Genomic DNA, 71,618 nt, shown 5'->3' on the forward strand with positions numbered 1-71,618 from the left:
CAGTCTTTCACATAATAGCATCTTTGCCTTCATTTATTATTCATCCATACCGGGAATGGATGTTTGCTGTTAAAACTGTTATTTAACACTGATCTGGATACACTGTCAGCACAATTAGAGAAGCTAATAAAATTAGAGGTAAAAATTAGTGAGGAAGTCCGACCATGACTAATTTGCAGATGACTTGATGAATTCCTTGAAATGCAATAAATTCGATTAAAAAATACATTACAAACACAGATGGAGACAAAATTATCATATATAAATCAAAATCATTCATAAATGCAAACCACAACCAGTAAGAGGATATAATTTACAAACGCCACAACAAAGATTTAAAAAAATCAAATGAAAGAATTAAACTGTATGAAGAGCCAATGAAAGAGAAATGGATAATGAAAAAAAGACTTCAATAAATGGAAAGACATAACTCATCTGTGGATGCAAAAACTTCACTGTCAAGAAGTCAGTTCTCTCTAAATTGATCTACAAACTCAATTTGATCTCAATTAAAAGCCAGAAAAAAAGTATGGTATTTACGAGACAATTATGGAATATTAAGGAATTGTTTTTAAAAACAATAGGTTATTATGGTATTATGATTTTGTTACAACAAAGAATTCTTATCACTTAGATTTATAATATATGTTTTAAAATTTACAAATGAAATGATATACCTGGGATATGTTTCAAAATAATATAGGAGGAAATGGGTGGGAGGATCAATGAAAAAGATTGGTCATGAAATGATCATTGCAGTCAGGTGTTGGTCCACAAGGTTTCACTTAATACTATTCTGTCTACATGTATATATGTTTGACATTTTCAGTTTTAGAAAGGTTTAAAAAGATTAAAACACATATGCATAAGAAACCAAAGGGTTGTGTTTTCAACCAAACTGACTCTAAAGTTTCCATGGAAATATAAACTTAGTGAGAAGCTAGGAAACCCCTGAAATTAAGACAATCAACAAAGGGAAAGAGCTCTAAGACTGTTATACTGTGATTTACAGTAAGAAATATACATTTGTTTTTCTCCCCAGTTTATGGTGCAGAGCTCCTAAAACCCTTGGAATTTCCTGAGCATAAGAGTGATCAAGGTGTCTTTGTTGTGTCAGTGAGGTGACTTTGGGGAAGGATGGGGGCTGGTTGCCAGGAGAACCAACCACTGATTAGAGAGTTGGAAATTTCAGTCTCAACCCTCGACATCTGGGGACAGGAGAGGAGCTGGATGCTGAATCAAATGCCAAAGGCCAGTGATTAAATCAAATCAATCACGCTTATGTAAGACACCTTCATAAAAATCCAAAAGGATGGGGTTTGGAGAGCTTCCGGTTTGGTGAACCCATGGAGATTAGGGAACAATGGCCAGCTCTGAGGCAGTAGGGAAGCTTTGAGCCCCTTCATCATGCCTTGCTCTATTCATTGCTTCCATTTGGCTGTTCCCGAGTTATATCCTTTTAAAATAAACCAGTGAGTAAAATGTTTCTCTTGTAACTAGTAAGTAATGTAACTAGTAATGATTCTCTTGAGTTCTGTGAGTGGCTCTGGCAAAACATTCAAATCCAAGGAGGGGATCATGGTACCCCAATTTACAGCCAGTTGATCAGAAGCACAGATGACATCTGGACTGTGACTGTCATCTGAATGGGGGGGGCAGTCTTGTGGGACCTGTGGGGTCTGATGCTATCTCCAGGTAGGTAGTGTCAGACTTGAATCATAGGACACCCAGCTGGTCTTGGAGAATTTCTTGGGGTGGGGGAAAAAGCCCCACACATTGGAATTGGTGTCCCAGAATTATTAATGACATAGATATAAATAATTTAAACTGTGTGACACTGGAACATTGACAGACCAATGGAACAAACAAAAAATTCTGTTTCTGATATTCAGAAATAGATTAATATCTATGTTGGAACATAGTATATATGATAAAGATGGCATCTCAAAAGGGATGGGAAAAAACAAATGGCTTGGAACAATTATCTCCTCATTAAGAAAAGAACATTGCATCCATACTTCTCAGTTTGAAACATGATGAATTCCCAATATGGGAAAAGATTTACAGGTGTAAAAAAAACATAAAAAAAAATAAAAATATAACAAGAAAACTCGGAAAACTCCCGTATGGCATTGGATAGAGGAACACCTTTCTGAATATGACTCAGACTTCAGGAGTCACAAAAGAAAAAAAAAAGTTCTACTACATCAAAATGAAACACAGAGTCACCCAACAAACGTCTGTCTTCCCCCTCCTGGGTGGAGGAGCCCCCTCCTCGGAGCACGAGCCCCAAGCACTGTACCTGACACTTCTAACAGGCTCCACAGATGTCAATTTTTTAAAATTATGAAATGTATTGAAGTATTTTTCCTTTAACATCTAAAAGATGACAAGAGTCTTTGAAGAATTGTTTAAGTAAAACCCACCCTTAAACTAGTATAATTCTCGAAAGAGATTCACTCATGCCACCCCTGCAGTATGCTTTCCCTCATTTTACAGTCTTCCCATGTAAAAGAAAAAAAAAAGACAAATATTGCCCATCAGGACTGATGTAGAATCTCTGAGCTATGCCAGTATCTTTCCCCTTGGGTAATTTTTCCAACATTAACTGGTAACAATAGGACTGCAAATAGCCTTCCCCTGGGACTGCAGGGGGAAGCAGGTACCTGACAGACACTGGCAGATGCAGCTTTGGGTGACAGCTACTAAATGCATGATACTTATCTAGGTGGAGTTTACCATCTCTGCAGCTATAAAAAGGTTAGTTCCTTACTTCCAGCTCCACACCCTGACTGATGTTTTGTATGCTTCACTCATTGTATTTCCGTTTTCAAGATGAGGGCATTTCCTTGCACAATAAACAAACATAATGAATAACATCAACACTGCTCCCCGGATCTTATAATCATATACATTAGAAGACTATGTATTAGCTAGACAGACAACAATATGACTACACATTGCATTAGAAAACTCAGTACCACACAGGCTTCTAGAGAGCTCTGGTGACCTCATTCCTTGCCTTCAAAACGTTTGGAAGAAATGTAAGGAAGTAGTGTCAATATATTTAATTATCAATACTGAAATTATTGAATTATTTTTTCTAAGAAGCATGCAAAAAGTCCATTTTTATTGATTTATAATCATATTATCGTATGGATTATGACCTTCATAAATAAAGATGGATCCAGGATGGCATGCCTCTCTGAGAGATGGTATGGCACAGAGCAAACCACAGCAAAAAGGTCCAAAAGATTGAAGCAAGACACAGCCTCATTAGTGTAATGAAATTCAACTCAGTTCATTAAGTATGTATTGATTATCAACTAATACCTATAATTAGAGAGATATCAAAATATAAATTAGTTTACTTTGGTAAAATTGATCCAAATACATTTATAATCATTTCAAATGCTTTAAGCTTGCCAATTCTCCCTGTACCAAAGACTATTATCTAGTTTCTGGACCACCAATCTTTGCTACTCTTTCAAGAATGGGAACCAAGTAACAATAGCACTTGAGTCCTAACGACAGGCTTAGCCTGAATTATTAATTTGCCAAACCTATTTAGGAAAACTGCAAGAAAACATAAGATTCCTATTATCTTTCAAGAAAAGATCATTTCAACTTAATTTTATATTTGTTGGGTCAAAATTCCCTATATTATTTGGGCCTTTGTGCAGAATGTATACTGACGTATCTTCTTAGGAAGTTTAAAAAAAATCTTTTTTTTTTTGGTTAATATTGCCAAAGAGCTTTAATTTTTTTCCTCTTGAACAAAACAACTCATCATCCATGGTTAGACAATTTTCCCCACAACACCCAACACCATTGATGTTGTTATGACTAAACAAATCGGGTTTTTTATTTTATGGCAAAAAAATAAGTGATTTGAAGTAAATATCAATATATTATGAAACATTGTTTACAAAGCTTACTTAGCATTTAATCATATTCATGACCTCCATAGCAACCACCTCATTTAATGATTTATCTATTTTAAAATTAACTTGTGAAGTACTAAAAAGCATGTTTTGTTACTAAAAAATTTAAATGTGACATTAATCACGTTTGGCTTGGCAAACACTTGTAACAATGTAGATTGGAGTCTACCTTGTGCTATAGTCTTAAAATAGGCAGAACTGCTTATAATTTTCGTATTTTGCACTTTTAAAAGGATCTGTTATTACTGTTTATCATATCTTGATTCTATACACCAAGATAAAAACAAGGTTGTAGGTTTCTATTTGCAAAGCACATTAAAAATAAAACATTCTTAACAGGGACAATCTTGTCTCTGAAAAACCAAGTTGGAGACAATTGTTCTATTTCTCATTTTGTTTTTCAAAATTCTACCACATTATTTATATCATTTGTGCTGTGAGATTTTTTAAAATTAATTAATTAATTTGTGGCTGTGTTGGGTCTTTCTTGCTGCATGGGGGCTTCTCACTGTGGTGGCTTCTCTTGTTGCGGAGCACCAGCTCTAGGAGTGGGGGCTTCAGTAGTGGGCTCAGTAGTTGCAGCACAATGGGCTCCAGGTGCGTGGGCTCAGTAGTTGTGGCTCGCAGGCTCTAGAGCGCAGGCTCAGTACTTGTGATGCACAGGCTTAGTTGCCCTATGGCATGTGGGATCTTCCCGGACTAGGGCTCGAACCCATGGCCCCTGCATTGGCAGGCGGATTCTTAACCACTGCACCACCAGGAAAGCCCCTCTGCTGTGCGATTTTTTTAACAGGCTCTAGTGAAGTTCATCTTGAGATAAGACTACAAAATTACCACTTAACATCAGTGTTCTTTAAACATCCTGCGTTTTGCACAGTTTAAAAGTTTAAATTTGAAACAATTTCACAGCATCATCCAACGTGGTCCCGCACCGCTGGGGTACTAGTGCGAACGTCTGAGCCGAGGGAGGTTCTAAAACCCCCCTACCCCAGAGAGGTGTGTATTTAAGCGGTAACTCTACTCAATACTTTATAAACAAGGGATTGATTTTATTTCTCATGTTGTAAAAAAGAATTGGAAATAGGGATCACGGAGGTCAAACTTCAAATCGTCAGAACCACTTCCGGTACCTGCGGGCGGAGGACGCGTCACTTCCGGCAGAGGTCGCGTCACCCAGGGGCGCGACCCGAAAGCCCTCCTCCCCTCAGCGGCTGGCGTCAGGCTGAGCCAGGCGGAACCCAGGTCAGCGGTGGCGTTTCCGGCGGGCAGCGTAAGGCTGGGGTCCCTGCAGTCGGCCGCCTACGGGCGCCCCGCACGGGCTGCGTCCCGCCATGAAGTTTCGGGCTAAGCTCGTGGATGCGGCCTGTCTGAACAACTTCACGCGTGAGTGGGGGCCGCGTCGGCCCAGGGCGGCGGGGAGGAGGGCAGAGGGGAGGGCGGGAGGCCCGGAAGGGGCAGTGCAAGCGGCCGGGGCCCCGCGAGGAGGATGGGGGCGCGCTGGGCTGGCGGGCCGCTGGAGGATGGGGCGGGCGCAGGTGCCGAGGGTTGTCCCTGCAGATTGAGTCCTATCTCGTGTCTTTTCTTAACCCGGCCGCTGGCGGCACAGACACCTTTATCTGGCGCAGACCGCCCTTCACAGCCCGGCCCCGTTGGTTCCCCCGCCCCCTGCGGCGCCTGGCCCTGCCCCGATCCCTGCAGCACCCGGCGGCCCCGAGTGGACGTGGGAGGGCTGAAGGCGGCCGGTAGGCGCCAGTTCGCTTCCGAATATCGCGGTTTCCTTATTCCAGCCCTGATGGCTGGTGATGTGAACGGCGCAGGGTTGGTGGGAGGCTGGCGTGACCTCAGCGGCATTAAAGGCTTCCCGGTGGGTACCAGCGTAAACGTGATTTTCCCACCGGCAAGCTCGTCGGGCCGAACTGGGAGTTCTGCGAGCTAAGTTAGCGTCTGGGATACTTGGCGTGCTTCTTAGTAATTCCTTACTCGAATCCTTCGCTGTAGGAGTTAGTAACATGATAGCCAAGCTTGCCAAAACCTGCACTCTGCGTATCAGCCCGGATAAGTTGAATTTCATCCTCTCTGACAAGGTGGCCAATGGAGGGGTGAGCATGTGGTGTGAACTGGAGCAGGTGAGCGGAGGCTCTCTGAGGCCTGCAAACCGCCCCCACCCTCGCCCGCCACGAATGCCGCCGGAAAGAGCACAGATGTCCCCCCTTTTTCTTCCCTTAGGAGAACTTCTTCAGCGAATTTCAAATGGAAGGTGTCTCCGCAGAAAACAATGCGATTTATTTAGAGCTAACATCGGAAAATTTATCTCGAGCCTTGAAAACTGCCCAGAATGCCCGAGTCTTGAAAGTCAAGCTGACTAATAAACACTTTCCCTGCCTCACAGTTTCTATAGAGCTGGTGAGTACGACGGGAGCGTTTCTGAAACTTCCCAGAGGATTCAAAAGTAGTTATAAGCCTAGGCTTTCTAACAGTATGTGGAAAGCTAATTGGTTTTATTAAAATGAAAGATCTGCACGTCAGTATTTGTTTTCCCTTGGAGTCATGTCCTCCTCATGTTTAAATAGCATTATGATCCCATAATATTCAACGAGGATACTCCTTTTCCTATGAAATAACACTTCTGCGTCTTTCTTCTCTATCTGCGTAATCCCAGCATCTCCATTTCTTTTACTGGTTTTGTCACCTAGTCTAGAAACCATGGTTTCTCTCCATTTTCACTTTTGAAGCATTTGTGTGTCCCTCCCCTATCCCACGCCTCTGTTGCTGACACCTTTAAAATGACCTCTGGTTCTCGAGGAATACATCTTTCTTCCACGCTACTACCAGATGAATCCAACGCGCAGCTCTCTTCAGGACACATGTACCCCACAGGCTGTCACTGCTCACAGAATGAAGTTCACTTTTCCAACTTACTGTCCGAAGCCCTTGACATGTGGCCCAACCCATTGTAGAGCCAAATTGCAAACACCTGCTCTCTGAGTGGTTCCCCAGGTGTGTCCCGTTCTTTCCCAACTCCCAGGCTTTGGGGATGCTGGGTCTTCTCCTTGGAGTCTCTCCTCTTATTCTTTGAAGCCTTAACTTCCTTTAGCGCCAGTGCTGCCTCCTCCCTGGCCTTCCCTCATCCTGGCACCTCTCCTCCTTGTGATTTGTGGACTTTATTTTTCGGGTGAGTGTTGTATTCAGTTTAATGCTCTTTATGGAAGAGGATTTCTCAACTTTTTTTTTTAATTGAAGTATAGTTGATTTACAATGTTGTGTTAATTTCTGCTGTACAGCAAAGTGACTCAGTTATACATATGTATGCATTCTTTTTTTTTAATATTCTTTTCCACTATGGTTTATCTCAGGGTATTGAATATGGTTCCCTGTGCTATACAGTAGGACCTTGTTGTTTATGCATTCTGTATGTAATAGTTGACATCTGCTAACCCCAAACTCCCAGTCCATCCCTACCCCACCCACTCTCCCCCTTGGCAACCACAAGCCTGTTCTCTATGTCTGTGAGTCTGTTTCTGTTTTGAAGGTAGGTTCATTTGTGTTATGTTTTAGATTCCACATATAAGTGATACCATATGGTATTTGTCTTCCTCTTTCTGACTTCAGTCACTTAGTATGATAATCTCTAGGTCCATCCATGCTGCTGCAATGGCATTATTTCATTCTTTTTTTATGGCCGAGTATTATAACATTGTATGTTTATATATACCACGTGTTCTTTATCCATTCATCTGTCGATGGACATTTAGGTTGTTTCCATGTCCTGGCTATTGTAAATAGTGCTGCTATGAACATATAGGTGCATGCATCTTTTTGGATTATAGTTTTGTCTGGATATATTTTCGGCAGTGGGATTGCTGGGTCATATGGTAATTCTATTTTTAGTATTGTGAGGAACCTCCATACTGTTCTCCATAGTGGCTGCACCAAAACTTACATTCCCACCAACAGTAGAGGAGGGTTCCCTTTTCTCCCTACCCTCTCCAGCATTTGTTATTTGTAGATTTTTAAATTATGGCCGTTCTGACTAGTGTGAGGTGGTAGCTCATTGTAGTATATTTTGAAAATTAATCCCTTGTCGGTCACATCATTTGCATATATTTTATCCTATTCTGTGGGTTGTCTTTTGGTTTTATTTATGGTTTCCTTTGCTGTGCAAAAGCTTGTAAGTTTGATTAGATCCCATTTGTTCGTTTTTGTTTCTATTTCTATTGCCTTGGGAGACTGACCTAAGAAAATGTTGCTATGATTTATGTCGGAGAATGTTTTGCATATGCTCTTTCCTAGGAGTTTTATGGTGTCAATGTCTTACTTCTAAGTCTTTAAGCCATTTTGAGTTTATTTTTGTGTATGCTGTGAGGGTGTGTTCTAACTTCATTGATTTACATGCAGCTGTCCAAGTTTCCCAGCACCACTTGCTGAAGGAGCTGTCTTTTTCCCATGGTATATTCTTGCCTCCTTTGTTGCAAAGATTAATTGACTCTAGGTGTGTGGGTTTATTTTTGGGCTCTCTGTTCTGTTCCATTGATCCATATGGCTGTTTTTTTGTGTCAGTACCATGCTGTTTTGATTACTGTAGCTTTGTAGTATTGTCTGAAGTCTGGGAGGGTTATGCCTCCTGTTTCATTCTTCTTCCTCAGGATTGCTTTGGGAATTCTGGGTCTTTTATGGTTCCATATGAATTTTAGGGTTATTTATTCTAGTTCTGTGAAAAATGTCATGGGTAATTTGATAGGGATTGCATTAAATCTGTAGATTGCTTTGCTTAGTATGGCCATTTTAACAATATTAATTCTTCCAATCCAAGAGCATGAGATATCTTTCCATTTCTTTGAATCATCTTTAATTACCTTTATTAATGTTTCATAGTTCTCAGCATGTAAGTCTTTCACCTCCTTGGTAAGGTTTATTCCTAAGTATTTTATTGTATTTTTCTTTGATGCAATTTTAAAAGTTTTTTTTTTTTTTGCTTTTTTACTTTCTCTTTCTGATATTTCATTGTTAGTGTAAAGAAATGCAACAGATTTCTGTATGTTAATCTTGTATCCTGCTACCTTGCTGAATTCATTTATCAGTTCTAGTAGTTTTTGTGTCAAGTCTTTAGGATTTTCTATGTGTAGCATCATGTCATCTACATATAATGACAGTTTTGCCTTTTCCCTTCCAATTTGGATGCCTTTTATTTCTTTTTCTTGTTTGATTGCTGTGGCTAACACTTCCAGTAATATGTTGAATAGAAGTGGTGAGAGTGGGCATCCTTGTATTTATCCATATTTTAGTGGATAGGCTTTCAGCTTTTCATTGTTACTATATTGGCTATGGGTGTGTCATAAATAGCTTTTGTTATGTTGAGGTATGTTCCCTCTATACCCACTTTGGTAAGAGTTTTTATTATGAATGGATGTTGAATTTTGTCAGATGCTTTTTCTGCATCCATTGAGATGATCATGTGGTTTTTGTCTTTTCTTTTGTTCTTTTTTAAATTTTTTAAATTTTTAAATTTTTTTTATTTTTTGGCTGTGCTGTGTGGCATGCGGTACTTAGTTCCCTGACCAGGATCAAACCCATGCCCCTATAGTGGAAGCCTGTAGTCTTAACCACTGGACCGCCAGGGAAGTCCCAGTCTTTTCTTTTGTTGATGTGGTGTATAACATCAGTTTGCGTATGTTGAACCATTCTTGTTAACTTGGGATGAATCCCACTTGGTCATGGTGTCTGATTTTTTTACATGTTATTGGATTCGGTTTGCTAATATTTTGTTGAGAATTTTTGCATCTGTGTTCATCAAAGATATTGGCCTGTAATTTTCATTTTTGCTGGTATCTTTGTCTGGTTTTGGTATTGGGTCAATGGTGGCTTAATATAATGTCTTTGGGAGTGTTCCCTCCTCTTCAGTCTTTTGGAAGAGTTTGAGAAGGATCTGTAAAAGTTCTTCTTTGTATGTTTTGTAGAATTTGCCTGTGAAGCCATCTGGTCCTTGACTTTTGTTTGTAGGGAATTTTTTTTTTTATTACAGATTTTATTTCACTTCTAGTGATCAGTCTGTTCAAATTATCGATTTCTTCTTGATTTGACTTTTGGTGGGCTGTATGTTTCCCGAAACTTGTCCATTTCCTCTAGGTTGTCCAATTTGTTCAAATATAATTGTTCATAGCAGTCTCTTATGTTTTTTTCTGCAGTATCAGTTGATAGTTCTCCTTTTTCATTTCTTATTTTGTTTGGTTTCTCTCTCTTTTCTTCTTGGTGATCCTGGCCAGACGTTTGTCAATTTTGTTTACCCTTTCAAAGAACCAGCTCTTGGCTTTATTGATTTTTTCTATTTTTTTACTCTCTATTTTATTTATTTCCCCTGTGATCTTTATTATTTCCTTCCTTCTGCTGACTTTAGGTGGTGGTCTTTTTTTGATTCTTCTAGGCAGTAGGTTAGGTTGTTTATTTGAGATTTCTCTTGTTTTTTTGAGGAAGGCCTGTATTGCTATGAACTTCCTAGAACTGCTTTTGCTGCATCCTTAGATTTTGTATGGTTGCGTTTTCATTGTCATTTGTCACAAGGTACTTTTAAATTTCATTCTTGATTTCCTTCTTGACCCATTGGTCTCATAGTAGCATGTTGTTTAGTCTCCATGTAATTGTTTTTTTCTCATTTCTTTTGCTGTGGTTGATTTCTATTTTCATGCCATTGTGGTCAGAAAAGATGCTTGAAATAATGTCTGTACTCTTAAATTTGTTGAGGTTTGTTTTGTGCCCTAGTATGTTGTCAGTCCTAAAGAATGTTCCATGTGCACTTGAAAAGAATGTGTTTTCTTTTATTTTTAATGTAATGTCCCCAAAACAACAATTAAGTGTAGCTGTTCTGTTGTATCATTTAGGATCTCTGTTGCCTTATTGATTTTCTGTCTCAAAGAGCTGTCCACTGATGCAAGTCAGGTGTTAAAGTCTCCTACTATTATTGTATTCCTATCAGTTTCTTCCTTTATGTTTGTTAGTATTTGTTTTATGTATTTGGGTGCTCTGATATTAGTTGCATATATGTTGACGAGTATAAAGTCCTCCTCTTGTATTGATCCTTTTATCATTATATACTGTCCTTATTTATCCTTCTTTATGGCCTTTGTTTTAAAGTCTGTTTTGTCTGATACGAGTGGTGCAACTGCTACTTTCTTGTCAATTCCGTTTCCATGAAGTATCTTTTTCCATTCCCTCACTTTCAATCTTTGTGTTTCTTTGCCCTGAAGTGGGTCTCTAGTGTTTTTTTTTGGCCACACCATGCCGTGCTGTGTGCAGGATTTTAGTTCCTAACCAGGCATCGAACCTGTGCCCTGTAGAGGCAGCACAGAGCCTTAACCACTGGACTGCCAGGGAAGTCCCTGAAGTGGGTCTCTTGTAGGCAACATATTGCAGGCTCTTTTTTATCCAGTCCGCCACTCTGTCTTTTGATTGGAGCATTTAGTCCATTGACATTTGAGGAAATTATTGATAAATATGTATTTACTGCCATTTTAAACCTTGTTTTCCAATTGATTTTATGTTTCTTCTTTGTTCCTTTATTTCTCTTCTTGTTTTTCTTTTTGTGGTTTGATTCCTTTTATTTTATGCTTGTGTTCTGTTCTTTTTGGTTTTTGTGAATCTATCGTATGTTGTTGGTTTGTGGTTACCCTGTTTTTCAAGTATGTTAACCCCTTTCTATATCTACTTGCTTTAGACTGATAGTCATTGTAGGCTCAAACACATTTAAAAAAAAATCTACATTTTCTAATTCTCCTCCCCTACGTTTTATGAATTTGATGTCTTTACATCTTCATGTTTATTTTTTTAGTTTGTTGTGGTTATCATCGCTTTCACAGATAGATTTAAAAATTTTTTTTTCTTTTTAATTTGTATGTTGGCTTAAGTGATTTACTTTCCATTTGTTATTCCCTCTTTCCTATAGCTTGTTGCTTCTTTTCTATTTAGAGAAGACCTTTCAATATTTCTTTTAGGCTAGGTTTAGTATCACTGTATTCTTTTAGATTTTGCTTGTCTGAGAAATATTTTCTCCTCCTATTCTAAATGATAATCTTGCTGGGTAGAATATTCTAGGTTGCAGATTTTTTTCCCTTTCAAGACTTTGAATATATTTTGCCACTCCCTTCTGGCCTGCAACATTTCCATAGTGAAAGTGAAATCAGCTGATAGCCTTACGGGGGTTCCCTTGTAATTAACTCCTTGTTTTTCTCTTTCTGTCTTTAGAATCCTCTCTTTAACTTTTGAGAGTTTTTTTTTTTTTTTTTTTGCAGTACGCGGGCCTCTCAGTTGTGGCCTCTCCCGTTGCAGAGCACAGGCTCCAGATGCGCAGGCTCAGCGGCCATGGCTCACGGGCCCAGCCGCTATGCGGCATGTGGGATCCTCCCAGACCGGGGCACGAACCCGTGTCCCTTGCATCGGCAGGTGGACTCTCAACCACTGTGCCACCAGGGAAGCCCAACTTTTGCCATTTTAATTGTGTCTTGGTGCACGTCTGTTTGGGTTCACCTTACTTGGGACCCTCTGTACTTCCTGTACCTGGATATATGTTTCCTTCTTTAGGTTTGGGAAGCTTTCAGCCATAATTTCTTCAAAACATTTTTGATCCACTTTTCTTTCTTCTCCTTCTGGAATCTGTATTATGCATTGATTGGCATGCTTTATATTATCCCATAGATCTCTTATCTTGCTTTCATTTTTTTTTTTCTTTTGGCTTTCTGTCTGTTGTGATTGAGTGATTTCCATTATTCTGTCTTCCAGCTCACTTGTTCATTCTTCTGTGTTATTCATTCTGTTATTCGTTGCCTTGAGCTCAGCTTTCATCTCGGCAAATTAATTTTGTAATTTTCTTGGCTCCTCCTTGTTGTCTCTAGTTCTTTTTTACAGTACTCTGTCTGCACTTCTGTCAAAAGCCTTTCTTAATACCTTCACTATTATCATCACCACCTTTTTGAACTTTTTCTCTGTTAGACTGAAGAAGTCTGTTTCATTGTTTGTTCCTTTGGGGAATTCTCTCTTGGTCTTTTAACTGGGAGTGGTTCCTCAGCTTCTTCATTTTATTTGTATTTCTCTTTCTCTGAGCTTAGGAGAAACAGTTACCAACTGTGGTCTTAGAAGGCTATTTATATGCGGGAGTGTCCCTGTGTAACTTGTGTAGGTTTAATATTTTTGGTGTGAGGGCTGCCTTTAGTATGGATGCCTTTTGCCGCTCCTCAGCACGTGTTGGCCACTACCCCCTTGATGGGGAGTGTGCAGATGTGGCGGCTTTTGCTTGTTCCCGGAGCCGCAGCAGTGAGGGCAGCTGGTGCCCCCTCCTGGAGTTCTCAGCGGTGGTGGCGGCTGGCACCTGCCCACCCAGAGCCCACAACAGAAGCTCATGTGTCTTCCCAGAGCCTGCAGCGGTTTGCACGTGCTCCTGGAGCCTGTGATGGCAGTGGCAGCTGGTGCCCACTCCTGACGCTCTCAGCGGCAGCGGTGGCTCACGCCCACCCCAGGGACTCATATAGGTGGTGTTGTGTTGCCTGAAAGTGCGTGTGCACGTGGAAGGAAGCTCCTGTGGCGGACCCGCCCCTCCCTTCACACGTCCTCCAACAGTGGCACGTTGCCTCTCTGGTGGGCCCAGGTACGCCCTTGGTCATGGCCACACCACACTCCAGCCCCTTCAGGCAGCCCACCCCAGTCCTCTCCCTGGGTCTGAGCTCCGAAGCCTGCACTTCAGCACCCAGCCCCCACCCACCCCGGCAGACACGTGTCTCAGGCTGGGCAGTGCAGGGCGGTGGCATCTCCCGTGTGTGCAGGTCTCTCTCCATTCTGCCTTCTGTAAACTGGTTGCTGGATTCTCCTCCACGGTTCTACAGCTCCCCCTCTGTCCAGGCTGATCTCCCTGCCTGTGAGGGGACATCCAGGGTGTGGGCACCTTTCCTCTTTCACAGCTCCCTCCCTGGGGTGCAGGCCCCATCCCAATTCCCCTCTCTGTTTTGTTCTTTTCTCTTTTGTCCTACCCAGTTGCGTGGAGGTTTTCTCGCCCTTTCTGAAGCCTGAGGTCTTCTGCCAGGTTTCAGTAGGTGTCCTGTGAGCACCGTTCTGCATGTGGATGTAGTTCTGATGCATCTGTGGGAGGTGGCGAGCCCGCATGCTGCTCCTCCACTGTCTTGATCACTCTCTTCCTCAACCTTTCTTCCTTTTTCTCAGCTCTTTGCAGTCACGCAGTTCTCAGAGCTAATCTGTATTTCACCTCACAATATAAGTGTGGTGTGGTTCTAAAGTTACTTAGGGAAAAGTAAGAGAGTAACATATCATGCTTTTCTTTCTTAAAGTGCAGAATATGTTGGGCTGTGGAGTCTCAGAGGAGCCCATGCACATAGACAGGTCGAGTTTTATCCTTCCAGCAGCACACGAGTGTCCTGTGCACACAGAACAGTCTCTTGGTCCCTTCTGCATAGCAAGTCACTTGTGCTTCACGACTTTACACTGCTCTTCTCCCTGCCTGGGAGAACACTGTCCCCCTCGTCTCTATTTTCCCATGACTGACAGCTCATCCTTGTTCTGGTCCTATCTGAAACGTCACCTCTTGGAGAAGCTTTTCCTGACTTCCCACTCTAAGACCCTCCTCACACGCTCACCTGGTTGCTGTTTTGCTTTCTTCAAATCTGTAGTGATTATATGTAGTGCACCCAGCTTGTATAGTTTGTGTTTCCTTCCTTACCCACCTGTACCTCTGGAACAGAGGGAACCTTATCTTATTCTTGTTCACCACACTTCCCAGCTCCTAACAGGACCCCAAGCTGGATACGCACACCATAAATATTTGTTGAATTGAGAACATTCCACTTAGATTTGGTATCAACTTTTTTAGTCTTTCAGTTCTTTTTTTTAAGTGTTGACGGGATGATACAAATAATTTTTAATTTTTCTGTTGGCAGTTATCCGTGTCAAGCAGTAGTCGTGTTGTGACACATGACATCCCTGTAAAGGTTATTCCTCAAAAACTGTGGAAGGACTTACAAGAACCGACGGTCCCGGACGCTGACGTGAGTGATGCCTGGCGTCCTGTCACTCACCACGTATTAAATGGTGTGATTTGAATTCTCTGACTTTAGATAAAGTCTTGCCGTAGGTTTTATTTGAAAGTTGTATAGTGCCTGAAAAGAGATAGTCTTTTTTTTTTTTTTTTTTTTGCGGTACGCGGGCCTCTCACTGTTGCGGCCTCTCCCGTTGTGGAGCACAGGCCCCGGATGCGCAGGCTCAGCGGCCATGGCTCATGGGCCCAGCCGCTCCGCGGCATGTGGGATCTTCCCGGACCGGGGCACGAACCCGTGTCCCCTGCATCGGCAGGCGGATTCTCAACCACTGCGCCACCAGGGAAGCCCAAGAGATAGTCATTTTTAAAGGAAACTCCCAGAAAAAAAAAATAAATTGCAGTATTTGTCTTTAGTTGTTCACATAAAACATCCTAAAGTAGCGTTTTACATAATAGGAATGTCACATTCTTTACAGTTAGGAGAGAGAAAGTCTTGCCCAATAATGCTTAAGTAAAACTAAGGTAGTATTTTGGAGGACCATCGCATTTATCGGGAGTAGCGGTCCTAGGCGCCAGCTTGGGTTTCACAGAACGTGGTTTTTTCCTTTGTCTCGTAAGGAGTGATGCCCAGGGTGTGTGGGAGAGCCTGCTTTAGTTCTCCTGACAGGAGTCCCAGAGCCACTGGAAGTAAAGATGATGCCCAAGGGTCAAACTCTTGCTCACGATGTATTGAAGAAGAGACTGTGAAAATACAGTGAATGGAATATTTACTTGGCTTTTGCTAGAAGACATCTTTGCTGGGAAAAAGCCAGCATCGTACCAAGTACTGCTGCAACCCAGTCTGGGCACTGCTGCAGAGACTGGCCCCCAGTGTTTCTGCACAGGGTAGGAGGCAGACCTTGAGCCTGGGTGTGAACCCCTGGAGGACGGCCTCCCCCGGTGCTGAGCCTTAGTCCCCTGGGGCACGTGCAGAGGGCATCTTGGCTGCAGGGCTGCAGTCTTGGAAGCAGGGAATGCCTGCAGGGACATGGTCACTGATGTCACCAGAGGCAGGCATGAGTGAGTGAAGTTGTAAACTTGTTTTTCTTTTTATATTTTAAAAAGGACCTGTATTCAGGCAATTTAAAAACAAGATTCCAGAGCTTTTAAGCGTACACACATTGTGAACAGGTAATGAGCACCTGTCAGTACTTGACTATGTTATGTCAATGTGTTAATACTCCTGATTTTTCTCATTTGCTTTATAGGTTAGTATTTATTTACCAGTCTTGAAGACTATGAAGAGCATTGTGGAGAAGATGAAAAACATCAGCAATCACCTTGTAAGTCCTAACTTCTTGGAAAAGAGCTCCCAAGTGTGTGGTTTTGGCTGCGTGTCCTGGGAGGAGCCTCGTCTGATGGAGTCTTGGTGCCCTGCCATTCACCATGTGGTGTCCGCGTGGGGCGTCCCTCACCCCCTGGCTCTGGGGGCCTGGCTGGTTGTTGAGAGCCTGCAGTTTTACAGGTGCCTGTAGCAACCTGCTCAGGTCTTCTCAACTTTCCTCACTCGCATTTGCCCTAGTCCCTCATATCTATATTAATAGTATGTTAAGGATATATTCAACAGTTCTGGCTTTCTTTCCATATGTTCTGGACAGCATATTACATGTTTTATCTGATAATGTTCTGGACAGCATATTACATGTTTTATCTGATAATGTACATATTTTCTTATGATCACTGATGCTTGCCTCTGCTGCTGCCAGATGTCTCTGTGAGCCCAGGACGGAGATCCCCCAGGACACACCCCTCTTCCTGTAGGCAGCTCTTAGGTCAGCTCGAGGGTCATGTTTACTTCCCTGTTTTCTTCTGTGAAGGTTTTCTGCCAATGTCATGAAACGCTATATGTGACAGTGACAGTGTTGGGGGATCGTGTGGGTCATTCTCCTTCCCTCCCAGGGTTCTCCTGAGTTCTGCACTCACCCCCAAAACTCATTCGATTGTGTCCCTGGATGTTTCATTATAGAAACCCCGGTCCACCTGGTGAAACCTTTGCTCTTCGGTGTCTGCAGGCCAGTTACCTGCCACATGGCTGCCCCCTCCCTGCAGAACTCCTCTAGACTCTTGTCCATCCCCACAGCACCGGTTCTTCCCAGGCCCCGTCTCTGCCGTTCACACTTGGCTGCTTCTCTCCCGTTGTCCCCTGGAAAGCACTTAGCCCTTCTCACTGCTCATCAGAATTCCCAGACCTTCTCCCACCACACTGGCTGTAAGCCCCTCCTCTGCCGAGCTGCTCTGTTCAGCACTACATAAGTTACCTGCTAGCACCTGGGAACCCCTCCTAAAGTGGCAGCTTCCTGAAAAGGGAAATTGTCTTAACCGTCTCTGCGTGACAGCCACCCACTGTGGGGTTGCCAGTCAGCACGTGGGTAATAGGTGTTTGCGCATGGACCTGGAATGAAACTTAGTTTCAAGAGATCTTTGGAATTACAAAAGTTTCCTGAAGCCTAGAAAACGTTGATGGGCTGTTTTATCACCGCAGGTGTGCTCGCTTGAGAGTAATTTTCTTCCATAACTTCATCTTTATAGATTTCACTTTAATTTAGGATGGCTTCAGATGAAGCAGTGTGTCCTGGGCAGACATGGGTGTTCTGCTCTGCCTGCCTTGATGTTGATCCAGTTGTCAGGCTGGGAGCTTCCTCTGAGGATACCCTGGGGACCTCCAGAGAGGTTCGAGAGGCCCAGGAGAGAAAAGGCAGGGCGAGTAAGTCAAGGATCCGATTGTTTGTTCTTTTGGTCCAAGGGAAATGAGTCAGCAAAGTCGCTTAGATAAAATCATCAAAGGTGTTTTTCTCTTCCCTGGAGTGTTTAAAAGCCAGAATTTTGTGGAAGTGGTTCCTGCACTGTGAAATACTAAGGGGAAAGTTATCAAGCATATGGAAAGTTGGAGTAGCCAAATGCATAACGAGATCTACTTGAGTAACCAGAATTCTGTGTCTGAAGATTACAGGCAAGAGACCTAAGGAAAATGACTAGGACTTAACACATTAAAAATATCCCTGTCCCGTCAGATGCCCCAGCGGCCCTTGATGAGATGCCATCCTTACCTTACTTCCTTTAATGAGAGACGTGGCCAGTGGGGGTGGGTTGCGTGTACGACTCAGGTAGGAACAGAAAAAACAGGCATGGACTGACAGAAGTCTCCGCCAGGTTTTAAGGCATTGGGCTCCCCTCCAACCAAATGCCAGTTCTGGTTCAGGAGGTCTGCGGTGGGGTCAGGCTGAGTTTCTGACGGGCGCGCAGGGATGCTGTTGCTGTGGTAGACACGTGGGTCGGCGGTGCTTGGTGGTTGGAGCAGTGCTCTGTTGCTTACACCTTATACGTTGTCTCAGCCTCAGAGGAGCCGAGTCCTTGCAGCCACCCTGGGCCCCCTGCTGAGCGGTGCGCCCCGGTGCTGGGTGTTATCCAGCACGAGAATGGCAGCCTAACTGTCACAGTGGCTCTGTGACTTTTTGTGAATCGAGATCATTTATGTTAGGTTCCCAGTGCGTTTAGCCACTCTTCCGTAAATGGTGGGTAATTATCATTTGGGGAATCTCCGAAAGAGGTAAGACTTTGTCCAAGTCCCTAAGAAGCAAAGTATGTTGACGTGGCTAATACTCTGGCCATCGCTCACAAAATAAACACGGCGACCAGTGTTCAGAGTGTTGCTCGTGAACTCCCTTGGCAAGTTCTGTTTGAACACTGCCCCACACCAGGCACCGGGTGTGGTCAGAGGTGTGGAGCTACTGTTTGATCACTCAGGCGGTGGGGATGTGAAGAAAGTTGCGAGAGTGTTTGAAGTCTGGAGTGAATCTAGAACCTTGCAAGCTGCCTTCTTGAATAAATCTGTATTTATATAAAACCTGTTTTTCAAAAGCGGGGAGAATTTACAGGTAGATACTGAGTGTGTGCTTACTCAAAGCAGACGGGCCTGTGTTAGCTTTAGAGTCCCGGTAAGCACAAGGATTGTTTTACATATTTCAGTCAAGTATTGTGTCCAGATAAGAGAGCGGGCTTAGAAACATCACCGTGTGTTTCTGGGTAGTGAAAGAATAATGAATTCTTCTCATTCAGAGGTACGTTTACTAGATGATGCAGCAAGGAAATGTAGAGGCTGTTTTCTGTGTAATGTCAAAGCCTTAGAAATGAGAGCTCACTCAAGTTAAAAACATTTTTTGATTTTGTTACTAGGATGGAAACTATTCAGAGTTCACTAATTTTAAGGAACAAGAATAAGGTCTGCTAGGTGACACTCCGAAGTAAATCTGTCTGAGATTTAGCTGCAGCTGAGCCCTGCGGAGCAGGCTGTGCTCCGCTCACCCATGGCCTCTGCCCCTCTTGCCGCGCCTCTGGAATGGCTCCTCGGCCAGACGACCACCATCACCTGTGGCGGCTCGGTGGCCTCTTGCATTGTTGGTTGAGCAAAATGCTGGCTTGCATGCTGCTGCACGGGCTTTCCGAAGACCTGCCAGGCTTTAGAGATGGCCAGATACCGACGGTAAAAGGCGAAGTGCAGCGTGCCCTGGGCAGATTGCCCAAATCTTGGTACCTGTATCATGTCGTGGTACCTGTATCTTTCTCTGAACTTAATTTCTAGATTCTGTCCCGTTTAGAGACCCTGTTGGTTGGTGGAGGGCAGAGCTTGAAAGGAAAGGGCCCCTCTGATCTTGGGAGAAGTTCCAGGCACTGTTGGGGCGGGGGGAGGTGTGGCCGGTAGGGGCCACGGCAATTGGTCACCAAGCCCAGCTGTCCTCTGAGTACGGAAAGCCCAGCGGCCACGGGGCCCCGCAGCTTGTTGGAGTCCTGGACACCTGACGGCATCTTCGGGCCTTTCTGAATTTGGAAATCTCACTTCCCAATGTCTGAGTTTATTTTTCAGGTAGATGGTTATGTTCTCCTGATATTCTGAAGGCTTTCTGATTATGTGGAATTGGCAGTTGTAATAGATGGTTTGGTCCATTTATAAAGATAAGGCAGGTGGGGCTTCCCTGGGGCTTCCCTGGTGGCGCAGTGGTTGAGAGTCCGCCTGCCGACGCAGGGGATGCGAGTTCGTGCCCCGGTCCGGGAAGATCCCACATGCCATGGAGCGGCTGGGCCCATGAGCCATGGCTGCTGAGCCTGCGTGTCCGGAGCCTGTGCCCCGCAACGAGAGAGGCCACAACAGTGAGAGGCCCACGTACCGCAAAAAAAATAAATAAATAAGGCAGGTGGTGAGCTTCTAACTTCACGTTCTCTTCCGGTTCTCCTCCCTCTGTTTTGCAGGAGTCACACAGTGTCTGTGTTGTCAGAGCTGCTAGCAGGGACCCCCAGCCTCACCTGTTCTCAGGTTTTCCCACGGCGCTCTGCACGTGGAGGGGCTGCTCTCCGGGGATTTCTGAGTCCCTGGCTCTCAGACCTTGTCTTCTTGCTGATGCCATGTGGGGCTTGGTGCTGTCAGGAGTGCCCTGCGTCTGGGGGGGCTACCTTGTCACCTGGTTTGTTGGAAGCTGATGTTCACTTTTTTATTTCCTTTTTCCTTTTCTTAACACTGTAAAATACTCAATTTGCAGATTATTGAAGCAAACCTAAATGGAGAATTGAACTTGAAAATAGAAACTGAACTAGTATGTGTTACAACTCATTTTAAAGATCTTGGAAATCCTCCATTAGGTAAGTTTCCTGCTGGGTTATTTCCTCATCCATAAAACCTGGGCTTGGGCTCAGTCTCCAAGAGCCCTTCCAGCTCTTCACATCCTGTGCCTTCTCCCAAAGATTGTAGTTTCTCACATGGGGTGGAGTTAGACATGTAGATGACACTCATTTTCTCCTACTTGTGTGTGTATTAAAAAGTAAGAAGTTTTTCTTTCTTTCTTTCATTTTTTTTTTTACATCTTTATTGGAGTATAATTGCTTTACAATGGGGTGTTAGTTTCTGCTTTATAACAAAGTGAATCAGTTATACATATACATATGTTCCCATATCTCTTCCCTCTTCAGTCTCCCTCCCACCCATCCTCCCTATCCCACCCCTCTAGGTGGTCACAAAGCACCGAGCTGATCTCCCTGTGCTATGCGGCTGCTTCCCACTAGCTATCCATTTTACATTTGGTAGTGTATATATGTCCATGCCACTCTCTCACTTTGTCACAGCTTACCCTTCCCCCTCCCCATATCCTCAAGTCCATTCTCTAGTAGGTCTGTGTCTTTATTCCCATCTTACCCCTAGGTTCTTCATGACCTTTTTTTTTTCTTAGATTCCATATATATGTGTTAGCATACAGTATTTCTTTTTCTCTTTCTGACTTATTACTTCACTCTGTATGACAGACTCTACGTCCATCCACCTCACTACAAATAACTCAGTTTCATTTCTTTTTATGGCTGAGTAATATTCCATTGTGTATATGTGCCACATCTTCTTTTATTCATCCGATGATGGACACTTAGGTTGTTTCCATCTCCTGGCTATTGTAAATAGAGCTGCAATGAACATTTTGGTACATGACACTTTTTGAATTATGGTTTTCTCAGGGTATATGCCCAGTAGTGGGATTGCTGGGTCATATGATAGTTCTATTTGTAGTTTTTTAAGGAACTTCCATACTGTTCTCCATAGTGGCTGTACCAATTCACATTCCCACCAGCAGTGCAAGAGTGTTCCCTTTTCTCCACACCCTCTCCAGCGTTTATTGTTTCCATATTTTTTGATGATGGCTATTCTGACCGGTGTGAGATGATATCTCATTGTAGTTTTGATTTACATTTCTCTAATGATTAACGATGTTGAGCATCCTTTCATGTGTTTGTTGGCAATCTGAATATCTTCTTTGGAGAAATGTCTATTTAGTTCTTCTGCCCATTTTTGGATTGGGTTGTTTGCTTTTTTGTTATTTAGCTGCATGAGCTGCTTGTAAATTTTGGAGATTAATCCTTTGTCCGTTGCTTCATTTGCAAATATTTTCTCCCATTCTGAGGGTTGTCATTTGGTCTTGTTTATGGTTTCCTTTGCTGTGCAAAAGCTTTTAAGTTTCATTAGGTCCCATGTTTTTATTTTTGTTTTACTTCCATTTCTCTAGGAGGTGGGTCAAAAAGGATCTTGCTGTGATTTATGTCATAGACTGTTCTGCCTATGTTTTCCTCTAAGAGTTTGATAGTTTCTGGCCTTAAATTTAGGTCTTTAATCCATTTTGAGTTTACTTTTGTGTTAAGGTGTTAGGGAGTGTTCTAATCTCATACTTTTACATGTACCTGTCCAGTTTTCCCAGCACCACTTATTGAAGAGGCTGTCCTTTCTCCACTGTACATTTCGGCCTCCTTTATCAACGATAAGGTGACAATATGTGCGTGGGTTTATCTCTGGGCTTTCTATCCTGTTCCGTTGATCAATATTTCTGTTTTTGTGCCAGTACCATACTGTCTTGATTACTGTAGCTTTGTAGTATAGTCTGAAGTCAAGGACCCTGATTCCTCCAGCTCCGTTTTTCATTCTCAAGATTGCTTTGGCTATATGGGTTTTGTTGTGTTTCCATACAAATTGTGAAATTTTTTGTTCTAGTTTTGTGAAAAATGCCAGTGGTAGTTTGATAGGGATTGCATTGAATCTGTACATTGCTTTGGGTAGTAGAGTCACTTTCACAATGTTCATTCTTCTAATCCAAGAACATGGTATATCTCTCCATCTATTTGTATCATCTTGAATTTCTTTCATCAATGTCTTATAATTTTCTGCATGCAGGTCTTTTGTCTCCTTAGGTCAGTTTATTCCTAGATATTTTATTGTTTTTGTTGCAGTGGTAAATGGGAGTGTTTTCTTGATTTCACGTTCAGATTTTTCATCATTAGTGTATAGGAATGCCAGAGATTTCTGTGCATTAATTTTGTATCCTGCTACTTTACCAAATTCAATGATTAGCTGTAGTAGTTTTCTGGTAGCATCTTTAGGATTCTCTGTGTATAGTATCATGTCATCTGCAAACAGTGACAGCTTTACTTCTTCTTTTCTGATTTGGATTCCTTTTAATTCCTTTTATTCTCTGATTGCTGTGGCTATAACTTCCAAAACTATGTTGAATAAGAGTGGTGAGAGTGGGCAACCTTGTCTTGTTCCTGATGTTAGTGGAAATGCTTTCAGTTTTTCACCATTGAGGACGATGTTGGCTGTGGTTTTGTCATGTATGGCCTTTATTATGTTGAGCAAAGTTCCCTTTATGCCTACTTTCTGGAGGGTTTTTATCATAAATGGGTGTTGAATTTTGTCGAAAGCTTTCTATGCATCTATTGAGATGACCATATGGTTTTTCTCCTTCAATTTGTTAATATGGTGTATCACATTGATTGATTTGCGTATATTGAAAAATCCTTGCATTCCTGGAATAAACCCCACTTGATCATGGTGTATGATCCTCTTAATGTGCTATTGGATTCTGTTTGCTAGTATTTTGTTGAGGATTTTTGCATCTATGTTCATCAGTGATATTGGCCTGTAATTTTCTTTCTTTGTGACATCCTTGTCTGGTTTTGGTATCAGGGTGATGGTGGCCTGGTAGAATGAGTTTGGGAGTGTTCCTCCCTCTGCTATATTTTGGAAGAATTTGAGAAGGATAGGTGTTAGCTCTTCTCTAAATGTTTGATAGAATTCGCCTGTAAAGCCATGTGGTCCTGGGCTTTTGTTTGTTGGAAGATTTTTAATCATAGTTGCAATTTCAGTGCTTGTGATTGGTCTGTTCGTATTTTCTATTTCTTCCTGATTCAGTCTTGGCAGCGTTGTGCATTTCTAAGAATTTGTCCATTTCTTCCAGGTTGTCCATTTTATTGGCATAGTGTTGCTTGTAGTAATCTCTCACGATCCTTTGTATTTCTGCAGTGTCAGTTGTTACTTCTCCTTTTTCATTTCTAATTCTATTGATTTGTCTTCTCCCTTTTTTTCTTGATGAGTCTGGCTAATGTTTTATCAATTTTGTTTATCTTCTCAAGGAACCAGCTTTTAGTTTTATTGATCTTTGCTATTGTTTCCTTCATTTCTTTTTCATTTATTTCTGATCTGATCTTTATGATTTCTTTCTTTCTGCTAACTTTGGGGGGTGTTTTTTGTTCTTCTTTCTCTAATTGCTTTAGTTGCAAGGTTAGGTTGTTTATTCAAGATGTTTCCTGTTTCTTAATGTAGGATTGTATTGCTATACACTTCCCTCTTAGAATTGCTTTTGCTGCATCCCATAGGTTTTGGCTCATCCTGTCTCCATTGTCATTTGTTTCTAGGTATTTTTTGATTTCTTCAGTGATCACTTCGTTATTAAGTAGTGTATTGTTTAGCCTCCGTGTATTTGTATTTTTTACAGATCTTTTCTTGTAATTGATATCTATTCTCATAGCCTTGTGGTCGGAAAAGATACTTGATACAATTTCAATTTTCTTAAATTTACAAAGGCTTGATTTGTGACCCAAGATATGATCTATCCTGGAGAATGTTCCATGAGCACTTAAGAAAAATGTGTGTTCTGTTGTTTTTGGATGGAATGTCCTATAAATATCAATTAAGTCCATCTTGTTTAATGTATCATTTAAAGCTTGTGTTTCCTTATTTATTTTCATTTTGGATGATCTGTCCATTGGTGAAAGTGGGGTGTTAAAATCCCCTACTATGATTGTGTTACTGTCGATTTCCCCTTTTTTGGCTGTTAGTATTTTTCTTATGTATTGAGGTGCTCCTATGTTGGGTGCATAAATATTTACAGTTGTTATATCTTCTTCTTGGATCGATCCCTTGATCATTATGTAGTGTCCTTCTGTGTCTCTTCTAATAGTCTTTATTTTAAAGTCTGTTTTGTCTGATATGAGAATTGCTACTCCAGCTTTGTTTTGGTTTCCATTTGCATGGAATATCTTTTTCCATCCCCTCACTTTCAGTCTGTAGGTGTCTCTAGGTCTGTCGTGTGTCTCTTGTACACAGCATATATATGGGTCTTGTTTTTGTATACATTCAGCCAGTCTGTGTCTTTTGGTGGGAGCATTTAATCCATTTACACGTAAGGTAATTATCGATATGTACGTTCCTATTCCCATTTTCTTAATTATTTTGGGTTTGTTATTGTAGGTCTTTTTCCTTCTCTTGTGTTTCTTGCCTAGAGAAGATAGGTGGTGGTTTGGTGGTGCTGAACTCTCAGCTTTTGCTTGTCTGTAAAGATTTTAATTTCTCCATCAAATCTGAATGAAATCCTTGCTGGGTAGAGTAATCTTGGTTGTAGGTTTTTCTCCTTCATCACTTTAAATATGTCCTGCCAGTCCCTTCTGGCTTGCAGAGTTTCTGCTGAAAGATCAGCTGTTAACCTTATGGGTATTCCCTTGTGTGTTATTTGTTTTTCCCTTGCTGCTTTTAATATGTTTTCTTTGTATTTACTTTTTGACAGTTTGATTAATATGTGTCTTGGTGTGTTTCTTTTTAGATTTATCCTATATGGGACTCTCTATGCTTCCTAGACTTGATTAACTATTTCCTTTCCCATATTAGGGAAGTTTTCAACTAAAATCTCTTCAAATATTTTCTCAGTCCCTTTCTTTTTCTCTTCTTCTTCTGGAACCCCTATAATTCAAATGTTGGTACGTTTAATGTTGTCCCAGAGGTCTCTGAGACTGTCCTCAGTTCTTTTCATTCTTTTTTCTTTATTCTGCTCTGCAGTAGTTATTTCCACTATTTTATCTTCCAGATCACTTATCTGTTCTTCTGCCTCAGTTATTCTGCTATTGATCCCTTCCAGAGTATTTTTTATTTCTTTTATTGTCTTGTTCATTGTTGCTTGTTTCATCTTTAGTTCTTATATGTCCTTGTTAAATGTTTCTTGCATTTTCTCCATTCTATTTCCAATATTTTGGATCATCTTTACTATCATTATTCTGAATTCTTTTTCAGGTAGACTGCCTATTTCCTCTTCCTTTGTTAGGTCTGGTGGGTTTTTATCTTGCTCCTTCATCTGCTATGTGTTTTTCTGTCCCTCATTTTGCTTATCTTACTGTGTTTGGGGTCTCCTTTTTGCAGGCTGCAGGTTCGTAGTTTCCGTTGTTTTTGGTGTCTGTCCCCAGCTAAAGTTGGTTCAGTGGGTTGTGTAGGCTTCCTGGTGGAGGGGACTGGTACCTGTGTTCTGTTGGATGAGGCTGGATCTTGTCTCTCTGGTGGGCAGGTCCACGTCTGGTGGTGTGTTTTGGGGTGTCTGTGGACTTATTATGATTTTAGGCAGCCTCTCTGCTAATGGGTGGGGTTGTGTTCCTGTCTTGCTAGTTGTTTGGCATAGGGTGTCCAGCGCTGTAGCTTGCTGGTCGTTGAGTGAAGCTGGGTGTTGTTGTTGAGATGGAGATCTCTGGGAGATTTTTGCCATTTGATATTACGTGGAGCTGGGAGGTCTTTTGTGGACCAGTGTCCTGAAGTTGGCTCTCCCACCTCAGAGGCACAGCACTGACTCCTGGCTGCAGCACCAAGAGCCTTTCATCCACATGGCTCAGAATAAAAGGGAGAAAAAGTAGAAAGAAAGAAGGAAAGAAGGAAGGAAGGAAGGAAGGGGACAATAAAAGAAAGTAGGATAAAATAAAATAAAGTTATTAAAATAAAAAATAATTATTAAGAAAAAATTTTTTTAAAAAGTAAATAAAAACAAAGCAAAAACAACCCCGACGGATAGAAACCTAAGACAGATGGTGAAAGCAAAGGTATACAGAGAAAATCTCACACAGAAGCATACACATACACACTCACAAAAAGAGGAAAAGGGGAAATAATAATAAATCTTGCTCTCAAAGTCCACCTCCTCAATTTGGGATGGTTTGTTGTCTATTCAGGTATTCCACAGATGCAGGGTACATCAAGTTGATTGTGGAGATTTAATCAGCTGCTCCTGAGGCTGCTGGGAGAGATTTCCCTTTCTCTTCTTTGTTTGCACAGCTCCCGGGGCTCAGCTTTGTATTTGGCCCCGCCTCTGCGTGTAGGTTGCCAGAGGGCATCTGTTCTTCGCTCAGACAGGACGGGGTTAAAGGAGCAGCTGATGCGGGGTCTGTGGCTCACTGAGGCCGGGGAATGGGAGGGACACGATGCAGGGCGAGCCTGTAGCGGCAGAGGCCGGCTTGACGTTGCACCAGCCTTAGGCGCGCCATGCATTATCCCCCGGAAGTTGTCCCTGGATCCTGGGACCCTGGCAGTGGTGGGGTGCACAGGCTACCTGGAAGGGAGGTGTGGATAGTGACCTGTGCTCGCACACAGGCTTCTTGGTGGTGGCAGCAGCAGCCTTAGCGTCTCATGCCCGTCTCGGGGGTCCGCGCTGTTAGCTGCAGTTCACTCCCCTCTCTGGAGCTCCTTTAAGCAGCGCTCTTAATCCTCCTCACACACCAGGAAACAAAGAGGGAAGCAAAAGTCTCTTGTCTCTTTGGCAGATCCAGACTTTTCCCCAGACTCCCTCCGGGCTAGCCGTGGTGCACTAACCCTGTGCAGGCTGTGTTCACGCTGCCAACCCCAGTCCTCTCCCTGTTACATTATTTATAATAGCAAATCACCTGCTAATGTTGGAGGGTCTCCTGCAGAGGCAGGGGGTGGCTGTGGCTCACCGTGGGGACAAGGACATTGAGAGGAGAAGTTCTGGGAAGTACTCCTTGGCATGAGCCCTCTCATTTTTTTTTTTAATTGTTGGAATATAGTTGCCTTACAATGTTGTGTTAGTTTCAGGTGTATGGCAGAGTGATTCAGTTATATGTGTGTGTGTGTGTGTGTGTGTGTGTGTGTATACACACACACACACACACACACACACACATATATATTCTTTTTCTGATTCTTTTCCCATATGGGTTATTACAGAGTACTGAGTGTAGTTTCCTTGCTATACAGTAGGTCCTTGTCATTTATTTTATATATACTGGTTTATATACATTAATCCCAAACTCCTGGTTTATCCATCCCCTTCACCTATTCACTCCTGTTTTAGGGAGTGTCCTAATTTCATTCTTTTACACGTGGTTGTCCAGTTTTCCCAGCAGCACTTATCGAAGAGACTGTCTTTTCTCCATTGTATATTTTGGGATTCTTTATAAAAGATTAATTAACCACAGGTATGTGGGTTTATTTCTGGATTTTCCATCCTCTTCCATTGATCTGTATTTCTGTTTTTGTGGCAGTACCTTACTGTTTTGATGACTGTAGCTTTGTACTATAGTCTGAAGTCAGAGAGCCTGATTCCGCCAGGTCCATTTTTCTTTCTCAAGATTGCTTTGGCTATTTGGGGTCTTATTTGTTCCCATCCAAATTTTAAAATGTTTTGTTCTAGTTCTGTGAAAAATGTCATTGGTAATTTGATGGGGATTGCATTGAGTCTGTAGATTGCCTTAGGTGGTATAGTCATTTTGATTCTTCCAGTCCAGGAGCATGGTATATTTTTCTGTTTGTGTCATCTCTGATTTCTTTCATCAACGTCTTATAGTTTTTGGAGTGCAGGTCTTTGCCTCCTTAGGTAGGTTTATTCCTAGGTATTTTATTCTTTTTGATGCAATGATAAATGGGATTGTTTCCTTAATTTTTCTTTCTGATCTTTTGTTGTTAATGTGTAGAAATGCAACAGATTTCTGTGTATTAAAAATCTTGTGTCCTGCAACTTTACTGAATTCATTGATGAGCTCTAGTAGTTTTCTGGTAGCATCTTTAGGATTTTCTATGTATAGAATCATGTCATATGCAAACAGTGACAGTTTTACTTTTTTTCCAATTTGGATTCCTTTTATTTCTTTTTCTTCTCTGATTGTTCTGGCTAGGTCTTCCGAAAGTATGTTGAAAAAACGTGGCAGAAGTGGACATCCGTATCTTGTTCCTGATCTTAGAGGAAATGCTGTCAGCTTTTCACCGTTGACTATGATGTTAGCTGTGGGTTTGTCATATATGGCCTTTATTATGTTAAGGTAGGTTTCCTCTGTGCCCACTTTCTGGAGAGTTTTTATCATAAATGGTGTTGAATTTTGTCAAAAGCTTTTTCTGCATCTGTTGATGCATGTTGGGATGGTCATATGGTTTCTTTATTTTTTGTTAATGTGGTATATCACACTGATTGTTTTGCGGATATTGAAAATTCTTTGCATCCCTGGGATAAATCCCACTTGGTCATAGTGTATGATCCTTTTAATGTGTTTTTGGATTCTTTTTGCTAGTATTTTGCTGAGGATTTTTGTGTCTGTGTTCATCAGTGATATTGGCCTGTAATTTTCTTTTTTTGGTATCTTTGGTTTTGCTATCAGGGTAATGGTGGCCTCATAGAATGAGCTTGGGAGTGTTCCTTCCTTTGCAAATTTTTGGAAGAGTTTCAGAAGAATAGGTGTTAACTCTCCTCCTCTCTGTGTTTGATAGAACACACCTGTGGTCCTGGACTTTCGTTCATTGGAAGATTTTTAGTCACAGTTTCAAATTCAGTACTCCTGATTAGTCTGTTCATATTTTCTGTTTCTTCCTGGTTCAGTCTTGGGACATGGTACCTTTCTAAGAATTTTTCCATTTCTTCTAGGTGGTCCATTTTATTGGCGTATAGTTGCTTGTAGTAGTCTCTTATGATCCTTTGTATTTCTTTGGTGTCTGTTGTAACTTCTCCTTTTCCATTTCTAATATTATTGATTTGGATCCTCTCCCTTTTTTTCTTGATGAGTTTGGCTAAAGGTTTATCACTTTTGTTTATCTTTTCAAAGAACCAGCTTTTAGTTTCATTGATCTTTTCTACTTCCTTCATCTGTAGTTCATTTATTTGTGCTGTGATCTTTATGATTTCTTTCCTTCTACTAACTTTGGGTTTTGTTTGTTCTTTCTCTATTTGCTTGTTTTCATATCCATTCAGCCAGTCTAAGTCTTTTAATTGGAGCATTTAATCCATTTACATTCAAGGTAATTACTGGTATGTATGTTCCTATTGCCATTTTGTTAATTGTTTTGTGTTTGTTTTTGTAGGTTTTTTTCCTTCCCTTCCTCTTTTGTTCTTATGTGATTTGATGGCTGCCCTTAGTGTTGTGTTTGGATTCCTTTTTCTTTTTTGTGTGTATATGTATTGTAGATTTTTGGTTTGCAGTTCCCATGATGTTTTGATATGGCAGGCTACATATATACAAAACTGTACTCTTGTCTTCTCACGATTGCTGGTTTTCATGTCATATTTGTGTGTGGATGATTTCCTACTTTTACTGTATGCTTGCCTTTACCAGCAAGCTTTACCATTCCTCATTTTCTCGTTTCTAGTTGTGACCTTTTCTTTTTCGCCTAGAGAACTTCATTTAGCATTTGTTGCAAAGCTGGTTTGGTGATGCTGAATTCTTTTAGCTTTTGCTTGTCTGTAAAGCTTTTGATTTCTCCACTGAATCTGAACAAGAGCCTTGCTGGGTATTCTTGGTTATAGGTTTTCCTTTTCATCACTTGAAATATATTGTGCCACTCCCTTCTGGGCTGCAGAGTTTCTGGTGAGAAATAAACTGATAACCTTATGGGGATTCCCTTGTATGTTATTTGTTGCTTTTCCCTTATTGCTTTTAATATTTTTTTCTTTGTCTTTTATTTCTGTCAATTTGATTACAGTGTGTCTCAGCAAGTTCCTCCTTGGGTTTGTCTTGTATGAGACTCTGCACTTCCTGGACTTGGGTGACTATTCCCTTTCCCAGGTTAGGGAAGTTTTCAGCTATTATCTCTTCAAATACTTTCTCAGACCCTTTCTCTCTCTCTTCTCCTTCTGGGACACTTATAATGGGAATGTTGGTGTTTTTAACGTTGTCCCAGAGGTCTCTTAAATTGTCCTCATTTCTTTTCATTCTTTTTTCTTTATTCTCTTGTGCAGCAGTGATTTCCCACCATTCTGTCTCCCAGTTCACTTATCTGTTCTTCTGCCTCATTTATTCTGCTATTGGTTCCTTCTAGTGTATTTTTCATTTCAGTTATTGAATTGTTCTACTCTGTTGTTTATATTTTTTAGCTGTTTGTTAAACATTTCTTGTCTCTTCTCGGTGTGTGCCGCCATTCTTTTTCAGAGATCTTGAAACATCTTTACTGTCACTACTCTGATTTCTTTTTCAGGTAGATTGTCTATCTCCACTTAACGTAGTTGTTCTTCTGGGGTTTTATCTTGTTCCTTCATCTGGAACATATTCCTCTGCTTGTCCCATTTTGTCTAACTTTTTGTGTTTGCGATCCCACAGGCTGCGGGATTGTAGTTCCTCTTGCTTCTGATTTCTGCCCCCTGGTGGGTGAAGCTGGTTTGGAGGCTTGTGCAGGTTTCCTGGTGGGAGGGATTAGTGCTTGCCCACTATCAGGTGGAGCTGGGTCTTGTCCATCTGGTGCACAGGGACTTGTGGAGGGGTGTGTTTGGAGGCGGCTGTTGACTTAAGATGACTAGGCAGCCTGTCTGCTGATGGGCGGGGCCATTCCCCCATCCTGTTGCTTGTTTGTGCTGAGGTGTCCCAGCACTGGAGCCTAAGGCTGTTGGGTGGGGCCGGGTCTTGGTGTCAAGAAGGCTGCCTCCAGGAGAGCTCACGCCGATGAGTACTCAGTGTTACCTCTGCCACCAGTGTCCTTTTCTCCACAAAAGTGAGCCACAGCCACCCCCCACTTCCTCGGGAGACCCTCCAAGACCAGCGGGTAGGTCTGGCCCAGGCTGATATGAAGTCACTGCAGTTTTCCCTGGGTCCCGGTGTGCATGAGACTGTGTGTGCACCCTTCAAGGATGGAGTCTTTGTTTCCCCAGTCCTGTGGAGCTCTTGCACTCAAGCCCCGCTGGCCTTCAAAGCCAGGTGCTCTGGGGGCTCCTCCTCCCGATGCTGGGCCCCCAGGCTGGGGAGCCTGATGTGGGGCTCAGAATTCTCCCTCCTCTGGGAGAACCTCTGCGATAATAGTTATTTTCCAGTTTGTGTGTCACCCACCCAGCTGGTGTAGGATTTGATTGTATTGTGAATGTGCCCCTCCTACCATCTCCTTGCGGCTTTTTCTTTGTCCTTGGATGTAGAATATCATTTTGGTAGGTTCCATTCTTTTTCTGTTGATGGTTTTTCAGCAGTTAGTTGTGATTTTGGTGTTTTCATGAGAGGAGGTAAGGAGGTGAGCTCAAGTCCTACTCCACTATCTTGTCTCCAACCCCACCCACTTTTCCTACTTTACTCTCTTTGGTACTTACAGAACTATATTAGCAAATATTAGCTTTTCGTGCGTCATCAACTTTCTTGTCCCATACAAGGTGGTAAGGGACTAGGAATCAGTTCAGCAAGCAGTGGATGAGGGGTGGTTGAGCGGATTGGCTCAGGAATCAGAGTCCTGTGCTGTGGAGCTCACGGTGGTGGGCAGGCTGTGGGAGGGAAGCTCCAGCAGGGAGCGAGGCAGAGGCCCTGGGGACGGTGCTCGCTCTGTGAAGGCCGTTTTAGTCACTCGTGTGTTCCAAAGTAGATCTAGTAAGGCTCCTGCCACTTTTAGAATTAAAATTCGTTACTACAAGTTTGCTTATTAGAGACACGTTGTAGCTTACCATTGCGAGGGAATTTTACTTCATAGTGATGGGCATGCTTCTGGAGCAAAGTGAAATCCATGTGAATAAAGCTTTGACAACAGTTGTATGAAATGACTTATTTTGGTGTTCCTCATTTTGTTTATTTTAGTAAGTAACAAAGAGGGTCTTTGATACCTTCCCAGAGATGAAAGGATGTTTTCTTCCCATTCATTCCACTTTATAATGAGAGGCCTTGCTTTAGGTGTATATGGTCTTTTTTTGGGGGGGGGGTTTATTTGGCCATGCCATGAGGTATGCGAGATCTTAGTTCCCCGACCGGGGATTGAACATGGGCCCTCAGCAGTGAAAGTGCAGAGTCCTAACCACTGGACCACCTGGGAAGTCCTGTATATGTTTCTAAGAGAAACTGTTTTCTTTGACCTTAAGAAGGAGATTGGGTCATATTTCAGGTCCCTATAATCAAAGATTCCCTTTACATTAGCGTAGTATTTTTGTGGGGCTGTGACTCTTGTGGGATCTTAGTTCCCTGACTAGGGATTGAACCCTGGCCCTCAGCAGTGAAAGCATGGAGTCCTAACCACTGGACCGCCAGGGAATTCCTCTTCCTTAAAAGAGTCAGTACTTAATAAATGTTTGTTTAGTGAGTGATTGCATTTATATCATGCAGTATTTCTCTAGGCTGCTAAAGTGAGTGGTCATGTAAATCATTTATTTAAATGATTTATTGATAAACAGTCATCGTACGATCTCTGGGTTCCCTGTTCCACTTGAAGATAATTGTATCTTAAAATATTCTGTCATTTTAGCTTCTGAAAATGCTTCTCAAAATAGAAACTCAGAGCAAATGGCTGAAGTGCACATAGACATTAGGAAGCTCCTACAGTTCCTTGCTGGACAACAAGTAAATCCTACAAAGGCCACATGCAGTAAGTTTGCATTTTGATTCGTTTTTCACACTTCAAGTACTTTCATCAACTGTAGTCTTAAGCGTTGTGTGCAGTTTCGTAAATGCAGGGAACAGCTCGGTCACTGGTGGACTCCAGTTTTCTGGGGTAGTCGGGTATTTGGGTTTTCCCGGCCAATGGGTGTGGGCTGCTTTGCCTGGCATCATGTGTGAGTCTGCACCTGGAGAGAAGCTGCATGTGGGCAGGGACGTCCAGCCCAGTCTTGCTGTGTTCCTCTAACCTTACGTATGTGGAGTCTCTGATACCGCTGGGCTTGGATTTAAGTTTCCATCTCAAAGCATTTCTTTCCTTCCTGTGTCTGAGCCTGACTTGTTGCAGTAGGCCAGTGTCTTGCCATCTGTGCTTCCTCTTGACTCCTGACTTTTAACAGTGGTTGGCTCTGCTGCCCGCCTCTGGGGAGCTCTCCCCACCGCCCTCAGTCTCCACCACCACCTCTGTGTGTGCAGCATGTCTTCTGAAGTGTCCTTCTGCTGGTCCCCTGTGTCCCTTCCCAACCTCCCATTCTCTTGGGACTGGTCTCTCAGCAGCCTGGGCATGTGCTCTTTGTTTGCCTTTCTCCTGCTGCCTGGCTCGTTCTAGCTTCAGCCAGCTTTCCTCAGGTGTGGCCTTCCCCATGGCTCCCCCTGCAGCTCCTGCCCTCGGTGGTATGGCCCTGGCAGCTGGGCTGCTTTCATGCTGCGGCCACTCCTCTTCCTCTTGTCTGGCTTCTCTTTTTGGTCTTGGGCCCCATGCCTCGGTGCTCACCTTAGGCTGCATGGTGCCTGCCCTTGCAGGCTGCCTTCTGCTCTCTAACAAGGCCCTGCATGCTTGGCTCTTCTCAGCACACTCAGGGCACCTGCTGATGGGAAGCTGCTTTTTTCCTGGAAGGATGGTGACTTGGGTACATGTGGCTTCTGGGAAGTCTGCCCTGTGGGTTTTTCCTTGGAGACCTTGGCCTGTTCCTCGGCAGCAGGTGAGCCAGCCTGGGCCAGGCCCCTGGTTTGGCATTGGCTGGGCCAGTTGAGACCAGTCACCTTGGGAGGGCCTGGGTGCTCCAGGAGAGGCTTGGGGGAGAAACTGCTACAGTGTTCAGGGTTGAAAGTGTGTGTACGGAATGGGTCTCGATGGTAATGGATTTCCTCTCTGCCTAGATATTGTGAAGAACAAGATTGTTCATTTTGACCTGCTCCATGAAGACGTCTCCCTGCAGTATTTCATCCCAGCGTTGTCGTAACCCCACCTATGGGATCGGGGAGCTCAGGGACTTTGGTCTGGACCTGAAGAGGCCGTAGGGCGATGTGTTCTAAGTCATTTGTCTCTGTCCCAACAGCAGTGAAATCCTATGTATTTTTACTTTTTTTCCCCTTCTATAATATTTTAACTAGAAATTGAATTAATGAATTAATGAAACACAGTTGGATAAACATTTCTTCATATTATTTCTTTATTATGTCTGCTTTGTTTTGCCTTTAAGACGTTGAAAACAAAAGTTAAAATTTATTTATTCATACTTTAAACTTTCTTATTAAAGTTGTAAAAATCCTCCTGTGTTTCAAATTGGTGTAGTAATCAAAACTGGCAAAGATAATGTTTGCTGAGCCTGGCACTTTTCCCCAAGGCACTGTCTCCAGCTCAGCATGTCACTGTGGGAACAGACCTGGGGCACTTAAGTTTCCGTGTGCTTGGAGCTCAAGAAGGTGAGGACGGCCCTCCTGCCACCTCTGTCCCACAGAGCGGACCCCGCAGAGCATCTTGGGGTCGGGCTGCACTTGGTGCGGCCTTGTCATGACGCCCATGGACACTGGAGTTGGCCCCTGTGGTGCCGTGAGGTGGTCCCGCTGCCCCAGCTCCCAGTGTCTCCCTGAGGCCGGTGTGGTCTCAGTTGTCATCTCACAGTTCTTTCTTCCACAGTGCATTGAGTCTGCCATTCTGGAAAGGGGAGAAGCAAACGAGACTTCGGTCAGGGTCAGTAGTCAGTGAGGACCCACATTTGTGTTTGGACGTCACAGCTGGTGCAGGTCCTGGCAGGCCTGCATTCTTCTCCTCCCAAAGGCATCCTGCATCATAATTCCTGTCATGATTGAGTTGCGCTTGTCCTGTGTGGGTGGACATCATAAACACCATCTCAGCATCACACTGCAGAACTGAGAAATGAGGCAGTTGCTTAGGATAAGAGGAAGAAATGGAACATCAGCAAAATTGAAAAATTATTTTATGTGTTTTTCCTATTGTTTGGTAAAAACCAGTGTATTTGGATGACTTCCAGTGCTCACTAATGTTAGTTCCAATGGGATGTAATATTCTGTTAAGCTAACACTTTAAAATCAGAATCAGGATATTATTTGAATTTTGAAGCCTCTCTCCTGTCTGTGGCTTATAGCAAACTAATTCCAGTTGCGGTGATAAAATTTAAAACTCATTACGTACAATGAAGCAACACTTGAAAGTAGTTTTATAAAACGTAGATTTCTGTTAAAAGGTGGTAGCGACTCACCAATCTGGAAAACTCGCTATTTCTGATTGTTTAAATGATGATTTATAACGTATAATGAAGATAATCTAGGACTCTTTAGCATAAGTTAATAATAACGGAGCACATCTCCTCATCTGCATTACACAACATGCCTTCAAGTTTTGTCTCTCAAGAATTTAACATGCATCCTTTGGCCTCCCACTGTCCGGGGTCAGATATGGTGGTCCTGAGGAGGACGCGTGGGCAGGACCTGTCCCGATCAGAGCAGTATGGACCCTGAGGAGCTCGAGTGACCTGCCCTGCGCCACACCGCTGGTGGCAGGGGTGGGATTCGAACACAGGGATTCTGATTTCCCTTTCCCTCGCTTCTGCTATGTGACCAGAATAGAGAATAATACGTTTCAGAGTTAACAGTAACCAACCATTTTGGGAATCTGGAAAGAACGTCTTAGTTTTTTTTTTTTTTTTTTAACATCTTTATTGGAGTATAATGGCTTTACATTGTTGTGTTAGTTTCTGCTGTATAACAAAGTGAATCAGCTATACATATACATATATCCCTATATCCGCTCATTCTTGTGTCTCCCTCCCACCCTCCCTATCCCACCCCTCTAGGTGGTCACAAAGCACTGAGCTGATCTCCCTGTGCTATGCGGCTGCTTCCCACTAGCTATCTGTTTTACGTTTGGTAGCGTATATATGTCCATGCCACTCTCTCACTTTGTCCCAGCTTACCCTTCCCCCTCCCCGTGTCCTGAAGTCCATGCTCTAGTAGGTGTGTGTCTTTATTCCCATCTTACCCCTAGGTTCTTCATGACCATTTTTCTTTCTTTTTTTCCTTAGATTCCACATATATGTGTTAGCATATGATATTTGTTTTTCTCTTTCTGAATTACTTCACTCTGTATGACAGACTCTAGGTCCATCCACCTCACTACAAATAACTCAATTTCGTTTCTTTTTATGGCTGAGTAATATTCCATTGTATATATGTGCCACATCTTCTTTATCCATTCAGCTGTTGATGGACACTTAGGTAGTTTCCATGTCCTGGCCATTGTAAATAGAGCTGCAATGAACATTTTGGTACATGACTCTTTTTGAATTATAGTTTTCTCAGGGTATATGCCCAATAGTGGGATTGCTGGGTCGTATGGTAGTTCTATTTTTAGTTTTTTAAGGAACCTCCATACTGTTCTCTATAGTGGCGGCACCAATTTACATTCCCACCAACAGTGCAAGAGTGCTCCCTTTTCTCCACACCCTCTTCAGCATTTATTGTTTCTAGATTTTTTGATGATGGCCATTCTGACTGGTGTGAGGTGACACCTCATTGTAGCTTTGATTTGCATTTCTCTAATGATTAGTGATGTTGAGCATTCTTTCATGTGTTTGTTGGCAATCTGTATATCTTCTTTGGAGAAATGTCCATTTAGGTCAGCTGCCCATTTTTGGATTGGGTTGTTTGTTTTTTTGATATTGAGCTGCATGAGCCGCTTGTATATTTTGGAGATTAATCCTTTGTCCGTTGTTCATTTGCACATATTTTCTTCCATTTTGAGGGTTGTCTTTTTGTCTTGTTTATGGTTGCCTTTGCTGGGCAAAAGCTTTTAAGTTTCATTAGGTCCCATTTGTTTATTTTTGTTTTTATTTCCATTTCTCTAGGAGGTGGGTCAAAAAGGATCTTGCTGTGATTTATGTCATAGAGTGAAGAATGTCTTAGTTTTAAATCTGCTATGATAAAGTAAGTTTACATGCAATTTTTTTTTTTTTGCGGTACGTGGGCCTCTCACTGCTGTGGCCTCTCCCGTTGCGGAGCACAGGCTCCGGACACGCAGGCTCAGCGGCCATGGCTCACGGGCCCAGCCTATCCGCGGCATGTGGGATCCTCCCAGACTGGGGCACGAACCCGTGTCCCCTGCATCGGCAAGCGGACTCTCAACCACTGCGCCACCAGGGAAGCCCTACATGCAATTTTTAAAATGTCATAAAACCAGATATAATTTCCCTCAGCTCTGCATAGTGTTCATTTAGGGAGACCTGATTTGGACTGTTTTATGGATGGCTTAGGTTTTCTCTGCATGGACGTGGCCGAAGGGGGCCTTCCTTGGAGTGGCAAAGCCGAGTCTCCTTCTGACTGTCAGCAAGTCTGGCAGCTCAGTGTCTGCCTCAGCCGTTGCTCCCGCAGAGCTGCTCAGAGCTGCTGAGTGAGGGTGGCCCTTCCTCCCATGGGGGAGGTAGCAGACGTGGCGACCTGGGGAGACAACGGTGCTGCTGTACAGAACAAGTATCCCAGGGCAGAATATCACTAGGTCACGAAATAGCAGTTTAGTCCGTTTAGAAGAAAGAATATAATTTGAGAAATTAACTTATTTCAAGACTGACATCTCCCGATGTTGAGGTCTCTTCTTAACCTGCTCTCTGGGTTTTAGAGACATGCTTTGGCTGGCTGCGATTGTGGAAGGAGCTGCTGTGTGGAGGGCTGTCCTGGGTGGTCCTGCTCAGGCCCACGTTGCTTTGGGCACATGTCTGGGCTAAGTTTGGGGGCCATCCTGTATTGGGTCCGGGATGTCTAAGAATCCAAGCACCTCATCCACCTACATGCGGGGCCCACCTGCCCACCGTGATCCCCAGGGCCTGGTGGAGGCGGCCTGGAATGTGGCCTCAGCATCAGTCCTGCGCTGGAATTCTGGCTCTGCCCCAGGAGCGGGAGGTGTTTGATGGCTTCGTGTCCTTGGCGGATGCTGTCCGATGAGCAAGAGCATCGTTTTGAAGAGATGCGGTTGTGTCCCTTTATGTGGATTCTAGTGGGGGTTCGAAAGGAAGCTTGGGCGTTTCTGTGTTTTTACAGCTTCTTCTCAGTGCAGGGGGTAAGAACCACCTGTTGTGAGGTGATCAGGGAGATACGTCGTCCCCTCAGACACTGCTATGGGAGTGTGACTTGATAGCACTTTTTTTGGAGTCCAGTTTGGCATTTACTATATATGGAAAGCCTTAAAATGGTATGTACTGTTTGATTAAATACTCATTAAATACTCCTTATAGGAATTTACATACATATTCAAAGGTGGTTTTTATACTCTTATACTGAAAAAAACATGAAATAGGTGATTGGTTAAACAGTCTCTATTTCATACTCTGAAAGTAATGTTACAGGGACTTCCCTGGTGGTCCAATGGTTAAGACTCTGCACGTCCAATGCTGGGGACATAGGCTTGATGCACGGTCGGGAACTAAGATCCCACATGCCATGCAGTGTGACCAAAAAAATAAAAGTAATGTTACAGAAAAAAATATACTGATATGGCAAAATGTTTATGACTTAAAGTTACAAAAGCAGACCAGGCATTAGTGTGTACCATCTGATCCCAGTTTGAAGAATACTAATGTACATGTGTATGTATGAGAAAAAGATTGGGGAGATAGGCACCAGTATTTAAACTTGGTTATTTCTGGATGTTTTATTTCAATTTTTGTAAATTAAGTATTTTCTAAAACCTTTATAATTTTCTTTGTTGGAACATATGTATATGTATAACTGATTCACTTTGTTATAAAGCAGAAACTAACACACCATTGTAAAGCAATTATACCCCAATAAAGATGTTAAAAAAAAAAAACAACAAAAGGTAGCATTAGTAACAGCAGCAATAAAAGACTCAAATTTTTACTGAAAAAAAAAAAATTTGCTTTGTGACAAAAACATTTTTAAGGGACTGAGTAATAATATTTATTATTTGAATGCAGTGCATAATCAACTGGCAGTTACAGTTTCCTTAATATTGGACTTTAGACTTAATTTTCACGGCACGTCCTTATTCACAAGTAGAAAACTAAACTTGTTTGTCATGTTGAAATTACCACGGGTTTGAAATACTGAGTCTGGATCAATATGGTAAGATGGCTTCACAGAATAATCTCTTATCGTGGGCCCATCACGCATGAGGCTGAGTCAGTGTATGTAAGAAAGTCTTTGTAAGACAGTTCAAGTTCCAGGCCAGGGGATTTGGGGAGAAGTTCCAGGCCAGGGGATTTGGGGAGACAGACTCCTGATGACATGAAAGAAGACCCCAGGGATAGCAGGGGAATAGGAGCCGCCCTGCTGAGAGCCAGGACTCTCCGTTGTCGCTGTCCCCGGAGTGAGCCGTGTTCTGACCATGCTCAGCGCAGAGGGAGCCCTGTGTCCACAGCCCGAACCTGGGGGAGACGCCGGCCCTTCCCGGCATCCGCATCCTGGGCTTACTAGAGAACAGCCTCTGGAGTAGTGACTGACGCGCTCCCCCCGGTGGCGTGTAGAGGAAGTGCAGCTCTCGTCACTTTTCTAAACTGGGAATCTGGTCAGAACACGAGAAACGGTACTGTTCCCGACAGTCTGCTGCTGCCCAGCCCTGTGTTTTAAACGGCTTCAACATTTAGGCGCTTGGAAAGCACCTAGGAGCCTTCCTTAGGGAGGGAAACCTTCCTTAGGGTGAGGAACCCCAGGTCAGGCTTTCTGGGTGGAAGAGAAGCCAAGGAGCAGACAGTGACACCCCGACTGGGCCTGGGGCTCCCTCGTGAGCTGTGCTCTCTTCTGTTCCTTCCTCCTTGCTTGAGTAAACCCGGCAGAGGGGCAGGAGGAGGCGGGGTGCAGGGCCTCACTCACCTCACCAAGGGGGCCGAGCCCCTTCTATGCAGGCTTCCGCAGCATCCCTGCCTCAGGGCTTCACCGTTTCTGCAGCAAGCGGACCTCCCAAATCAAGAACATCATGCTCAGCGTGATGTGGGGTGTTCCTAATGCCTCAGGCCGACCTCCCTTCACACTGGGCGCGTCTGAAGTGACCCGGAAACCGATGGCTCGATTTCAGCTCCGGCCACCTGCTGGGGACCGTGGCCGCATCCTGAGTCTGCACGACAAACGACAAACGCAGAGTTTGACTTGCATCACATGGTTAGATTGATTTAAATGCGAAGGTTTCTAGAGATGATTTCATTCATATTTTATGATATTAGTTACATCAAATAATGTATTTGGTGTGGCTTTAGATGTGGATTTGGTTTTTCTAATTCCTTCTCATTTTGCTTATCTTACTGTGTTTGGGGTCTCCTTTTTGCACGCTTCAGGTTCATAGTTCCCATTGTTTTTGGTGTCTGTCCCCAGTGGCTAAGGTTGGTTCAGTGGGTTGTGTAGGCTTCCTGGTGGAGGGGACTAGTGCCTGTGTTCTGGTGGATGAGGCAGGATCTTGTCTTTCTGGTGGGCAGGTCCACGTCTGGTGGTGTGTTTTGGGGTGTCTGTGGACTTACTATGATTTTAGGCAGCCTCTCTGCTAATGGGTGGGGTTGTGTTCCTGTTTTGCTAGTTGTTTGGCATAGGGTGTCCAGCGCTGTAGCTTGCTGGTTGTTGAGTGAAGCTGGGTGCTGTGTTGAGATGGAGATCTCTGGGAGATTTTTGCCGTTTGATATTATGTGGAGCTGAGAGGTCTCTTGTGGACCAGTGTCCTGAAGTTGGCTCTCCCACCTCAGAGGCACAGCACTGACTCCTGGCTGCAGCACCAAGAGCCTTTCATCCACATGGCTCAGAATAAAAGGGAGAAAAAGTAGAAAGAAAGAATTAGTAGAAGTAGAAAGAAAGGAGGGAGGGAGGGAGGAAGGAAGGAAGGAGGGAAGGAAGGAACAAAAGAAAGAAAAGATAAAGTAAAATAAAGTAAGGTAAAATATAATAGAATTATTAAAATAAAATAATTATTAAGAAAAAAAGCGGAGGGGTAGAACACTAGGACAAATGGTGGAAGCAAAGCTATACAGACATAATCTCACACTGAAGCATGAACATACACACTCACAAAAAGAGGAAAAGGGGAAAAAACCATAAATCTTGCTCTCAAAGTCCACCTCCTCAATTTGTGATGATTTGTTGTCTAAAGGAGGGAAGCAAGGAAAGAAAGAAAGAAAGAAAATAAAGTAAAATAAAATAAAGTTATTAAAATAAAAAATAATTATTAAGAAAAATTAAAAAAAAACATGATTAGTGAGTTTAATCCATTTAAATTTAAACTAATGATTGATTGTAGTTATAGTTATTAATACTTTTGTCTTTTAAATATTTAACTAGGGTTAAAAGTGATTTGTGCACTACCATTACAGTATTGCATTGTTTTTTATTTGTCTATATATTTACCAGTAAAATTTATACTTTCTTATGCTTTTGTGTGGTTGTTTAGTGTCCTTTTGCTTCAAGGACACTTTGTTGCAGTAGCTTATTAAAAGAAAAAGCCAAAAATGAAAGAGTTAATCCTTTAATCGCCTACTGTGATGTGTACTGTTGATGTGTAATCAATAGTACAGAAATGCAGAAAATGCCAACTGCTTCTATTTAGTTTGGCCCCCTAGAACAGCACACTAGTTGAGGGTCATATGGATCAGCACAGACATGAGGGCCATCTCATTGTGGAGGGGGGCCCCAAAAATATGGCCCAGCAGCTTTATAGACACTAGGGTAATGGAGAGGCTGAGGTTGAAGGACTAGGAGTGGAAAAGTACTCAGAGTCAATAAAAAATGGCTTCAAGCTTTCCCCTATCTCCTTCCCCCATATGGAAGCCTCAGGAGAAATGCCTGAGGAAGACATATGTGCAAAGCCTCAGAGGAAGCAACTGGGAATGGAGGTATCAGGGCTGGAAATGAAAATATGCAAAGAGGGACTTCCCTGGTGGTGCAGTGGTTGAGAATCCGCCTGCCAAAGCAGGGGACATGAGTTCGATCCCTGGTCCGGGAAGATCCCACATGCCTCAGAACAACTAAACCCATGCACCACAACTACTGAGCCTGTGCTCTAGAGCCTGCGAGCCACAACTACTGAAACCCGTGTGCTTAGACTCCATGCTCCACAATAACAGAAGCCCTCGCTTGCCACAAATAGCGAAAGCCTGTGTGCAGCAACGAAGACCCAGTGCAGCCAAAAATACATGCATGCATACATACATACATAAAAACATACATAAATAAATAAATTTAGAAAATATGGGAAGAGCACGCCTGGCCAGAGGGGCCTGAGGGCAGCTTCCACCATGAGGCCAGTTAGATAAAAGCCTTTGTAATTACCTGTGGTGAAGCCTAAAACATCACACACAGTGCATTCATCCATCCTGGCTGCTATAACAGAATATCTTAGACTGGTTGTTTTACACAGCAAACATTTATTTTTCACAGCTCTGGAGGCTAGAAGTTCAAGATCAAGGTGCTACAGAGTCAATTCCTAGTAAGAGCTGCTTCCTGGTTCATTGACGGTCATCTTCTCATTCTGTCCTCACATGGTAGAGAGGGGCTATGAGCTCTTCCTTTTCTCACAAGGTCTCTTCTTCCTCGTCCTCATCACTAATTTGCACGTGGGGGCTCCACCCTCATGACCTCATCTAAAACTAATTTTTTGGGGCCTCCCTGGTGGCGCAGTGGTTGAGAATCTGCCTGCTAATGCAGGGGACACGGGTTCGAGCCCTGGTCTGGGAAGATCCCACATGCCGCGGAGTAACTAGGCCCGTGAGCCACAACTACTGTGCCTGCGCGTCTGGAGCCTGTGCTCCGCAACAAGAGAGGTCGCGATAGTGAGAGGCCCGCGCACTGCAATGAAGAGTGGCCCCCACTTGCCACAACTAGAGAAAGCCCTCGCACAGAAATGAAGACCCAACACAGGAAAAATAAATTAATTAATTAATAAACTCCTACCCCCAACATCTTCAAAAAAAAAAGAATAAAACTAATTTTTTATTTTTTGTAAATTTGTAGAGGTAAGTTGAGGCCTAAAACATCTTCTTTAGGTCTTTGGCAGGGGGCACCATCAATCTGGAATCTTCTTAATCCAACTTTGGAAACTGAGATTATTGTGGGAAACAAGAAAGGTCAAGTTGAGTTGCAGTCTTCACAAGAGCGTAATTATTTCTGGTTCACCTTTATTTTGATAATGTGGTTTGTTCAGCATCCCACTCCAAATTGCTGGAAAGGGGATTACAAACATTCCAGCCTTATTGGGTCTGGATTCAAACATTTGTCCCCCTCGCTCTATGCATCTGTCAAAATTGAAGGTCAGTCTCTCATTAGCCTCTCCTATATTTACAAAGGCAGTTTCGAAATGTCAGATTCAACTCTCTGGATTTCTAGTCTACCTGAGATCTTGGCCTAGTAATTCTTCATTACAGTGTTAATTCTAAAACACATTCCTGCAGATGTTTTAATATAAATACAGATGGAGAAAATGAGAGAGAAAGAGGTGTCTCACTTTGCATGGTTCCAGTGTGCAAAATGTTCAATAACTGTAGCTTAGTTAAATGACACCAATACCCTAACAATGTGGTTCATATTTCAGTTTCCACAAATTATCATCTGTAATTGCATGAAGTACAAAGCTTGCTGCTGCCTGTTCAGTCTGCAGTCTCTACATAACTAACAAATGTGTAACATGATCAGTGAGCAGTCCTCTTTCAGAGCCTTTTGTTGATTGCTAGGTGTGTATCTGTTTTCCAGGTGGAATTGTGTTGCCACCTTGTCTCCACCATAAAATGAAGCTGAAAAGAGTTGCCCAAGAAAAAGGGAAGGGAAGCAAAGAAACAAAAAACAATGACACTAGATGTGGTTAGGAGACAGCTAAGCATGCGTATGACAATGCTGCCACCATGCATGAGGCTATAGATGTGCCATCAGAAGTACTGACTGCACGAGAGCTCAACAACATGAAAAAGGACAGGCTGAAGACATCTCAGGGAGGTGACACTGCTGAAAACTTTCCCATTCAAGGAACACTGACAGATATTTCAGGACATGGAAAGCCCAAAGGGTAAAATGTTGATCTTAACTTAGGAATGTGTGTTCATCAAGCCATAGAAAAAGGTATTGCATAAATAAGGCAAGCACTGTACAAACTACTGTTAATATATTTTTTATAAATTAATAAGATGATTTCATTGAAATGTTTTCAATTATACTATAATAAGTAAACACTATTTTGGTATTTTTATATTCTATACATTTTTAATTGCAAGTAAGAGGGTTTTTAATGTTTTGACAAAAGTTTTGAATATCATTGAACAATTGTATTTTTCCCATTGATTAACACGATTGCTTTTTTGAGCTTTAGCTTTCATGGTCATTTTATGGTCCTGAACTACCCTGCAAAGTGAGGACTGTGTGTAATTGTGTCAATTGTGTAATTGTGTCAGTTTAGAAAGTTGATGCTTGATTACATCATAATATACAATTCTTCATTGTTTACGTACAAAACTGTTGAGAGTTGGGAAGATTACTAGAATCTAGATAACCGTGTCAAATACACTTTGAAAACAGTTTTCACATTTTTTTTCTTTTAATCTGATTATTTTCTAAGAAGGACAGAAAGTAGAGACTGACAGATACTTGGATTCACGTAATTTTTTCCTTAGTAAGAACTACAGGGAATAAAACTAATCTCTCTTCTCTGAGGGAGATCCATAGGCAAAGCTCTATAAACATTAACTTCTTTTTACTCTTCTTCCAGTGATCTATTCATGGGTCCTTAGATGGTTTCTATATCTTGGCTATTGTCAATAAGGATGCCATGCATATAGGGGTGCATGTATTTTTTCGTGTTTTTGTTTTCTTTGGAAAAGTATCCAGATATCTACCTGGATCATAAGGTAGATTTAAATTTTTTTTTATTTTTTAGTGTTTTGAAGGACCAGTATACTGTTTTCCATAGTGGCTGTAACAATGGACATTCCCAGAAACAGTGCACAAGTGTTCCTTTTCTCCACATCCTCACCTGCCAACCCATCTTATTTGTTGTCTTTTGTAGGATAGCCATTCTGTCACGTGTGAGGTGATATCTCACCGTGGATTTGATGTGCATCTCTCCGATGATGAGTGATACTGAACATCTTTCCATGTGCTTGTTGGCCTTCTGTATGTGGTTTTTGGGAAACAAACACACAAACAAAAAAACAAAAACAAAATCAAAAAAACTGTCTGGGTCTTCTGCCATTTTTTTTCCATTGGATTTTTTGGGTTTTGGAGGTTGGGTTGTGTGTTCTTGGTCTGTTTTGGATAAGAACCCCTTATTGGATATATATTTTGCAAATCTTCTCTCCCATTCAGCATGCTGCCTTTTCATTTTGTTTATGTTTTTTTTCTCTGTGCCATAGCTTGTCAGTTGGATGGAGTTCCATGGGTGGGTTTATTTGGGGTTTTGTTTCCCTTGCCTTAAGATACAGATCCAAAGAAAATCTCGCTCAGATTGATGTCAGAAAGTGCGCATACTAATCCCTTGTTGGACACATCATTTGCAAACAGCTCGTGAGGCTTAATATCATCAAAACAAACAACCCAATCAAAAAATGGGCAGAAGAACTAAATAGACATTTCTCCAAGGAAGACATACAGAAGACCAAAAGACACATGAAAAGATGTTCAACATCACTGATGATTAGAGAATGCAAATCGAAACTACAATGAGATACTACCTCACACCAGTCAAAATGGCTAACATCAAGAAATCCACAAACAATAAATGCTAGAGAGGATGTGGGGAGAAGGGAACCCTCCTTCACTGTTGGTGGGAATGTAAATTGGAATAGCAACTGTGGAGAACAGTTTGGACGTTCTTTAAAAAACTAAAAATAGAGCTACCATATGATCCTGCAATCCCATGCCTGGGCATATATCCAGAGAAAAACATGGTCCAAGAGGATACATGCACCCCAATATTCATTGCAGCACTGTTTACAGTAGCCAAGACATAGAAGCAACCTAAACATCCATCGACAGAGGAATGGATAAAGAAGTTGTGATACATATATACAATGGAATGCTACTCAGCCATTAAAAAGAATGAAATAATGCCATTTGCAGCAACATGGATGGACCTAGAGATTCTCATACTAAGTGAAGTAAGTCAAAGAGAAATATCGTATGATATCAATTATATGCGGAACCAAAAAAAATGATACAAATGAACTTATTTACAAAACAGAAACAAACTTACAGACTCAGAGAACGAATTTACCGTTACTAGGGGGGAAGGATGGGGGGAGGGATAGTTAGGGATATTAGGATTGACAAAAGTTGTATATCACTGTATTGTACACCTGTAACTTATATAATATTGTACATCAGCTATACATCAATAAAAAAGAAGAGAAAAATAGTGCACATACTGCTTGTGTTTTCTTCTGAGACTTATGGTTTCAGGTCTCAGGTCAAATTCTTTGATCCCTGTTGAGTTTATTTTTAACATCTTTATTGGAGTATAATTGCTTTACAATGGTGTGTTAGTTTCTGCTGTATAACAAAGTGAATCAGCTATACATATTATCTCTATATCTCCTCCCTCTTGCGTCTCCCTTCCATCCCTGTTGAGTTTATTTTTGTAAATGGTGTGACGAATGAGAATGTGGAGTGCATGATCCATTTGGGGTCCCTGTTTGTCAGAGGTGTGAGATATAGGTCTGTTCAGATCTCCTGCTCATTTTTTTTTCCCCCAATCAGGTTGTTTGGTTTTTGGAGATTGAGTTGTGTAAGTTCTTGGTTTGTTTTAGATAGGAACCCCTTATCAGATACATATTTTTTCCATTTTTATTTATTTATTTTTAAAAATACATTTATTTATTTGTTTATATTTTTGGCTGTGTTGGGTCTTCATCGCTGTGCGTGGTCTTTCTCTATTTGTGGCGAGCGGGGGCTACTCTTCATTGCGGTGCACGGGCTTCTCACTGAGGTGGCTTCTCTTGTTGCAGAGCATGGGCTCTAGGTGCACGGGCTTCAGTAGTTGTGGCTCATGGGCTCTAGAGCACAGGCTCAGTAGTTGTGGCGCATGGGCTTAGTTGCTCCGTGGCATGTGGGATCTTCCCAGGCCATCGAACCCGTGCCCCCTGCATTGGCAGGCGGATTCTTAACCACTGTGCCACCAGGGAGGCCCTATTTATTTTTTAATGGCAGTCATTGGAAGTTTAGATAGGAACCTCTTATCAGATATATATTTTTTTCCATTTTTATTTTTTTATTTTTTAATGGCAGACATTGGAAGTTCTACAACTTGAGTTTGGCTGGTTGTTTTGTTTTGTTTTTTATTGGACTACAGTTTATCATCATCATTTAACATATTTCAAGCGCATACAACACACAGTGTTGTATTATATAGATGTACTGGAACTCGGTTTATAGTGGATAGCTATTGACACACACACACAGTTTCCCCCCTGTTATTGTGGTAACTCATGTTGAAATCCATGTTCTCATGACCACAGGTGTATTTTCCCCAGTGTCCCCCACACACCCACTTGCTGTCTTTGGACTTTGTCACGGTCTATGCAGAGAGAGATTTTATTTCCACTTGTATGGGTTTAGCGTATCTTTTCGTTTCTAGCTTCTGGGCTTTCCGTCTGCCTTCGAAAGACCTTCTCCGTTGGAAAGTATGGAATCAAAACCGACTCATGCATTGTTGTTCTTTGAGCACTTGTTTGGTTTCTGTTTCACATTCCCCATCTTCCCTCCCTCTCCGGAGCCAGGGAATCGCGTGGGGAGTGTGTCTCCACGGCGGCAGACGCCAGCCAATATCTTCCCAGCCTCCTCCTCCTGCCCCCTCTCCCCCTGTCTGCTGCCTGGGTCGGATCATGCAGTGATGTGCCATGCCAAACCTAGAGCTAACTCCCACGACGATGCCTCAGGGCCGGGGCGGACGCCCTCCACCCGCCCCGGGACAAGCTCTGGCTTTGGGGCGGCCAGCGCTGCGTCCTCGACCCCCGGGCGTTCAGGATCTGTCCCGTTTACGTTTGCGCCGGTTGTCTGGCGCCATCTGGCGGTCTCTTTTATATCGTCTCTTCCCTCTGGAGCTCTGGCGACCTTTGCGATGGATGCGACTCGGCCTCCGAGACCACCGAAGAAGAGTTCCCGGAGGCCAGCGGCGCTGGCAGCAACTGTCCTGGTCGCACAGGGATGTGGGCGTGTCATGCTCTCGCCGGAGACTGGGAGTGCAGGCTTATGGGGGAGTGATGGGCGCCGCGCTCCCGCCTGGTTGTGGGGCCACCTGGCCGGGTCTACCAGTATCCACCATCGACCCACAGGCTGCATGGACCCACCCTACGATAGCCAGGCCACTGAGGGGGGAAGGGAGAGTGTCCCGCCCTCAGATGCCTGAGGCCCGGGTGTTCTGTGTCAACCTTATTAATTTCCCCACTCCCTCTACACTTCCTGCTCCTGAGGCAAAAACCTTTGTGTGGCCCATGGAGTGTGCAATGGGCTCAGCGGTGGGCACATTTGAGTCCTGGTGGTTGGATTCTTTATGATGGGTTTGTCAGAGCTGCCCTCAGTAGGTGGGGATGGCCCCGGGCCATGAGAGAACCTGGATAAGGTAGCAAGGGCCTGGGCACGGTCCCACTTGGGGCCCAGTCGTCAGAGGCGTCTTTGCAGAATTTTCCCCAAGCGCCTATCTAGAGACTTGGATGGACCGGTACCTGCCCACTTGGGCAAACTGGAGAGGGCATACCTGGCCCACTTTGTTTCCCTTATGTCCTCCTTCCCCCACCCCTACCCCCTTTGTCACCACAGTACTCTGAGATGGCCCTGAGAGCTCTGGAGCTGGCAGTGACGGGGTCGTGCTGGGGACCAGTAGCTGGACTGCGGTTCCGGAGGCCCCCCTGCAGTTTGTGAGTAGGCCTCATTGCTGGGCGTGGTCATTTTTTCACCTAATGTGGACATTGTTTGCCACCAGATAAGCGCAGTCTTCTTCAGTACCTGTTGCCAGGGACATTGGGCTTCTGGACGTACATGGGGCTCTGGGTTTGACCACAACTTTACACCTGGCTCTGCCCTTGTTTCTTGAGCTGTCTGCCTGGGCTTGTGCATTGGCTCTCTTAGGTGCTTTTCCAGCTGACCCAACCCTGCATCATACTCAGTCTCTGGTATCTGGCAACCCAAGGGCAGTGAGGCCAGGCAGTGTGGGTCCTCTACCCTGTTGTGACTGTGAGAACTCCATCTCATAGGTGTCAGGCCATGTATCAGATGTAAATTTTCAGGATTGTTGGGTACTGTCACCTGAGAAAATGTGGCTGGTGAGGCTGAAGCAGGCTCTGCTGGTGACGGTCTCGCTGGGTCTCCCCGTTGGGGATTCCGTGCACCTGGATTGGTGGTGGGGTCACACTCTCCAGGGCTGGGCCTAAGTTGAACAAGATGAGTACTGGAATTCCGAAGCAAAGGAGGCCACTCTTTCTGTCCTGCCCTTGGGCCCCTGGCCTCTCCCCACTGCCTGTTGGTGGTGTGTGGAAGGCAGGAGTGCAGAATCTAGCCTGACCTCAGTCTCTTGTCCTCTGCTTCAGGTCATCAGTGGAGCTGGGGAACCTTTGACACAACAGATGATTTTTTGCACCTTCCTGGTGTGTGTCTTGCAAGTGGCCTTCCCTGTCCTGGGGAGAGCCCTCCCACTGCTGTGCAGCATGCCCCCCTTGGTGTGTGAACCTGTGTCACCTGTTCTCTGTGGTGATCCTGGAGTTGTCCAGGTTGTACCTCAGGTGCTAAAAGCCAAGCAGTGCTGTTTCCCATTTGTATCACAACTGTGATGGTGTGTCCTGTGAGTAGCATTCTTGGGGGCCTAGGTAAAGGGGGCACAAAAGTGGGACAGGTGCCTCATCGTGGTCATCCTCACTGTGCTGGGGGGACTGACTTGGCAAGGTGAATGCCATGAGTACCTTCTTTGCCAGGATACATGACCAATAGTGGCAGGCTGGGCAATGCAGAGGGGGTTCAGTCAGACTTCAGAAAAGCCCTCTTATGTGACAAACAGGTGAGCCTGAGGCAGCACAGAGTCCTCACCATAAATACTCAGGTTGACCCTTTGCTTACTCATACCACAAACACCCCAGGTGCAGCCCAGTCCTGCCATCTCTTGAAGTGCTTCTGCTGGCCTGACTGTGAGATGAGAATGAGTGTAGGAGAAAATGTGCCCTTGCTGAGAAAGTCTCTAGTGATCAGAGAGGCAGCCTTGGAGTGCTAGACAACCCCCCCGCCAGCTTCTGCCCTTCCAAAGTATACAGTAGCCACTGCTGCAACTGGCACAACATGTGGGCAGAGCCCCTCACCTTCCTATGAAGTGTATGCTGGCCCTGTGGTGGGGCTGAGCATGGCGCTTTGTCTAAACTAAACTGTGCCTCCCCACTCTGAGTCAGGGCAGGGTTCTGAGAGGTTGGCATCCAGTGTAGGGCTGTGTGTCTGTATGTATGTGTGCTTCCCCCATGCTGTGCTGGGGTTGGGGGGGGTGGAATGCTGCATCCTGACTCCCCTGTCCCACTGCTGTGAGCAGCTGTCCTGCCTGTTCCTGTCCAGAGTCACAGCCTGTGGTTGTGCATGGATTGGGCTGTGCCTTGCTGGAGGCCTGTGACAGTGAGACCTGGTGTTGTGCCCTGGTAGCTGACTTGTGTCCAGGTTGTTTAGACGGCCCCAGACTCCTTGCAGCAGCACTCAGCCTACCTACTCCACTGCTTTCCCAGTGCCTATCCTCAATGCCAGCCTTCTCTCCATCTGTCCACTCTGCCAGCCTCAGTTCTGTGGCCTGGTGCATCTTGCTTCCTGGGCCCACCATGGCCCCTCTCCATGTCCATTGCTGCCCTGGACAGCTGGCAGCATTATGGGTGAAGGACTGCTGTCCCTGACTTGCCTGGCTCTTGTGGGCTCTCCTGAATGTGAGTGCAAGCTGGGTTCCAGCTAGTTTTTGTGATTGGCCACTATAGCCGCACTGCCCCCTGTCCACACAAGAGCAAGGATGTGCTGGCTAGACTTGAGACTGCCTGGTGCCCCAGACCCACTCCATGCCACAATGGGGGACTGTGCCTGGGGATGCCACCAAGGCCTTTTTGTTTGCTTGTGGGTGGTTAGCCATCCTTGTCCTGGGCAGGGTAGGCGGTCAGACCCTGGGCAGGGTGTTGGCCTCCCTCACCTGGAGGAGAGTGCTGCCACCCACTGCTGGATTCCCAGTGCCCTGTGTTCCACATGCTTTAGAGCTGGCTATCTCCCTCTGGTTCTTTGCAGTGTGCCCATCTACCTGGTTGTTTCTGCCAGTAGCATACGCTGCTCTCAAAGATTAAGGCATGAATGCTGAGGTATGCGTGGGTGTGAAACTGAATGGCTCATTAAATCAGGTATGGTTCCTTTGGTCACTCGCTCCTCTCCTACCTGGATAACTGAGGCAATTTCAGAGCTAATACATGCCAGTGGATGCTGATCACCTTCATGGGGGAATGCATGCATTTATCAGACCAAACCACCACACTCAGCCTCCCCATGACCCTCCCTGGGGGGCAGGCGCCATTGGCTTTGGTGACACTAGGTAACTCGTGCCAATCACACACCCTCCACCATGCTGGTGACTCATTCAAGCACCTGCCTGATCAGCATTTGATGGTAGTTGTCATCCCTACCATGGCTGCAATGGGTGATGGGGAATCAGGGTTTGAGTCTGGAGCGGGAGCCTGATAGATGGCCACCACATCCAAGAAAGGTAGCAGGCGTGCAGCTGACACACCCCTGGCCCAGGAAAGTAGAAATACAACAGGACCCTTTCAAGGCCTATAAATGGAACGGGCCCAGTTTAAATCCTTCCACAAGGATCCCTTGGAGGGCAAGCAGTAATTCCAGCTCTAATGCTGCAGTTGAAAAGCTTGTAGCTGGATCTTGGGAACGGGCAGTGGTGCACCACACAGTGAGTCATTGCCCACCCCTGCCCCTTGCCTCTCGCTGCTCCCTCAATGTTCCTAGCTGAGTGTCTGTGGGACCAGAAGCATTTACTTTGAAAAAAACTTGAGTGTTCAAAGCAGGTCTGATCCCCTGGAATGCTAGAGCTAGGAACAGTGGACTGGGACTGTGGTCTTATTTTGTTGGTTTTCAAAACAGGCCATGATTAAGAGACACGTGGGATGGTCACATTGTGCCACTATAGGTGAAATTCGTGGACTGGTGCAAGATGTACCAGAGTGAAAGCATTTGCCAAGTGTTTTCATTAATCATGAATGAAAGTCGGAGGTTCAAAGAGGACCAGATAGTCATAGTTCTGACCATAAGTGATGCTGAGTGGTGATGTGGTGGCATTATTCCCATGACGTGCCAGGCAGCTTCTGGAAAACAAAAGTTTCTGGGTTCTGGGGGGAGTATGGTTGCAAAGCTGAAACTTAAAATGATGAAAGAGTACCACGAGGAGTGGAGCCTGTGTCTTAATTTGACTCAACACGGGGAGAGACGGGGTGGTGTGAAGGGACTGGGGAGAAGGCTTCTTGCCTTTCCCTGCCGGTCTCCCCCTGTTCCTCCTGGACCCCCTGTCCATGAGGCCTGTCTGGCATGTCTCTCCTGGGAGGTGGGTGGAGTTTTGGGGGGCTGTGCCCCCTGTACTTTTGTCTCTAGCCTGGTCACCCCTGTGAGTTGTGACCAACCACATGGTGACTTCAGTACTTCTTGCGTTGTGTGGTGCAGTGGTGGAGGTCTCGCAGGGCCTTGACTGCCATGGGGCTGCCACTGCCTGCTGCTGCCCACACTGGGCTGGTTCCCTGGTCATCAGCTCTGATCCTGCCCCCCGTTTCTCCTTGCCCTCTGAACCTTGGGCCTGCACCTGTCTGTCTGTATTCCCCTCGTGCCCTGCTCACTTGTGTGCCACTTCCTGTTTTATAGCTCCCACTCTGTTGTAAGACCTGGGGGTGGGTGCAGGGAGGCCTGGGAGTTGAGGGGAAAGGAGCGTATGGGCATTAGTGTGTTGGGGTGGCATTGGAGAGCAGCAGGACTTGGGAAGGGGTTGGATAGTGCCTGGTGGGTCCCTGTCACAGGCCTGCAGTGCTGAGGTCTGCTTCCCTTGGGTGGCCACAGGAGTGTGGCTGTCAGTGGTGAGACAGAGGCGGTGGGGTGCCCCCAACCCTGCCTTGCCTGTCTTCCTCTTTCTAGGGACCTTGCATTACCCAGGTGTGGAGGGAGGTTTAAAAGCCCTTGAGGGTCACCCTCCTGCCTTGGTGTCAGGAAAGTCTGGCCCAAGGGTGTTGGGAAGCCTGTCCCCTTTCCCACAGACCATGCCTCCACACTGGGTGCCACACTGTGACCGCTGGGAGAGATCTACACTGCATCTTTGGGCCACACTGTGTGCACACATGCTCTCTGTCTGGGGACGCTGGTGGGGACCCCAGGGTGCTGGTGGGGCATCAGAGTCTACCCCAGGGGTTGGGCTGGGTTCCCTGTCCTGAAACCTCTGCCCTCTGCTCTGACTTTTGTCAGGTGTGGCTGGCAGGGGCACCCCTCCAGGGGATATGCCATTCTTGGGTAGGCTTCCCCTCTGGGGGGACCCTGCCAAAATAAAAAGGGCTTGTAAAATCAGCAGTGGATCACTTGGCTCCTGTGTTCATTAGAATGTGGCAGCTTTGAGAATTAATGTGCATTGCAGGATAAAATCAATGGTCATTGACACTTCAGACACACTGGTGGCCTGGGTTCTTTACCTGCCTGAGCATCCCGTGATCAGTTACCCTCTCATGCTGTGTGCCTTTGTGGAGTTGTGGGGATGGTGGTGACTGGAGGGTTTCTGTGCCCTCAGTCCCCATAAGTACAGCCATAGTGCCCCCAACCCATGCCCAGTTTCCCTTTGGCGTGACACTACTGCCTGCTTGGTATTGTGCCATGTGGGAGGTAAGGGTGATAAAGCCCTGGGGTGCCTGCAAAGAGAAGAGAGCTCATGCTGGCCCTGTCTGCCATGCATCCAGTCAGCCCTGACCAGGTCTTCTGTGATACGGAGTCCCTACGTTCCCCCACTCTTTGGTGAGCCCTGTTTGGGTGGGTGGCTCATGTTGATGTTGTGCATGGCTGTGCCCCAGGGCTGTGTGGCTGGCAGTGATGTGTGGGATGCCTCTCTGTTCATCACCACATGCTGTTCCCTCGGTTGTGGCCATACCACACTTCATGCTTGCCAGCCCAGGGCTGGGGGTGTCTGGTGTTCATTGCTCATTGGGGTGTCTTACAGCTGCAAGGGGGACATGTAGGAGGGTTGGGTGGTGTGGGAAGAGGGTCTGGCATTTGGGGTCTACCACTGGGTTTCCCTCCCTGCTGCAATGTCTCAGGCCATGTGCAGCATCGTGTGACACCCCCCCCCCCACACCGACCTGTGTTTGAGTGAAGGCCAAGGTGTTTGATTGTGGCTTGGCCTGGTATGCCACCAGATGTGGAGGTCCTCCTCTGAAGCCTGCACCAGCCTCTCTGTCCCTCTTGTGGGCTCTCTTAGGCATGCATGGATTAGTGACTGGGAGCCCCTTCTGTCCATGTGTGCACCAGGTGTGTGTGTACCCACCTTCCATTCCCCTCTGCCCTCTGAGATGTGACTTCAGGTCAGATGTAGAGACATGCTGAATTTAGTGACATTGGCCAGGGGAGGAAAGGAACGTAACCAGATTTCCCTCAGTAATGGCAAGTGGGACCCCGAAATTTGGTGGGCAGAAGGTCCACAGTCTAGTGTTGCCCATGGGGGCCTCAAGGGCTTCTGATTGTTGCCCGGCCTCTGGATTGGGTAAGGGTGGAAGTGGCCACTAGTGTCCCAGGCCTGTGTCTCCCTGGAATCAGGTTGCCTTGGGCATGCAGCCCAGAGTGGGAGTTAAGTTCCTTGTAAGGCTCAATGCTGGCAGGATACCAATAGTCAAGTACTGTAAGAAAAAGATGAAAACTTTATAGAGGGGTCAAGAAAGCAGCAAAGCCATTATGATGTAAACAGGTGGAGTCTGCACAGGTGATTCAACCCAGTGGTATCTCTGGCTGTGTCGGTGGCCCAGCAGATCTTCCCTGGTCCCTGTTCCCAATGATCCCTCCACCTGTCCTCCCTCCTCCTACTTCCCCCCCTAGAGTTTGGGATTTGTGGCAGTAGGTGGTTGGGGCCCAGGGTGGGCTCAGTGGGGGCCACCCCCTGAGGGTGACTGGCCACATTCAGGTGCATTTCTGCTGTGGAAGCGCAACACATTTGGCTCTGGGACAGCTTGGAAGGCCACTGGGAAAGGTGTTTTGGGGTGAATCTTTTCCTCTTTCTCAAGAGGAGCGAGGGTGGCAGGCCCATTCCCTGAGTATTACAGGCCCACTGGCAGTGGCTAGGGAGCTAATCTCATCCCTCCCTAGTGACTGTGCCTGCCGGTTTCACAAAGGGAGCTGGGCCACCTCTCACGAGAATGACTGTTCTTATATATATGTCTTCCTATATATGCCTTCCTAGAAACTGAGCAGTCACAGTGAAGGGCACACACGGGGTCAGCCACAGTATTAGAAAACCTGCCTGACCTATCTTGAGAAACAAACCACAGAGTGTGCAACACATGTATGAGTAAGGGTGTAGGTGAAAGCCGAGAAGGCACAATGAAGGGAAAGGCTGCTCGGTGGTTGAGGTGGGATCCTGAATGTGCAGCAGAGGTCCAGGTCAAAACACCAAGCTGGGGAGGTGAAGCATGAGCGCACATGCAAAGATAACTAAAGATGATGAACGATACCTTGGCAGGGTGAAGCGAGAGGAAAGCCTGGTGGAGGACCATAGCACTCCTGACATACCAATTGGTCCTCCAACCTCAGTAAAGGGGAGAAAGGCAAATTGAACCACCTAATAGCTGGTCCTCAACAAAGTTTCCATCAGGAAAGCTGGTGCTCTCACTAAGGCCCATGGAAGCTTTACTGTAAATAAGAAACAGGATTTTCAATCTACTCTCAAACTTCAATGGTGAAGAAAGCTGGCTCACTGGAATGCCAGTAAAAGTCAAGGCCTTGTAAGGTCCCAGGTGCTGTGCTCCAATGCTAACCATCTTCCTCTTGTGACTGACCTCCAACCTGACCAAAGAGGGAAGTCTTGGATACAGGAGAAATTCCGTGGCACCACTGGCATCTCAAGCTTCTTGTTCCCTGACCCTTTCCCTGGCAACTCATTCAAATGGACCTCTCACCACATAGCACATTCTGACAACGTTTACACAAGGGATGCACTGTCTTAACAAGATTTGAGTCCATGATGTCTCAAGCACCCAGAAGGGAAGCATCAAGAGAAAGAGCTTCCCATTGCTTAAGCCAGATTGCATCTGGACGTGGCCCCTAAGAGGAAATTAATCAAGACCCTCAAATGCAACTGAATCCATCCTACTTTCTGGAATGCCCGGTTCTCAGGCCAGTCATTCTCCGGCCGTTATCCTAGGGTAGGGGTTTTGTTGCAAGAGTGCTTGTAGAGTGTTCCTCAGACTCAGCTTCAGAACAAGCTTCCTTCTCTTGTGATCCTCTTGAGAGGATGCAAGGGAAAACTATGGTGGGGGGGGTGATTCCATAGAGATGTGAAACTATGGTGCCCTCTCAGCTGTGGTCATTGTGACCTGTGGAAGACCTCTGGGTCCAGAGCTGACTCTGCATATGGAACAAAGTTGGGTACAGTGAAAGCCATGCTGAATGGGACCCTGGTGGTTGAAGCTATGCTTACTATTAGACAAGATGATCATTGAGGTTATGGATCAGGTTATCCCTACCACTCACTGATAATCCATAGAAATCCGTGCCAAAACAGAAACAACAACAAAAAAGGAAAGCCCTAGAGAAACAGGGCAACAAGGTAGAAGGAGGTCTCCATCTTATGGATGCCTGGGAAACACCCTTGATGGCTTCTACAAGACTTACTTTGATCTCTATGCTAATGAGAGAAGCCTGTCTTATGGCATATCATAGGTACAGGGCACATCTGCTTTCACGATTTGAAAGGAAAGGAGACAAAATAAAACCAAAAACAGAACAAAATACGGAACGTGTTATTCAGTTATTTTGAAGATCCATATTCAAGGTAAGGACCAATGTGGTACCCTTTCTGATGGCACCCCCTGCTCTACTCCTCGGAATCGGACTTTCACTTTGTAGGCGTCAAGGTCATGCTGACTTGCTGTGGGTACATGCTGTTCCTTCTCCTTGAAAGCCCTGAAGTCCTGGACCCTTTCCCAGTTGATGTTTGGTCTTTGTGGTGATAAGGAATAGCAGTGTGTTGGTTTCAGGTGGTCCGAAGGGAGCCGGGCGGGATGACCAAGGTGGGTGTTGTTTCAGGCATGTCCCTGAATCCCTGAGACCTTTAATTTCCTGAACTCTCTCCAACTCTGGGACCAACACCACCCTTATCCCAAGGAATACCTGTTAGCAGCTGCCAGCCCGTGGTCTCAAGGTCTTCCCTGGAAGGGGCCAGGCAAGGGTTTCAGGCCCCAACCAAGACTTCCTTAACAGGGGCCCTTGCTTCTCTTGCCAGCTCCAATGATAATTCTTGGAAATAACTCACGGAGCCACGGAGTGAAGTATCTTATTGCAAACATTGCTTTTCTAAGTCTCCCCCACCTGCCCACATTGTACTCCAGGGGAAGACAGTTCACGTGCTTCTGGAATTTGTGTCTCTTGGGCTCTAGTTTTCAGTTTCACTCAAGGAACACTCTCTTCCCATCTTCATACGAATTGGATGTTGTGCATTTCCAGTGATACAATAGAAATTAGCCAGTTCAAATGGAAAACAAACCAAAAGAAAACAAATCAATAGAGGAGCTATTGAGGGGCAGCAGGGTTACCAACTTAGATAAAGTGCTGAAGCCACTGTCCACCATGTTGCCGGGCTGATTCCTGAAACACGGCCCTGGTGAGATCTGACCCTGCAGCCTCAGTGCTCATTTATGTCTTGATGATCAACCCTTGGGAGGGCATCAAGGCATTTGGATGACCCCAACCACAGAGCCCAGAGGCCGAAATCAACATACAGCTTGATGAGCTGGGTGAATCCACGATTCACACAGATGGCACAAAAACTGCTGGCCGACTGTTCAGGGGCCAGGTGCACAGGACTTATAAAGGACACAAGGGTACCCTGCTCCTATTTATGTAAATAGCTGCCCTTCCTTCAAAATTGAGGACCTGGAAGGAGTCCTGTGAAGCAAGGGGGCAGTGGGATGAAAGGCAAATTCAGAGGTTCACAGGAATTTTTGGATCTGCTGCTATTGTCAATCATTGTCCCCGGTGATTGGGTTCCGTCTTCACACATTTTCACATTCCAAAATTCGCTTGCCAGAAAATAATGGAAATTCTTTTTATTTATGGGTAATTCTGAAACAGCTTGATAAGGTATGTCGTTCTCCATGCTCTTTATTTCATGAAGACGTCCATGCAATGACAAGAAAATCAACATCGTGATTCAGTAGTGGCACTGAAAGTGTCATGATGCCATCCTGCAGCGATTCTTTAAAGGCCAAATAGTTTTTGGTTCATTCTTACCTAAAACCTCCACTTTTGATAGTATGATAAAGGAAATGTAATCACACACAGAGGTGAAAAATAAAAGAGTTCAAACACCCAGCTACAAAGCGACTAGCCTGTAGGAGGAGGAGACAAGTTTTCCTATGTAAACCAGTAAATGACACTAGACTCCCCTGGGTGTGACCTTGATGGGAAAGCCTGTTTTTCAAGAAGTGAGCATATACAGTCGTTGATGTTCAGATGCCTGTACCAGATTATTAAATGAAGGCATCCCGTGATTGTACAATTGCCGTTTTGGGGAATAAAAATTCTATAACTCTTTGCTGTCTGTGGAGATTGTAGTGTGGTCCTGAGAGTTTACGACCTCGGTGATGTGGCTGGTTGCAGGAATATACGAAGCTAAGGGAGGCCCTGGGAAATACACTCCAAGTGATGTTTAAATAGTCCATATTATATTCTGTATATTTTACCATGAAAACCGTCGTGGAATTCAGAAAAAAAAAATAGACCTACTTTAAAAAACTATATAGTTCTTTCCGAAAATACATATATGGCTAAAAATAGACCCAGATGTCCGGACAAGCCGACCATGAAACTGCACTCGCATCCTTTGATGTAAGGTGTGAAAACGAGGTGAGAGAGAAGGTCCCTTGGTGCGAAAGACTCACGGAGATCACGTGATCTTAAAGCCCTCTATAGGTCTGCAGTCAGGAAGGTTCCCCACTGAAACTGTCCCTGCCACCCTGGAAGCTGCACCTCCTTCAGGGGAGTTTTCCAGCACCCACCTTGCTCAGGACCTCATAACGGGTAGGAGAATCAGGGCTGAATTTCAGGTTGGTTTCTTATAAATTTGCTCTTCAGCTTATGCATCTGAGTAATAGAAGAGTACTCCAATTAGTTCGTGACCTGTGTATGGGAAATGGACTATGGGTGTTGCTTTGTTTTTTTTTTTTTAAATATATTTACCTGTTTTTGAAGTCTTACGTAGGCCTTATTGTTATAATGGAAGAATGGTTTTATATACACAATGCTTATCTGAATGTCTCTCTTCCATACACACGCTCCACCCATCATTCATACTTTCGATCTGACAGCATGCTCCTCAAGACATTTACTCGTTGTGTCCACCCCCACAGACACTTCCATGAAGTTATGCCCAATTCTGTCCTGTGTATCTTTAGCTTGTTTTTGGAAGCTTGTTTTCTTTATTGAATTTAAATTCATGGTTTCTTTTCTTGGCGTTTCTCCTACCAGTGAAGGTGCATGTATGTGTCTTCGTCCATTCAAGGTTCCTCGTTTTTCTGAAATCAGGCTAGATTCCATCCTGCTTATGGTTCAGTATAATGAACATGGCTACTTTATTACTAGTTCTTCATTTATGCATTTATCCATGGATGGGCAGCCATACGAAGGACTGTATCACCTAATTTTTCTTCTAGATATGGTACTGATTCTGGTCCTGTTTTGCAGCCTTAAGTTTCTTTCATGTGTGTTTCGGGTAGTTGCAAGAGTGTAACCCAAATTCTTCCTATTTACAGGTAATTGGGAAATCATTCTCCATGGCATTGCCTTCATGAATGATGGCCTTGAAATGACGTTGAAATCAGCAACTACAATTCATAACTGGCACTGGAAGAGCCATGATGCAATGCTGGAGAAAATATTTTCTATAAACTTTCAAAAGCCAAAAACACAGTTTATTCATTCCTACCTCTTCATTCCTACCTCTTCATTCGACCGTACAACAAAGGAAATGAACTTGCAAAGAAAGGTAAAAGATCAATTGAAAGAGTTCAAGTACATGGCTGTGAAGCTCTACTAGTCTATAGTGGAGGAGAAAAGCTTTCCTTAAGCACGCCTGTAAATGACAGTAGACTACTCTGATGTCATATGGGAAGACTTATTTTTCAAGAAGGAAGCATACTCTCTTTGATTTCCAAAAGCCCTTGCCAGAACATTAAATGAAGCCATCCCATGTTTTTATGATTCCCGTTTTTGTGAATAAAAATGCTATTCAATTAGATGGTGGTGTGTTCGTTACAGTGTAGGAACTCAGTGATGTTGCTGGTTGCAGGAGTATATGAAGATAACGGAAGCCATGTGAAACACACTTCAAGTGACATAAGTAGTAAATATCGTATTATGTATATTTTTACCATGATAAACGTTGTGGAATTCAGAAAAAAAAAAGGCGTATGTAAAAAGTAATTAGTTGCGCTTTCCGGAAATAAATGTACTGGGGAAATGAGACACAGTTGTCTGGCTAAGCCTAAAGGTCATGAAAACACTGCAACACAAATTGCAGTCCCATCCTTTGATGTAAGGTGTGAAGAAAGGTGAGAGATGAGGTTCCTTGGGTGAGAAATTCTCAAGGAGATCACGTGACCTTAAAGCCCTATAAAAATCAGCTAGGCAAGGTGTTTCCTCGTTAATCCTGCTTGAGTCCTTTGGTTGCTACACCATTTCCAGTGGAGGTGGTAGAGCACCCACTTCTCTGAGAACCTATTGACACATAGGAGAAGCCGAGGTGCATTTAAGGTTGGTTTCTTCTAAATAAGGTGGTTCCCCTTATTCCTCAGAGAGGTAGAACAATACTCAAAATAAGTAGTGAGGTGTCTTGAGGCAATGGAGTAACGCCTTTTGATATTATGTTTTTACCTAGGAATCACTGGAACAGTAGTCTAGAGGTTTCATTTTTACAACACTGTATTTGAAATTCTTTTTTTCATATACATGCTCACCAAAAACCAAACAAGCAAACAAAAGCACTTTGTTTCTTTCTGATATCATACTGTTATTCTCCAATTTCTCATAGGGCACTTCCTTTGAAAATCTTCCCAGTAGAAATCAGGGTTCAGCCCTGTGAATCTTTAAACTTGTGTTTTTGTAGTTTGATTTTTTTCATGACTACTTTTTTCTTTTCTTTCTTTCTTTCTTTCTTTCTTTCTTTCTTTCTTTCTTTCTTTCTTTCTTTCTTTCTTTCTTCTCTTTCTTTCGTTCTTTCGTTCTTTCGTTCTTTCTTTCTTTGTGGTCCCCATACCATTTAAATAATAGATAATTTGTCTTCTGCTTCTGACTTATTTTGGGACCATACTACATTCTAAGTCCGTCATTTTTTGGTATCCAGAGAGACTTCATCTTTGTTCTTTTTCCTTTGAAGATGTATTTGTTAATTTTTTTTTTAAATCCATTTATCCTCAGATGGACATTTTTGTCAAGGACCATAGGAACTGGCTTTTATTTTAGGAATGTTACAGATTCAGGTCCTTGATTCGGGTTTTCATTGGTATGGAGTTGAGTTTTGTGTGTGGTGCAAGTTAAAGAACAACATTCTTTCCTTTTAAAGGGATTCTCAAACAGATAACTGATAAAATACAAAGTACACCCTGTCTTACAGCTGCAAGGTGGACATGTGGGAGGGTTGGGTGGTGGGTATAAAGGGTCTGGCAATTGGGGTCTACCACTGGGTTTTCCTCCCTGCTGCAAAGATTCAGGCCAAGTGCAGCATCATGTGACCCCCTTACCCCTCAGCTGCCCGTGCCACCAGAATTGAGAGAAAGCCTAGAGCCTAGATTTCCTTGTGTATGTTTCCCACATCTCTCATCATCTCCTGGTCCTCACTGCATCCCATCCCTAAAGCATTTCCTTTCCTGGGCTTTGAGTTCCTGATAATTCATATACTAAGTTTGACTGCTGAGACAGGGTCTACTTGTTAGTCCTCAACAATTTGGGGCTTTTTCAAGTGTGATCTGAAGCCTGCCCCCTTGCTCATGTACCATGGAGAAACTCGAGAAGGGGTAGACCACACAATATTGGTAGGAGGTAGGTGTCACAAGCCAAGGAACTTTTTTCCAATGTTTGTCCTGGGTGGCCGCAAGATGAGTAGGTCTTGCCCCACCAGTCCATCATCATCTTAAAGAAAGTTTCTATAGAGACCTGAAGAGGGTCCAGTCACCTATACGGCACAAAGGTGTGCACCTATCCTGTCCACCTCATTGTCTCAGAGCTGTATTGTTAAGCCTGTCTGTCCTGGGGAAGCAATTCCAAAAGCTCTGGAGGGGGTTGAGGTGCCTTCAGGGGCCTGGGTCCATCTCTTGGTTCTACCAAGGTCAGGGTCTCTCAAGGAATTGAAAAGACACATGGCCGGTGGCTGAGGGGACCCCATCCTCAGCCAATACAATGTATTCAAAAGCAACGTTCCCTGACAAAACCTTTCAAAGAGGAGGAAGACCTAATCCTTTCATATTTGGCTGGCAGGGAACCAGACTACCTGTAGGTGCTTACTCCTTCTCTGGACTGCTCTAGTTGGAGAAAGACCCCAAAACAGATGAGTGCAATGAAGAAGGGTCATGGCACAACCACCTGGGAGAAGGGAAAGATGACTCTAGTGAGAGGAGAAGTACAGTGATAACCATCCAAGATAGACTGAGTGTTCTATGAAATGAAAACAGAAAGAAGACCTGAAGTGCCAATTTACATGAGAAGGTAGTGTGGTTTCAAAAAGAAAAAAAGGAACAGAAACAATAAGCAAGAGCAGCAGCAGCATAAAGCAACTTAGATGATGGATGATGACACAGCTGGGTTTGAAAGGAATGCTGTGTATTCAGAATACAACCAGCCCTAAATTTTCATTATGTTTAGGCTCTGGAAAATTGAAAAAGATTAAGGGAAGAACACACACAGACACATAACCATCTTTCATGAGCATTCTTTCATGTGTTTGTTGGCAGTCTGTATCTCTTCTTTGGAGAAATGTCTATTTAAGTCTTCTGCCCATTTTTGGATTGGGTTGTTTGTTTTTTTGTTATTGAGCTGCATGAGCTGCTTGTAAATTTTGGAAATTAATCCTTTGTCAGTTGCTTCATTTGCAAATATTTTCTCCCATTCTGAGTGTTGTCTTTTGTTCTTGTTTATGGTTTCCTTTGCTGCACAAAAGCTTTTAAGTTTCATTAGGTCCCATTTGTTTATTTTTGTTTTTATTTCCATTTCTCTAGGAGGTGGGTCAAAAAGGCTCTTGCTGTGATTTATGTCATAGAGTGTTCTGCCTATGTTTTCCTCTAAGAGTTTGATAGTTTCTGGCCTTACATTTAGGTCTTTAATCCATTTTGAGCTTATTTTTGTGTATGGTGTTAGGGAGTGATCTAATCTCATACTTTCACATGTACCTGTCCAGTTTTCCCAGCACCACTTATTGAAGAGGCTGTCCTTTCTCCACTGTACATTCCTGCCTCCTTTATCAAAGATAAGGTGACCATATGTGCATGGGTTTATCTCTGGGCTTTCTATCCTGTTCCATTGATCTATATTTCTGTTTTTGTGTCTTGATTACTGTAGCTTTGTAGTATAGTCTGAAGTCAGGGAGCCTGATTCCTCCATCTCTGTTTTTCTTTCTCAACATTACTTTGGCTATCCAGGGTTTTTGTGTTTCCATATAAATTGTAAAATTTTTGTTTCTACTTCTGTAAAAAATGCCATTGGTAGTTTCATAGGGATTGCATTGAATCTGTAGATTATTTTGAGTAGTATAGTCATTTTCACAATGTTGCTTCTTCCAATCCAAGAACACGGTATATCTCTCCATGTGTTTGTATCATCTTTAATTTCTTTCATTACTGTCTTACAGTTTTCTGCAAACAGGTCTTTTGTCTCCTTAGGTAGGCTTATTCCTAGGTATTTTATTCTTTTTGTTGCAATGGCAAATGGGAGTGTTTCCTTAATTTCTCTTTCAGATTTTTCATCATTAGTGTATAGGAATGCAAGAGATTTCTTTGCATTAATTTTGTATCCGCTACTTTACCAAATTCATTGATTAGCTCTAGTAGTTTTCTGGTGGCATCTTTAGGATTCTCTATGTATAGTATCATGTCATCTGCAAACAGTGACAGCTTTACTTCTTCTATTCCAATTTGGATTCCTTTTATTTCTTTTTCTTTTCTGATGGCTGTAGCTAAAACTTCCAAAACTATGTTGAATAACAGTGTTGAAAGTGGGCAACCTTGTCTTCTTCCTGATCTTAGAGGAAATAGTTTCAGTTTTTCACCATTGAGGATGATGTTGGCTGTGGGTTTGTCATATACGGTCTTTATTATGTTGAGGTAGGTTGCCTCTATGGCCACTCTCTGGAAAGTTTTTATCATAAATGGGTGTTGAATTTTGTCAAAAGCTTTTTCTGCATCTATTGAGATTATCGTATGGTTTTTATGCTTCAATTTGTTAATATGATGCATCACATGGAGTGATTTGCATATATTGAAGAATCCTTGCATTCCTGGGATAAACCTAACTTGATAATGCTGCATGACCCTTTTAATGTGCTGTTGGGTTCTGTTTGCTAGAATTTTGTTGAGTATTTTTGCATCTATGTTCATCAGTGATATTGGCATGTAGTTTTGTTTTTTTGTGACATCTTTTCTCGTTTTGGTAGCAGGCTAATGGTGGCCTCGTAGAACGAGTTTGGGAGTGTTCCTCCCTCTGCTATATTTTGGAAATGTTTGAGAGGGATGTGTGTTAGCTCTTCTCTAAATGTTTGATAGAATTCACCTGTGAAGCCATCTGGTCCTGGGCTTTTGTTTGTTGGAGGATTTTAAATCACAGTTTCAATTTCAGAGCTTGTGATTTGTCTGTTCATATTTTCTATATCTTCCTGGTTCAGTCTTGGAAGGTTGTACTTTTCTAAGAATTTTGTCCATTTCTTCCAGGTTGTCCATTTTATTGGCATAGAGTTGCTTGTAGTAGTCTCTCATGATCCTTTGTATTTCTGCAGTGTCAGTTGTTATTTTTCCTTTTTCCTTTCTAATTCTGTAGAATTGAGTCTTCTCCCTTTTTTCCTGATGAGTCTGGCTAATAGTTTATCAATTTTGTTTATCTTCTCAAAGTACCAACTTCTAGTTTTATTGATCTTTGCTATTGTTTCCTTCATTTCTTTTTCATTTCTTTCTTATCTGATCTTTATGATTTATTTCCTGCTGCTAATTATGGGTGTTTTTTTTCCTCTTTCTCTAATTGCTTTAGGTGTAAGGTTAGGTTGTTTGGATTTTTCTTGTTTCTTAAGGTAGGATTGTATTGTTATAAACTTCCCTCTTAGAATTGATTTTGTTGCATCCCATAGGTTTTCAGCCATCATGTTTTCATTGTCATTTGTCTCTAGGTATTTTTTTATTTCCTCTTTGATTTCTTCAGTGACTTCTTGGTTATTTAGTAGCATATAATTTAGCTTCCATGCACTTGTATTTTTACAGATTTTTTCCTGTAATTGATATCTAGTCTCATAGTGTTGTGATAAGGAAAGATACCTGATACAATTTCAATTTTCTTAAATTTACCAAGGCTTGATTTGTGACCCAAGATATGATCTATCCTGGAGAATGTTTCATGTGCGCTTCAGAGGAAAGTGTATTCTGTTGTTTTTGGTTGGAATGCCTTATAAATATCAATTAAGTGTATCTGGTCTTATTTGTTATTTAAAGCTTGTGTTTCCTTATTTATTTTCATTTTGGATGATCTGTCCATTGGTGAAAGTGGGGTGTTAAAGTCCACTACTATTCCTGTGTTACTGTTGATTTCCCATTTTATGGCTGTTACCATTTGCCTTATGTATTGAGGTGCTCCTATGTTGGGTGCATAAGTATTTACAGTTGTTATATCATCTTCTTGGATTGATCCCTTGATAGTCTTTATTTTAAAGTCTATTTTATCTGATTTGAGAAATGTCACTTCAGCTTTGTTTTGATTTTTGTTTGCATGGAATACCTTTTTCCATCCCCTCACTTTCAGTCTGTATGTGTCCCTAGGTCTGAAGTGGGTCTCTTATAGACAGCACATATATTGGTCTTGTTTTTGTATCCATTCAGACAGTCTGTGTCTTTTGGTTGGAGCATTTAATCCATTTACATTTAAGGTAATTATTGATATGTATGTTCCTATTACCATTTTCTTAATTGTTTTGGGTTTGTTATTGTAGGTCTTTTCCTTTTCTTGTGTTTCCTGCCTAGAGAAGTTCCTTTAGCATTTGTTGTAAAGCTGGTTTGGTAATGCTGAGTTTTCTTAACTTTTGCTTGTCTGTAAATCTTTTAATTTCTCTGTTGAATCTGAATGAGATCCTTGCTGGGTAGAGGAATCTTGGTTGTAGGTTTTTCCCTTTCATCACTTTAAATATGTCCTGTCACTCCCTTCTGCCTTGCAGTGTTTCTTCTGGAAGATCAGCTGTTAACCTTATGGGCATTCCCTTGTATGTTATTTCTTGCTTTTCCCTTGCTGATTTTAATATTTTTTCTTTGTATTTAATTTTTGATAGTTTGATTAATATGTGTCTTGACATGTTTCTCCTTGAATTTATCCTGTATGGGACTCTTTGTGCTTCCTGGACTTGATTATTTCTTTTCACATGTCAGGGAAGTTTTCAACTGTAATCTCGTCATATATTTTCTCAGAGGCTTTCTTTTTCTCTCCTTCTTCTGGGACCAATGTAATTTGAATGTTGGTGTGTTTAATGTTGTCCCAGAGGTCTCTGAGACTGTCCTCAATTATTTTCATTCTTTTCTCTTTATTCTGCTCTGATGGCAGTTATTTTCACCATTCTATGTTCCAGGTCACTTATCCATTCTTCTGCCTCAGTTATTCTGCTATTGATTCCTTGTAGAGAATTTTAAATTTCATTTCATCATCGTTGTTCATCATCGTTTGTTTGCTCTTTAGTTCTTCTAGGCCCTTGTTAAATGTTTCTTGTATTTTCTCCATTCTATTTCAGAGATTTTGGGTCTTTACTATCATTACTCTGAATACTTTTTCAGGTAGACTATTTCCCTTTCATTTGTTTGGTCTGGTGGGTTTTTACCTTGCTCCTTCATCTGCTACATATTTCTCTGTCTTCTTGTTTTGTTTCAGTTACTCTGTTTGGGGTCTCCTTTGCGCAGGCTGCAGGTTCATCATTCCTGCTATTTTTGTGTTTATCTCCAGTGGGTGAGGGTGGTTCCGTGGCTGTGTAGGCTTCCTGGTAGAGGGGACTGGAGCCTGTGTTCTGGTGGATGGGGCTGAATCTTGTCCTTCTGGTGGGCAGGGTTCCATCCAGTGGTGTGTTTTGTGGTGTCAGTGAACTTAGTATGGTTTTAGGCAGCCTCTCTCTTAATGAGTGGGGTTGTGTTCCTGTCTTGCTAGTTGTTTGGTATGGGGCATCCAGCACTGGAGCTTGCTGGCCATTGGGTGGAGTTAGGTCTTAGTGTTGAGACGGAGATCTCTGGGAGAGCTCTCGCCAATTAATACTACATGGGTCTGGGAGGTCTCTAGTTGTCCAATGTCCTGGACTCGGCTGTCCCTCCTCAGAAGCCCAGGCGCAACACCTGGCTGTATCACCAAGACCCTGCCATCCACATGCCTTGAAAGAAAAGGAAGAAAAAATGCAGATAGAACCCCAAAACAAATGGTCAAAGCAAAACTAAACAGATAAAATCAAACAAAGAAACATACAGACACACACACTCATTAAAAGAAAAGACAAACAAGCAAACAAAAAAAACAAAAATAACAGAAAAACGAACAGACAGAACCCTAGGTTAAATGGTAAAAGTAAACCTAGACAGACAAAATCACACAAAGAAACATACACACACACACACACACACACACACTCATTAAAAGAAAAAAAAGGAAGAGAGCAACCAAACTCATAAACAAATCCACCAATGATAACAAGCACTAAAAATTAAACTAAGTTAAGCATAAAACCAAAAACAAATCAGATGCAGAAAGCAAACCCCAAATCTACAGTTGCTCCCAAAGTCCACCACCTCAATTTTGGAAACATTTATTGTCTATTCAGGTGTTCCACAGATGCAGGGTTTATCAGGTCGATTGCAGGGATTTAATCCACTGCTCCTGAGGATGCACGGAGAAATTTCTCTTTCTAACCTCTGCTCGCACAGCTCCTGGGGTTCAGCTTTGGTTTTGGCCCTGCCTCTGTGTGTAGGCCACCCTCAGGTATCTGTTCCCGGCCCAGACAGGAAAGGATTAAAGCAGCGGCTTATTAGGGCTCTCTTGATCACTCAGGTCGGAGAGGGGGAAAGGTATGAGAGTCATAATTGGAATGCGGGGTGAGCCTGCAGGGGGAGAAGCTGGCTTGACATTGCAACAGCCTGAGGCGTGCCTTGTGTTCTCCTGGAGAAGTTGTCCCTGGATCATGGGACACTGGCAGTGGCAGGCTACACAGACTCCTGGGGGAGTGTGGTAGTGTCCTGTGCTTGCAGACAGGATTTTTGGTGGCAGTGGCGACAGCATTAGTGGTCCGTGCCTGACTCTGGGGTTGCACACAGGATTTTTGGTGGCAGTAGCGGCAGCATTAGTTGTCCGTGCCTGACTCTGGGGTCTGAGATGATAGCTGCGGCTCATGCCCATCACTGGAGCTTGCTTAGGCTGTGCTCTGCTGTCTGTGGGCACACAGAGCAGGAAGCGCCTCTCCTCGCGCATCCCGAAACAATGGTTTCTGGCCTATTAAGCAGGTCCAGACTTTTTCCTGGACTCCCTCCCGGCTAGCTGTGGTGCACTAACCCCTTCACACTGTCTTCACGCCGCCAACCCCTGCCCTCTCCCTGGGATCTGACACCCGATCCTCAGCTCCCTGTCCCCAGCCCCCCGGCGGGTGAGCAAAGCGTCTCAGGCTGGTGAGTGCTGGTCAGCGCACCGAGCCTCTTTGCAGGAATCTCTCCGCTTTGCCCTCTGCACCCACTGCTGCACTCTCCTCCGTGGCTCTGAAACTTCCCACACACACATCCCGTCCCCATCTCCGCCAGTGAAGTGGCTTCCTAGTGTGTGGAAACTTTTCCTCCTTCACAGCTCCCTCCCAGAGGTGCAGGCTCCATTGCTACTCTTTTGTCTCTGTTTTTTCTTTTTTCTTTGCCCTGTCCAGGTACATGGGGATTTTCTTGCCTTTTGGGAAGTCTGGGGTCTTCTGCCAGCGTTCAGTATGTGTTCTGTAGGAGTTGTTCCACATGTAGAAGTACTTTTGATGTATTTGTGGGGAGGAAGGTGATCTCCACGTGTTACTCCTCTGCAATTTGAAGGTCTCTCTCAGATTTTTTCTTAATGGAAAACACGTTTGTTCTTTCACTCTTAGTCTCATAAAATACTATACGTTTTTTGGATAGTATTCATCACAGAAAAATATGTTATTGTGAGATTTTATTTCACATCTCTCTCCTCAGTACTTTGTAAGCTCCATGATAACAAGAATCAAATTTCCTAATGAATACCTAGTACTAAATTTGAAATACATAAGCATCTTGCTAAGATAGGAATTCAAAAATAATTCTATTGAATAATACTGATTTTGTATAAAAATATTTATAGAGGCATTACTTATAAAAGCAAAGGACAATAAAAAATGTAAGTATAAAAACTGGGGAAAGATGGAGTAAATTAAAGTTTACACCTAGGATTGAATTCCAGTCATTCACTACACATAGTGTTTCAGAAGAAATATTTAACAGCATTAGTATTCTCAAGCATGAGAAAACATTATACTGTTTTGGTTATAATTTTCCTCTGGGCACACAACCCTCCCTATTGACAAAACTAAAATGAAATAGAATATTCTTATCATGAGCTGTCCAGACACTGAAATAAATACCCAGTGTAATTTTTTGCTCTTCAAGGAAACCTGAAGTCACATGGCTCAGTACCTGAATAGTCCAGAAATGGAGTACAGACATATATAGACCATCCAGTTTTACAGGGGGTTATCATAAAAGAGGACAGAATGGAGGAAAAAGCACTTAGTTTTCTGTAAAACTAGACCACAGAGATGCTTGACGTATGGAATTACTGTGGATACCCCTGGAAAACTGTCCTATATAGAATCTCTTCACAAGCACCCTCTGGGTTTTCCAGAGGGAATAGATGGGGAATATGATTCTATTATTTAGAATGCTTTTGGATTAATTAATAGGAATTCTATATAAACTTGCTAAAACAATGAGATCATCTATTGTCTCATAAAACTGGAAGTTGGAGCAGATTTCTAAGCTCACTGAATACATGACTTAATGAGGTCATCAGAGTCATTGGTTTTATCTGTCTTTTATCTCTTTTGTCCTCAGATTAGCTTTATGCTAAGACTGGTTGCCCTCAGGGTTACAAGGTGACTGCCAGTAGCAATCAGTTTTAGAGGCTTATTCCTGTTCTTAGGTTCTTGACTGAAGAGCAAAGAACTTTCCCAGAAGCCCTTAGCTGACTTCCCAATTCTTTTAATTCTCAGTAAATTCCATGTCTATTTTCCAACCAATCACTGATAGGTGTAAAGATAAATATTGTGATTGGTTTAGACTAAACAGAGCCCACTCAGTCTCTACTAAGTTATATAAGCTTCATAGAATGAACTGGATATTTGGGGAAAATGAATTCAGTTTCTAGTAGGGAAATGAAGGGGGAATATGGAATATAAATGGATAAGCAACAATTAAAATCCAATATTACAAGCTCTTTGGCTATCCAAGAACTTATTCCACATACATATTTTCATTCCACACATT

At 43.6% G+C, this 71,618-nt stretch overlaps 1 protein-coding gene across 1 annotated transcript; it reads left to right on the forward strand.

Moving 5' to 3' along the window:
• The first annotated feature begins 5,125 nt into the window (after positions 1-5,125).
• LOC309827554 (checkpoint protein HUS1) lies at positions 5,126-34,823 on the forward strand. The gene is made up of 8 exons (XM_082662270.1): positions 5,126-5,327; positions 5,943-6,070; positions 6,171-6,347; positions 14,873-14,980; positions 16,218-16,292; positions 20,541-20,640; positions 33,260-33,379; positions 34,549-34,823. Exons 1-8 carry the CDS (start codon positions 5,276-5,278, stop codon positions 34,629-34,631), a joined length of 843 nt encoding a protein of 280 aa, XP_082518396.1. The 5' UTR covers positions 5,126-5,275; the 3' UTR covers positions 34,632-34,823.
• The last annotated feature ends 36,795 nt before the right edge of the window (positions 34,824-71,618 follow it).

This window comes from Grampus griseus, assembly GCF_964374135.1.
Source record: "Grampus griseus genome assembly, chromosome: 9".
In the NCBI taxonomy this organism is placed as follows: Eukaryota; Metazoa; Chordata; class Mammalia; order Artiodactyla; family Delphinidae; genus Grampus; species Grampus griseus.

Bases quoted from the DNA above. Each gene is read 5' to 3' on its own strand.
- LOC309827554 (XM_082662270.1), top strand. From the start codon at position 5,276: ATGAAGTTTCGGGCTAAGCTCGTGGATGCGGCCTGTCTGAACAACTTC. The intron at 5,328-5,942 runs GTGAGTGGGGGC...CCTTCGCTGTAG, and splicing joins CTGTCTGAACAACTTCACGC to GAGTTAGTAACATGATAGCC. The intron at 16,293-20,540 runs GTAAGTCCTAAC...CTCAATTTGCAG, and splicing joins AAAACATCAGCAATCACCTT to ATTATTGAAGCAAACCTAAA.